The following is a 72,089-nucleotide window of genomic DNA, read 5'->3' on the forward strand; positions in this document are numbered from 1 at the left end:
TAAAGAGGCACAAAGATGGCCTGACCAAAATGCAGACTTTTCATGTTAGATGCAATTTGTGAAGCTGTATAAAATAAATCTGTTAACACAGGGTAGGAAAATAAAGTGATTAATTTGAGGGAGAGAAAATAAGGAAATTAGGGCAAGACAGCAATGGAGTTGTGAGAGGCAAGGCCCAGGAAAAAGCACTTGGCTAAGGGCAGCTGTGGGGACGTGGCTTTGCTGGCAGTGAGTAGATACGTGCCTGCCTCAGGACAGATTTAATGCTGAGAGAAAGCAGATGTGCAGTTTATCCTCATATCGTTTCTGCCTCTTGCAGATATTTCAACCACAGTTGAAGGTAGGTTGCTCTGTAGCAGGACTGGAAGTCTTGCTCTGCAAGCTCTCCTTCCCTGCTGTCACTGAATTTATGAGCACTAAAGGAAAATCCAGGCATTCATACCAGTCAGTACAGCCTGCTGTGCCTCAAAATGCACTTGAAGGTACCAGAGACAATGTTTAAAATGTGTCTGCTCTCAAGTACAAGGTGACATTTTAAAATGTTCACCACCCAGATGCCATTAGTCAATGGGCACTTAGGAAAAAAACCTAAATGCAATAATCTGTTTTCATTAAGAGTCCTTCTTACCCACTAGTTGCTTTATTCAACAATGAATTGACTCCAAGCCTTGCTCTCCAGAATGGGGGAACAGGTTTTTGATAGGCTATTATAGACTGAATGCCAGTGATGGAACTCCTTTCCACTTGGACATCTTTTATCAGAAGTAGGTGTAAGATTTGCTTAAAGCCTACAAACTGGTTTGGTCAGCAGGAAGTTGCATTTTTCCATGCAAGAGAAGGGTTGTTTTCAATTTGGAAGCCCTCTCTCAGTTGTGGGAGCTGCTCTAGCCGTCCCTGCAAGTAAGGGGAATGTGTGAACTATACCTCACTGCTCCTGTCCAGCACCAGCATCTCCAACTGTGCCCTGCCAGTACAGGTAGACACAGTCCTACAGGCTATCCTTTGCTTTCAATATCTGCCTTTTTATTTTAAGTTCAATCAGCAGAGTCCAGAGCAATAATCAGGCTCCAAGACCTCAGTGATGCACAGCAAGGGTCCAAACCTCGGAGAGACAGCATAAGGCTTGGTCCTCTGGCTGTTCAGCTGCACAATTTGCTTTCTAACCAGCTTCATGGTTTGGAGGAGCTGGAATGCTTTGGGAACATTCCAGGCTTCAAATACAGGCCACAGATATTTATTCAAGACAGAAGTAAAAGCCATTAGGATGAGTGATAAATTTAATTTGGTTTTGTAATCCCATTCATCTTTTCAGTTCACAATTTCCATTTATTACAATGGGATGTACGGATATACAGCACTAGAAATTCTGATTGAAAATGTGTTTGCTTTCTATACTTTCCCCAATATTTGGACAATTTTCCCCTCTTAGAGCTTCCACATTTTTTCCATTTTACTTATCCATTACTTAACGAAAGCTACGCTATTTCTGCATACACTCCATACTCTTTTTCAGTTAATTAATTTATCGGTTTTTACATGCCAGAATTCAAACAATGTGAAAATCTAGTTACTTCTGGGCTTTACTTAATACTTCATCTGCCCATCTGGAGTTCTTAACTCAACATGGAAAGATAAGGCTTCTGTTATGGCAAGCCTTCTTTCTCCCCTTGTACTTCTGGGGATCCCCAGCAGGCCTTTGAGTTGGTATTAGACAAACTACTTTGAGCAAACAATAGCTTCTTTATTTACATACTTTCATACTGTAATGCCTAATTAAAAGCAGGCTGTACTTTTTCTCCTCATTTAGTGCTGATCAGATCAGATAGCATGGAATAAATATTACCTCAAGCTCAGCAAGGTATGAGAGCCATCAGATATGGGTTTTGGTGGTTTTTTTATTTTTTGTTATTTTAATAGGCTTTCAGAAGTGCAACAAAAAAATCTATGAAGTGGGTATTTGGAACTGCTCAAGTTACACAAAGATGAAGTGGAGCATCCCAAGTATTCTTTGCCTGCAATGGGAAATGCAAAACCTGAGAAAACCACTCAGTTGAAAAAGCAGCCCCAAGGGAGCTGCCACACCGACCACCAGCATCCCCCCTGATGCTCTGCAGCTCTTCCCTCTGCACATCAGCAGTGCTCCACTCCTCTTTTCTTCAGCTGCAATGCCCACCTCTTCCTGGTACTAGCTTTCTAGAGAGTTTCTGGGTTATGTGGTCTGCCCAAAAAAAAAAAAAAAAAAAAAATTACAGAAGTGTCAGTCCAAAAATGACAAAGTAGTTATGAAATTTTCATGTACGCTCATTACCTAATAGAATGTTTTCCACTGTATTATTTACCTCTGCCTCATTAATTAATCACATAGAGTACAGTGTCCCCTAATACCTCAACTTCTGTCAGCTGGACCACTCTGGAGGTTCAAGTAGGTTCAACAGTTTTTTCTCTGGTATTGTAGGAGACATTGGGGTTTGGCTGAAATGTACTATTCAATTGACTTTAGGATCTTGGATCATTTAAATTATGAAGGAAGACTTTCTTCTTTTTCTTAGGAATATTTCATATTTTTCTGCTCCACTTCAATTAATGTTGCCACAAGGAAAAATCTCTCTGAAGCACTATTATTACCAAAATTTACCCTGAGCTGTAGTGAAAGCTGGAAAGCACTTGTAAATGGACATCATCAGGTTGAAAACAGTCTACACTTCTCCAAAACAATCTTTCTTCAGACAGTTAACTCTACTCATTGATTTAGAAATACTAAGAGCAAATTTTTTCCTACAGTATTTTGGCTTTTTTATTTGCAGTCCCAGCTGTGTCCTTCAGATTTGAGATAAGCAGATACAAAAAAAATAAACTTTGTTAAAAACAGAGCCAACTTGAGCAAACCTCCAAAAATACTGGATACTAAGTTTGGGGTAAACCCAAACACATTCTTTTTTGTCATCCAGTTCCATTATCTAACATTTGATTGGTGCATCAGAAGGAAATCACTATTTCAGCAAAGGTAACAGCAGCAAATAAGTTACTTTAAGGAAAAGCATTATCTGCTTTAACATTTCCATTGGTTTTGATTTGTTTGGGGTTGGGCTTTTTCCCATGCCTTGGATATGAATATTTTTAATTAGTTTCCTGAAAATGTGCAGTGTCTGCAAGTTTTCTGAATTGGCCATCTTCCCATCACGTGACTTACATCATGGAGTCTGTTTTCCACGGTTTTTTCTTCTTTCAAGTATTAAACATATAATAAATACAAAGTTAGAGAGCTTTATGATCTTTGCAGTGCCAGTGAGTTCTCATGTGATTAACCTGCCGAGTAGAGCATGAAATACTAAGAAACAAATGTTCCACAAGACAGGAACTGCACACAGTAAATGAAGCAAATCAAGGCTTAATGCTTTATATGAATGTTTGGTTCTGCCTTGTTTCCCTGAGGGCAAATGAATATTTTATTATTTTTGGTTGATATACTGAAACAGATAAATACACCAATGCTGATTACTGGTAACAGCTTATGGACAAAAATTAAGTAAACTACATATGTGGGAAAGAAAAAGGCATACAGTCCTGCTCTTCTTGAAGTCAACTACATGAGTTTCAAGCTTACTTGAAAAGCTGAGCCATTCTGTTTCATTTACATATTAAGTCCACCTCATTTAATGCAGTAAACTGGATCAGGAGAGGATTGAATTTCTAAGTAGCACTTATGTTCAGATCTGGCACAGTGCATCCAATAACTACTGGTACAAGCTACAGCTAAAGTCACTGTTATCTGTAAGAATTTTGCTTTGGAGGATAAGATCCACCTGGAAAAGGACCTTGAAGCATAAGAAAGTTTCTGACCAGCAGGAAAACATTCACCCAAACTTTGTGTAATACAAAGTCAGCCTCGTATTAAGTCAATTTGCAAACAAATCTGCTCTGTTTAGGGCAGGATAACAGTTTTGGGGAGCAGCCTCCTCCACAAAGCAAAAGAGATCCTGGAGAACATTTTTACTTCACATTAGACATCTTTCCTTTGGACAAAGATTCATGCCGATCCCCTGTGCTTGGCCAGTCATAATATTTTGTGTCATAATATTTCTGCAAACTTGCTTCAGTTTTACTTGCATTACTCTAAGCAAATGCATCAAGGAATGGCGGGTACACTGGAATTAATACATTTCTCTCTACATTAAATACCAATTGTCTAATCAATAAAAGTTATTAATTTTAGAAAGATCTCACTGCATCTTTTTCTGCTTTCTCTTTGCCAAAGTATTTGTTGTATTCAAAGTTCATGGAACCTCACAGTAAAATCTGGTTCTAACAAACATTTTTCTGTGAGACCTGTGAAAACTTCTTTACAGCCTTCAGCTGTCTCCCTCTTCTTTAAGCCTTTCATCATTACATGTGCTATAAAAAACAGATATTAAAGGGCTGGTTCTTACATGCCTCTGAAGAAAGATCTGAAATTCATGTAAGAGAATAATTGAAATAATATATTTTATATATATAATATGAAATGGAATAAAGGATATATCAGGAAAAATAATTTATTTTTTTGAAAACATCTGAATTTTATCAGGTAAAAATAATAAGCTTAACCTTGTTGATATTAAATTTTTTTCAGGAAGTTGCATGCATTTCAGAAATTCTATGTCTAAAAGCCCTGTCATTTTAAAGTTGTTTTGAAACTAAAGTAAACCTTGCTGCCTTAGAGGCAAGATCTTGCTAGCCCAGACACTGGAACTACCAAGAAAATCAGCCATGGGGATAATTTGAGATAGGAATTTTAAAAATTTAAATGTCTTTTGGAAAATTCCAGATGAAGTGGCACTCTGATGGGAAAAATGTTTCAAGTCTTATAAAGCAGATGTCAAATTTGACTGAAATCTTCTTCAGAGAAGATAGGTCAGAAGGACAAATGGAAACTGATTTTTTTTTTTTTTATTTTAAGCATGGAAGACACAGATTTGTGAATCTCTTCTAGGGGAACATGAAACAATTTCTGTTTTCCTGGGTAAGGTTTTCCCAGGCGCTGGAGGACCTTATAGAAAATTCATTTTTATTTTGTGTTTGAGACTCTAATTTCTTAAACATAGACATGTCTGAAAATCAGTAAGACTTGATCATACAGAAGTAAACAATAATTCTTTTTTTTCACAGATAGTAAATTATACAACAAAAATGTAAATTCTGTGGCAGGTCTTTTTATCAGAAATTAATTTACAATCTTCATTACATTTCTGCCCAAAAAAACCACTCACACACTATCACACACTCACACACTATCACTAAAGCTGTAAATATTCCATATTGTACAGATTTTTATTTTTTTTTTATGAAATGGGTAGCAAATTTCCAGTATCATGCATGACCTTCCCAAAAAAAAACCCCATGGTTCTGGTAAGAAAAAAAACCCATCCTTATTCATTGGTAGCTTTAGATTTTTTCTTTTATTTTTGACAAGTTACACCTGTTTGAAAGGTTGATCTCCCCAGCTCCCAAAGCATGTTGCTTTGCCTGTTGCTGAGCAAGACTATGTCTGTGACAGCTTTGGGCTCTGATGGGCACGAATTTAGAAAAGTGCCTAAAAATTCTTGGTAAGAAAACAACTGAGACAATAGAAAAACATACCCCTGTAAATTTCTCATATACCTTTGTCTCCTTTTGCATCCTTACATGCCCTGTTGTGATGCTACAGACTCCTGCTCACAAGGAGGTAACTGGACTTTCCCTAGGTTGATTTGCCACACAAAAAGTCCAACACAAGGCAAGGATTGTTCTTGGAGCTTTTGGAGCTCTCTGCCTGCTGTCATACATTAACCTGGTGCAATAAAAGATCTACTGAGCTGTACCCAGCAATGATTGGTTTCTAAATATTGATCTTTTGCACCAGGGCAACTCTTACCTTCTGCACAGCAAAGCAGCTGAGCAGATTGCCTTCTGCCAGTGATGTTTGCTTGAATTAACTATTTAACAGGAGGAAGAGTTGTGTCCTACTCATCACGGTGATGTGCATGGCAAGAGGCAGCTTCTCTGTACTGAAAGGTAAGCTGAAATGAACAACTCTCCCTTTCTGTCACCTTGCATGAACATCAAGGCCACGTTCCTGGTTCATAACCTTTTATCTCCTTGAAAATATTAAACATAACCACCCTCTGATAAGCAGTGATAGTGCATTTTGTAAAGGAGTTGTAAAACAGATAAGGCAGTTAAGAAACTTGACTTAAATTTTCCCCTCTGGCTCAAGGGAATTTCCTGATCCCTGCATATAAAATCGGTCTGTGGGGGAGAAAACAACAGTAACCAGCTGAAGGTGTGAGGGGTACTACAGCTCTTGAATAACTACAAACCATAAGAAGTAATGGAACCGGTGATAAGAAGTAACAGGAACCGGTGTTTTTATTTCAATGTTTTCTGACCCATCTAACAAATCAGTAGTGCTTCCTGTGTATTTATGGACCCTTTGGTGAGTGAAGGCATCTTATCTCTCCCTGATTGTGGCTATATTCAGTTATCTGCTTCCTATTGCATAAATCTCTGGTCTATTTGCTAGTCCTTTGTTACCAAAAGTTTTAAGCATAATTTAATTCTGATAACCCTCACATTAAATGGAGACCAGATTTAGTAGCAAAGTTCAAAGTAAAAATTGGTTGAATGATCACTGATGATATCTCTTCTATAACATTCACAAGGTCCTTGTGGTGGGAGGGGCATCACGTCCCAACATTTCACTTGTCTCTTAGAAATTACATTTTACCACAACATTTCCGATTTTAATGCCTGGTTTTGTAGCTGGAGCTCAGTGCTAACAGTCAGCCTGTCTTGGCTAGGTTTGCTTTACTATAATCAACTTAACTGATCATTTACTCAAATATGTTTCCCTTTTTTTTTTTTTTTTTAAAAATAAGGCAAATAAAATGTCTTGCTGTTTCACCAGGAAGCTGAAATCAAGTCAATGCTGTAATATTGTTCCAAAATGTCCTTAGTCTCAGATGACAGCCACTATCAGACTCAAGATATTACTAACTTAGGGATCTTAAGTAATAACTGCTCGAAGAATAAAATTGTTCCTGCTGTGAGATGCTAATGGATGAACTCTAAGCATGACCAGAGATGGGAGGGAAACATCTGGATTTTCCTTTGATGCCCTGGGATTCTTCATTTAGTTCTGTAAGTTCTTACAGAGCCAGGACTGGGACTTTGCTGCCTTTACTCACTGGCAGCACACGGAGCAGCGGCAGAGCAGCAGTCCTTGGTGACATTTGGGAGGCACGTGGCAGGGACGAGCACAACTGAGCCTGGCCAGGAGTGCCCAGGAGGGCTGCTGAGGCCAGTGGTTGAGGAAAGCTGGAGTTATTTAAGGTCAAGGCCAGAGGGGAGAAAGAACAGAGCAGGAGGAATCCTGTTTGCCACAGTGCCTTTCTATAGGGTTCTTTATTACCGTGTAGCATGCAACAGCGGGCACATGCTTGATAGTGGGAGGTAAACAGGAGTGGCCTCAGCACAGCATTTCAAGTTTTTAATTACAATGCCCTTCACTTTTTTTATCACGTGCTTCAGCCAGAGCCCAGCCTGTGAATGCTGGCTGAGCAGGCTTGTACATGTGCATGACCCTGCATACTGATAATTCACCAACTTCTTCAGCTCTTTCTCACGATCTTCCCACCAATGTGTCCTTACTTCTTGTGTGGCCACTGAGCTAAGACACAGCTTCAGCTACTGAGATATTTTCCCTCTCTTTTAAATAAGTTATGCAGGACAGTAAATAAAGGTAGAAGGTAACATTTTCATAAAATGCAGCAGTAGCTCCTCTGCTGTTTACAGCCCACACAATGCTTTACAAAATACCCAAGCTTTAAACAGGGGTATGTCCTGCTGTGGCCTTCCAGATTTGCCAAGATTTCCTGACCAGCCTGGTACCATTCTGTTCTTCCTGAAGGAAGGTCAGCAGTTTCTTTCATACACCATAACCATAAGCAAAACCTGAACAGGTGTGGCTCATATTAATAAGTTCTTCTGCAAAATTGAAATCTTGGCTTTAGCACGTCTGCTAACGCCACTGAAATTCTAGCTCCTCCTTTGTGGGCAAATGCCATTCCCAATTGAAAACTTGTATTTCTGAGCTCTAGCCCATACAGTTCTTCCTCTCAGAAGAAAATGAAGTTTTATTGGATTTTGGTTTTCATCTGCTGACTGATGTTTAGTACTATGTACATATCTGACTTTTCTGTCTGTAGAATTTGGGCATTTCACCCTTTCTTTGTATTCTTAGAGCACTTCTGTGGATCAGGAAAGGGGTATTTCATAAATATATAAATAATTTAAAACTTCAGTAAAACCTCTCCTTTTATTTTTACATAAATGGGAGAAAATTATCTGCCCAAGATAACACAAGTTAGAGGTTGAAGAGCTAGAAAAGAAAACAAATCACCACTTTCTGGACTATCTCATGTCTAAAAATTATTTTCTTAAATATTTAGAGCAAAGTTCTTATTGTTATAAACCCAGGGGAGTTATACTGTTACAGGAATAACAGATATCACACAAGGAAAGTTTTCTGTGGCTTTCCAATTTAATTCCCCATATTAGTACTCTTGAATCAAGGCTCAGTCAACCACTTCAATGTCTGATTTGCCTCTCCTGTGAACCTTCTGGCTTCATGGTGAAAGAACTCTAATTTAATTCAGGTTATGCACATAAAACAAGATGGTTGGTAATAACACTTCTTAATTTACATGTTCATGTATCCTCAATACACAAAGTTTAAAATACTATCTTAAGGAAATTACTTTGAACCTTTGTTATGCAATATTTTTAGGAAAGCTTTTGGGATGGGGCAATTTGAAGAGCATAAGAATAATCTTGCCACTTGGAGAATATTATTTTTTTCTTTAAATATTGCCTTTAGTAACTATAGAAAATTTTAATTTGCCCAAAAACTAATTTTAAATACATTTTGAAAATTTCCCTGAATTCTTGCACTTAGTGCAAGATATTCTTCCGACCAAAATCCATAGGAAGAGATTCCGTCTTCAAAAAGTGACAACCATCAAGAAATAAGCTGAACACTATTCAACATCATAGAAATATTGAGTTTTTCATGACAGCATCATTTTAGAAACACTTCATGGATTCTCACTCCTACAATTCACCTGTATGGAATTTTAAAGTTACATCATGCTTTATATTGTCCTTGTGATACTTAGAAGTAAAGCAAAGAAAAGCAAGATATACCACTCTCTCTGACTCTACTCAACAAGTAACACTTTCTTGGCAGTTACAGTGGAAATATCATGCTATATTGTTGTAGATAAATGTAATTATTTTATTTCTTGTATTAAATCTGCCTTAATGGGTAGGATGTCTTGACTGCATTAGTGCAGTCATTCAATGAGGATATGTTATTGAAGACAGCAAATTTTATCCAAAAACAGTAACATTTCTGGCTTATTATAAAAGAGGCCATCAAAGCAGGCAATTTAATGTAATTTTTTAACTGTGTATTTAGCTAATCTCTTTTCATGTCTATGATCATTCTCACAACAAGACACATGACTTTTTTTCATGTAAATGCTCATATCACTAAATGCAAGTCCATAATATTTACCAGCACCATAAGTCTCCTTCAATGTTGTTGGTTACTTTAAACTCACATTATTTTCAAAACACATATTGGCACATAAAATTAAAATCATCAGAAGGAAACCCCTATAAGCACAGCTTTTTACAATGGAAGGTTTAACTAAGTCAGATGTTATTTTTTTTCTGAAAGAGTGAGCCTTTTGTACTGAGTCTCAGACAGCAAGAGACACAGTTATCCTAAGCTCAACTTAATTTTTTGCTCTCCAAGTTAATGACAACTAAGACTACTGTGATTCCTCCAGAGTGACATTTCAAGGGGATGGTAGAGCAGACTGGATTAAGGGCTTGGTTTATTTGAACAAAAAAACATGCTTACTGAAAGTTTTGACCATCCTGAACCATCATCTTTCCAGGCTTTCCCTTGGGGAAAAATGTGTTAACACTTGCAAAAACACAGTGATCTTAATTTCTATTCTCCAAGGGACATGGTTCCCACCTTCAGACACGTCACGTCAGACATCTGCTTGTAGAGATGTCCTACTCCCGGAGCCACACTTGTGACCCACATCCAGCAGAGCAGCAATTTAAATGTTGTGGATCTCAGAGAATGCTGAGCTTCTGGTGGATAAGAGCTTCTTGCCCTCACTCTTGATTGTTTTTAGCACTTCAGTAATTTTTCGCTTTTTCTTGTTCCATGGTTGTACTTTTATGTGCTTTTGGTAAGAGAGGGATTATTCCCTGTTGGATTCTAGTTAATGCTGTGATAGGTTATTCTGGGGTCTTTGGCTGGAAAAGACACAATAATAGTTTTCTTGATTAAAAAAATACATAAATCTTTAAGATGTCAGCAGAAATAGCTGGGTTCTCAGCTTATTAATTTTTATCACGTGTATAGCTAGGGCAACATTGCAGAATGTTGTATTCCATGGCATTACAGTACAAATTCCTTGGAGGTGTAAAAGTGATGAACGTTCAGATTGTGTCTTCTTCTTGGTAACAGGATTGCATCCAATACAAACAGAAAAAAGAAAAAAAAAACAATGCTTTTACAGTGTTACTGGCTGAAAGTTCCTCCTGATTCCTCTCTTGGACATATGGTAAGAATTTACTTGCAATTCATTAAGAGCTTTTCTGAATGACTTTAAAAAGGGAGACACAGTGCATATTGACTTCAGGGATATTTGGTAGTGGCTACTGCTGGGATCTTCTAATTATTTCCATAAGTATCAGTTCATCAGAATAGTACGACTGGGTCATAGTGAATGACACAGATTGTTATAAGGAGGAACAAGAGGAAAAAGTCTTTTTTTTTTATCCCTAAATAAATTAAAGCAATACTTGAGTAGCAACCATATTAAAACTGAACTATGCTATTGCTAATTTGAAAAGGCTAACCATTTCATGAATCTTTGAGAGTTATTCAGGCACGTTCTTGTGCATACCTTGGATGCATCAAATTCTACTTTAAAGGAAATATCTTTCATCAGATCTTTTTGTCAGCCATGTTAATTTTGGTACAACCAGAAGCTCTTAAGAGTTCTTGTAGTCTGTTTAGAAAGTGGTACAACAGAAGGAAAGTTTAGTGAGATCCCAGGCATGACTGTGCAGTGATGCATACCAAAATGTGCACTTACATAACTAGTTTAATATTGCAAACACATTTAGAGCTAAAAGTTCAGCCCTGCATGAAAACAGTACAGGGTCCTGATCTAGAGTTTACATCACAACAGGAACCAGGATCTGTATCTCACTAGCTCCTTTAGTCACCTGAGGACTCCTCAATCCATGTAAAGGGCTTCCTTCACTCTTGGGAGTGTAAGTTGTTAAAGATTACACTGGACAAAACATACTCCTAAACCCTGTTCACCTGTCAGCTGAAAGACTGCCTCAGGAACTTGTGGGAAACAGATGTAGTTTTAGATCCCAGTTTGCAGAGTATGCAAATAACCAAGGTCAGTGAATACTGTCAATTCTCAAAATGGAAGGGAGAAAAAGTAGGAAAGGGAGATTGTAGTGATACCTGAGAGACTACCTACTCAAAAGGAAAGGAAATTTAGAAGATGACAGCATCATCCTTTTAAGCACCGGAGTTTGACTAAGGCGGCTTTGGGACACAGAGTTCTCACTCTGCCTCTCACCACAGTTATACCTACATCTACCTATACACAATATCTACCTATGCCACAGACAGGTGTGATACATTGTTCCTCCCCTCAGCCCTGTCTGTCTTGTTGCCTCTGAGAAGAAATCAGTGCCATCCTAGCCAGCATCAAAACTAGCAACCACACACTGCAGTCTGAAATGCAGGAACCATCAGCTGGCAGGAATCCTATTGCTTTTTTCTGAAATGCCAAAACATTTTTCCTCAGAAGAGAATGCAGCCAAGTATAAGTGAATGGTCTGTCATGGAAAAAACCTAACTACCCCAAGGCAAAACAATATTGTGACCACATAACGCAACTTTATGAGCAGAAAGTGTGACTACTCTCATCTGAGAGATTTATGCCAAATCTATAATTAGGGTAAACAACCAAACTAATTCTGATGATCAATTGTAATTTGCATGCAAGTAGTACAAGGCAGATGCCTTCAGAAATTTTCCCCATCTCCTGTGTTCTGTGACAATTTCTTATTACTTCTAGGATGCTTTTCCTATTCACATCCCCATGGACCATATATCTTGGAGGTGACTGAGATGTAGAACTAGGGGATAGCTGAGATTTTCAGCACCTGAGGCATGCCAAAAGAAATGGGAACTTTTAAACAAAGGAAAAATGTGGATGTGAAATGAGGGAAGTGGTGACACCAGCTGCACAGGCAAGTGCTGTGTCTCTCAGAAGAGGGGACAGCTAGGGTGCAGAGTTGGGTGGTGGAGCAGATAGGAAAAACCATGATTTAGGAAAAACAATGCTCCCAAACTTTAACCCAGCTCAATCTGGAGACAGGCACTCTCTCAGTCAGGACTTGCCCATATATGTTATTTAAATACGAAACCCACAGTTATTTGTCTTAAGAGTTATATTTTAGGAAGGGTTAAATGTTTAAAAATTCATTAAATGAATTTTAATTTATTAAATGCTCTTCACATTTTTGTGTTATGAACTGCTGATGATTTACTGTCACCTAACTTTTTGATGTGAGTTGGTATAGAGTGCTTGAATATGACCTTTCAGACCCAGAAAGGTTTCATTTCACACAGCTTTGTTCATCCTAGGGTTATAATCATGAAACACTATGAAATTGTACCGGTGAAAAAATTGTATCAGGAGTTATGTCTACACTGCTGAAAATATATCCTTTACCTGCAGAAGAGGTCCATGGACTTCATGGCTTTATCCATTTTGCTCAGAAATAGTCAGTCTGGAAGGCCACATTTCTATGGAATACCACTTAGCCTGAGCTTCCTTGGCATCTTGGGAGTGATGTTATATGGAATGAAAAAACACAGAAAAGCATTTTTGTTGGCCAACTCTAAGAATATACATTGCATTCTCTAGAATGTTATCATGTGTGTGCAGAAACGAAGCCACAAGGACAATGTTCCAGGATGGCAAAAGATGAAAAGAACAAAAAGTGTTCTATAGAAATAAGCTCTTGGGAGTAAACTCAGAAATAAATATTCACAAAACCAAACCCCACTTTTCATCTGAAAGTGAAATAACTGATGCACTCCAAAAAGACGACTGAAAATTTTTGATAATTTCAATGGGCCATTCCCAGGTTACAGACTGGGTTGTGAAGTCCCTGCCATTTGTCTGGTTTATCATCTTTCACCAGTGAGACCTTCACCAAAACTGTTGCCAGCTGTTCCATAGACCCAGTTTATTGCTAAACTCATGTCTTTAATCACAATACAAATTGTTTGTGATTAAACCACTTTCATTTTGTTTACCCTTTATTATGTTTAACAGCACCACAGAGAAAATGGAGCTGATGAAGATCTCAGAAGACAATTTCATCTTTTCCCAGCCTTCAAGGCAAAATAATCTATACCAAATTTTTTTTTCTCATAGACAAAATAGCTTTACTTAAATAGAAACACCAAAAATAAATAAATCAAAAGTCTAGACACCAAGAGTTTCATCAGTTATCTGGCCAGCGCATTTTGAAATTTTTTTCTTTCTTATTGTAATTCAGTAACACAGTAGATATGGAAGACACTGGATTATACTGGTTTTGCAATAGTCTTTCAGATTTTTCTAGAATTGATTGCATATTTTCCACTATACGAAACCCAGTTCCATCTGTCTTTCCTCAAGGGTCATATCTTTCATATGCCTTCAGTTTCACTTTCTTCCGTAATTCCTATCGCTCACATCTGTCGTGAAACAACCAAAATTAAACACAGAACTGCAGCTCAGGACTTGACAGTGCTACACAAAGAAAAGACTACTCCACATGTTTCACATGTGACTCTTCTGTGCTTTTGAGAATTTTGGTTTTTTTCATCCCAGTTTGACAGTCTTGGCTTCTATTCAGTTTTCCTTCCAGTACATCTCCCAGATGCTATTTTGTAGAAAAGCTTCCTGTAAAGTCCTTCCCAACTTCTGCTTATTGATAGATTATTCCTACACAAGAATATCATGCTTCTGCATGAAATGTTCTCTTATTTGTGTTTCAAGTTCATAACAAGTTTCTATTAATTTTTGTCCTTTTTGCACTTCGGCTGCCTTTCCATGAGTAACAATAATCCTATTGAGTAAAAAATAATCTTATATTCAAGCTTTCATTTATTCTGTTATTCCTTTCTTTTTCTCTTAATATGAACTACTATTCTCTAAATACTACTAGTACTAATGAACTACACCATCTCTGTTATGGAAATCTCCTTCCTTGATCTCATTCCATTTCTCAGGATGAAATGAAGAAATGCCCATCTCCAGTTACTTCTTTTAACTGTTGAAAGAAAATTCTGTTATCAGGACATTCCAAGAATTTAAGGGACATTTTTTATTTTTACCTCTCATCTCTGTTGCCCACTTAATACTCCTGAACTGGTAGCTCATTGTTCTGTCTTTCTCCTGATAGAGGATGGAAGGCCCTAGAATTAATTACCTGCTTACACAAGGCAGTTCCTCCTCCCTTTCCCTTTCTTTCCTCCCAGTCTTTCAGAAATACATGCATAACAACATCCAGCCCCCTCTACTATCTCTATAGATTTTTTCTGACCTAAGTCACCATTTCCATAATGTATGAAATCTTCTTGCACAGAGCATACAAAGTTTTCAGCAGAGTGACTGCCTTCTTTGCTCGATATGATCTTACTGCTTATCTCACTCTATTACTTAGAAGGAAAAAAATAATTTAAAAATCTCTATTTTATAAAAAGCAACGAATCACACTGGCTTTTCTTTTCAAGGCAAGAGGAATTATAGTAATCCTGCCAAATTCCTCACACTTATCACTGAAGTGTCACCTAAAACAGACCTAAAAACTTCACAGGTGAGATGCATTTCCTTGTTTTTATTCTTTGAGAGAATGTGTACTAGAGAACTTGCAAAACTATTTCAGCATTAATGAACTCTTACAAGTTGTTCTGTTTATAAACTGTTAAAAATAAATAGCTATCTTTGATGTTAATGTTTAGTTAAAAGAATCAGATGTGTTCCTTCTCCCCAGTTTCTGGGAAACCACAAATGATGGTTTTGCTTGGTTACAGTATTAGGACTTTTGGATAACATAGCTCAGTTTTTCTCAGAAAGTTCAAGTGTTGGGACATATTTCTTTATCTGATTTTTCATTCTTCCAACATTCACCTCTACCCAGACCGTCTCCTTTCACTGCATCAAATCTCCAACAGCTCTGCAGTTGCCAATGTGACAGCAGAATAACTGCAACATTGTTTCACTTTGGAGAATTACAGCATTTCACTGTCTGCTTCCTTTATTAAGCCGCTCCATTTATGCCCACCAAAATCCAGTCTCCTAATTCCAAGCAGTGTGCCATGACTACAGCTACTCCCTGTGATTACTAATAGTTTTACTGTTGAGCTTCAGTACAGTACAAATGCCACTGTACTGTTGTGGATATGTGGGAGGGGATTATAACTAATAGTCCCCAAACCCTACAATAACAATTTTCCATTTTTAGTCTGATTGCCAACAAATAAATGAGAAACCAGGACTTTCTTATCTTAAGGTGATTCTGACAAGTCCTCTCTGGCTGAATCTCAGGTCACATAAGCAAAAGTCACAAAGCAACAAAAACCAAAGTGCAACACAGTCTTTTATAGGTCCTGCCTGTGAGTTACAAGCCAGCATGAAATATGAAGGTGACCAGCTGTAATTAAGGCAGTGGGTCAAATATTAGCCCTAACTTTCCACATGTGGTTTCTGAATGCAGAGAGGCGTCTTGCTGGTGTTCTTCTGGTCTGTTGGAGAAACCACAAAGTGGTAAGGAGCTATAATACCTGCACAATACAGTACATCTTCTTTGTACTTGACTGTCACTTTGAGGAAATGTTTCAGTAAAGCTGGGTGTCACCTGGTTTTGCACACCATGCATTGCATTCTTTTCAGGGTTAATGGTTTTCTTGGGAAAACAAGTCTTCATTTGCAGCTTGTGTAACAGGGTGTTTCTGGTAGGGTGTTTGCTTGTTTTTAATAATGTGCTTATTGATAATAGTTTTTTTAAGCAGATACATTTTCTAGTCTGTTATGGCTTGTGTTAATTGATTATATTTAATTGTGTTTAATGTTGCTCTTCCTGTCAGTGACAATGTTTGGACAGATGAACCAAACACGTGGAGACATGGGTGTATATTGGCTATTTGGGACAGATTATTTTTCAGATGCATATATTACCTTCCAAAGATAGAAAATATTTTTGGATAAAGAAAGAATAGTATTTCTTCTCCAAATTGAATTATGATATTTTTATCATAGTATGTTCATCCCAAAATTACAAAGGCAAAATTGTAAACTACATTTTTTTGTGTTGCTCCTCTCCCTTCTATTGATGGGAGTCTTCTCTGTTTTACAGGTGTATTTTATTCCAGAATTTTTACTTCTGAAAAAATATCAGAATACACTGATTTATTTTTAACTTAAGCATAAAGTAGTTAGCTGTAACTAGACTACAAGCTCATGTTTCTTAGTAGGTTTGATGGGGAATATTTTTCCAGAAGACCATTTCTTTTTCCTTCTTTTTTAATTTTCTATTTAATCTCTTTTTGTTTAGCTTGGGTGGGTTTTTTGACCCTTTGAACATGCTCATTAACTTGCAGAGAGGATATAATCCCTTCCAAAGGAAGAAATGGGGAGAGGAGGGAGAGAGAAGGAAACAAATTCCTGCTCAACACCCTGTGATTCTTTTTTCTGCATGATCAGTTCTTTGCTCTTCTCCCACACCCTTTTTGGACCAACTTTTCTACGCAGGGGAACTCAGGCTCTTTCTTGCCAGGCCTGTGGAGTGCAGAGCAATGGATCTGAATTGTGATTGTAACAACTTTTTTGTTACTGTGCGTGAATAACTAATAATGAAGCTTTGAAAAGTGAGTGTCTGTGTTTTGGAGGTATTAAACACTCCCTAGCTGACTGTGATGCTGAGTACCATCTGTGAGTATTGCATAGCTCTGTAATAGAGTCCTAGCAACTTTTTTTTGGATTCATGCTACCTCCATTCATCTATTTTGCTATCTGTGTGCTCTCAATCCCACACCAGGAGTTTGCTTTCCAGGTGGGATGTCCCTCTGTCTAAAATTTTATATGCAAAGATAGTTTCTTCTGAAAATAGTTTATGACTGGTTTAAACAAAAACCTGAGATGTGGTAAGGAGATGCTCTCACTCTTGTTGAGATGAGTAAGAAGAAAACTTGTTACCTTTGGTGAAGGAAATACTCCATAAAATTGTGAAGCCTGAGGCTGGGACAGCGAAGTAATTTCACCTTGGTGTTTCTGTCTCTTCCAATAATCTGTAAATTCATATTCTTCATGGCAGCAGAAGCCAAAGGCCTTCTTAATTTTTTGAAGCAGAGAACAGATGTGTATGTGCATAATGCAGGCTTAACACTGAGCCATAGAATCACAGAACCATTCAGGTTTAAAAAGACCTAAAGACCTCTAAAATCATTGAGTCAGACTATTAACCCAGCAATGTCAAGTCCACCACTAAACCATGTTCCTAAGTGCCACAGCTGCACACATCTTAAATGCCTTCAGGGATGGTGACAAAACGTCTTCCCTGGGCAGCCTATTCCAATGCTTGACAACATTGGTGAAGATCTTTTTTCATAATATCCAAACTAAACCTCCTCTGGCACAACTGAAGGCCACTTCCTCATCCTGTCACTTGTTATTTGGGAAAAGAGGCAGATGCACATCTTGCCACAACCTCCTTTCAGGTAGTTGTAGAGAAAGACAAGGCTCCTCTTCACTTTCTTTTCTCCAGGCTAATATAAATTACATATATATACATACAAACAATAGAAAATATAAATAAGTAATATAAATCCTAGGTAATGCTAATGAGATAAGAAAGTACAGAAACAGTCATAGGTCTGACATGCAGGAGTTTGACTCTGCCTGAACACACAGGGTTCCAGTGGGCAGGAGACAATTACACCCAATAATGCATTTTCTTCTGAGGTTCTTTCAGAGCATCATGACCAATTAATGTAACACAAACATAATCTGAATACTGAGTGGGAGGTGGACAAGAGAAGCTTAAATTAGGCCTAGTCTTGAACTTGTTGCTTGAGAAAAATTTCAGCTGAGTAACTAGTTTAAATAGCTGGGAGTCTTCTCTGGGATACTGGCATTTGGTGCATGGAAGAACAACTAGGAGTTTATATATCATAAACCCCAGAGGCATGACTGAAAGCAAATTATATTGATTATAATATGTACCAGTGGGGCAGCTGAAGAACTGTTATTTTTTAAGCTTGTGCAGAAAACCTGATTTGTTTACCTGATTTCTTCGGAAGGGAGAAAAAAAAAGACATAAACAAAATAAACCACCACCCTTTCAACTAACCCAAACCAAGAAACAGTCTTATTTCTGAAAAACAACCAAAATTCCACACAAATTGTGGGGAAGAGGTGAGAACCAAATGAGCAAAACATGTTGCTTAGTTTCTCTAAAAACAATTTTGAATTTAGCTGGCTTCAGTTGTCATGTCATTTAGATGTGGAACAGAAAAGCCTTTATTTAATAACAATTCTTGGTTGAAATTCACCAGCATATCTTCAGTCTTATTTGAAATTCTCCAAGTGCAGTGATGCAATTTCCCAAACGTGACAGGACCTTGCAGATAACTTTCCCAAATCTGAATGTTTCCCTGGACAAGCAAATCTCCAAATACCCCTTCATCTCTGCTTAGCAGCTGAGTTTTCTAGATTTAAATTAATCTAGTTTTAGTAATGGTGAAACTCTGTGTCCAGTTCTGGGTTTCTCAGCATAAGAGAGACATGGAGCTCCTGGAGCAGGTCCAGTGTAAGGCTGTGAGGATGATGAGGGTGCTGAGGCACCTCACTTATGAGAAAAGGCTGAGGAAGGTGGTCCTGTCTAGCCTCAGAGGGATCTCATCGATGCCTGTGAGTATCTGGTGCCAAGAGGACAGAGTATCTCTTCTCAGCGATGCCAGGCAATAGGGTAAAGGACAACAATCAGAAACTAGAACATAGAAAGTTACACATGTGGAAGAACTTCTGCATTGTGCAGGTGACCAAGCACTCGAACAGGTTTCCCAGAGAGGCTGTGAAGTCCTCCTTTGCTGGGAATATTCAAAATCTATCTGTACCAATCAATCCTAAGATATGTGGTCTAGATGACTCCACTGGAGCAGGAAGGTTGGGCCAGATGACATCCAGTGATCCCCTTCTAAGATTAATGGTCCCTGTCACATATTCTGTGAGAGTCAGGACGGAAGCAGCGCTCTAGCAAGGGGCTGATGGGCTCTCCGTGCGCGCTTTGTAGGCTCGGACACGCTGGGGCGGCTTCTCAAAGGCGACAGAGGGCAGGAGCCGGCCGGCATCGCTCTGCAGGCCTCTTACCCTGGGCGGCTCTGCCCGGCTGCGGCACTGACCTTGATGTGCAAGGCGAGCCGAGCGCGGCCCTGCCCGGCCGCGGCGCGGACGCTCCCGGCAGCCGAGGCGAGGCGCGGCGCAGGGCGGGCGGGCGCTGCCGCCGCCGCCGCCGCCGCTATAAAGCCCGGGGCGGGCGCTGCGGACCCGCCCTGCCCGCGCCGTCGGGGCCGTGGCCGTCCACGCGTGCTGGAATCTGCGTGGGCTGTGGAGGTGAGCTGAAATAACGAGAGGGGGAAAGCGCAGCCAGAAGTCGAACAGGTGTTTGTTGGTGGTTTTTTTTCTTTTCGCTCTTTATCTGAGGTTGGTTAGGTATTTTCTTGTCAATGTTGTTTTAGGCTTCATCAGATTCACGTGCGGCTTTTTGCTAGGGATTTTGTTGTTGTTGTTGTTCTTTTTTGGGTTTTTTAACCAGTATATTTGATAGATCAAGAAAAGCCTCGGGAGAATAAGAACATCAGTTACTTACTGCCTCTAAATACATCCTAGTACCACATGGCATAACAAGTGCGTGTCTTATCGTTGTACTTGTGACCATGTTACGGCTGCTCGTTTAGGTCTAATCAAGCATAAGGTAACGGAGGAAATAATCTATTCTGCAATAGATTGTTTACAGTAACTTTTATATTAATAATTTCAGGATTTATCATAAAAGACTACTGAAACAGGCCACTGACCTAAGTCACCTAATACTGTGCACTGTTCTTAATATCTCATTAATAGTACTTATTTTTTAATTTTTCATGCTGTTACTTTTTTTTTTTTTAGTCTTTCTATTCAAGTAGAACAATGGTGAGACCAAAATGTGATGAATCATGGAAAAACCTGCATATGTGAAGTCTTTAAATATTTACTAAATCAAAGTGTTTTGTTGGGGGGGATTTATTGCAGGTTCTAATTAATGTGACTCTCATAAGCACACAACAAAAAGAACAATGAAGGACTATTCTGCAAATCCCACAGAACAGAGCCTCTCCGATCCTGGTAAGAAGGAACATCACACATGTGTTTGAAGAATATGTTCCACAGATTTGAACCTAAAGAATATTGTAAAGCTCTCCTGATTGCCACAGTGATTTTGTAGGCAATAACATGATGAGTTTCCTATGAATGAGTGAATTGAAGCCACACCTATAAAATATTTTTTGTATGAATCATTCCATCAAGTTCAACAAAACTGATTTGCATTTGTAAAACTCTTCAGGAGAGTCCTAGCCTGGGCATGACAATTCTCCTGAGGGAAGCTGGAAGAATGTTATTCTTTTCAAACGGTTATCTCAAACAGCCATTGTAGGCTAACTAACCTTAAAACAGTAGGTAAAAAAATTCTATTCATTGTGGGTCAGCAGCAAAAGTTAAGGTAAACATAAATTGGGAGTGGCTGGTATGGGGAGCACTTTGTCTCCTTTTGTTTTAGAGCTGGCTCCCCACTGTACTCATATGTTTATTTACATATTTTTTGTCTTATTTTATGAATTTAGAACTATAACCTTCCTGGGTAGGCTTGTGCTTTCATCTAACTTTCGGAAGCTCCCACCCAGTACAAAGGAAGTGGGACTTGTAACAACTACTGATATTGAATAGTGAAGATGGTTATTAGCATCAAGGGCATGATTCATTAGTTAACTGCCATCTATTCTGTGTTACCTACAGCAATTATAACCTTCACTATAAGCAATTCCACTCATTTTGTGAGGACTTCTCCTAATTTGCATTGAGTTGTGCAGGTAATTTGAAGGAAGAATTAACTTTCTTTTTCCTTTAGTCTTTGATAATCTTTCCATATAAATATATTGTAATTATAGAAATGAAGTAGTTTCCATCTCAGAAATGGACATGGAAGCTTTTTCTGGGAATAAAGATGAACTGAAGAGAAAGAGCCTGGCGAATTTTTCTTGAAACTTCCTCCCAAGAACATGAGAAAAACTAGTCTTTAAATGCAAAAGAATCAGCAGTGAAAGACACAAGAAGGTAGTGCGATAGATGGATTGTTATGCTAAAAAAGTCTTTTTATTTCACAGAATCTGGAAGCAAGGGATGTGATGATCCTTCTTTCCAGCATGAAGAACATGTAGAACAAATCGATCAGTTAAAGCCCAAGAAGGAAATGTAGGTATTTTTTAAACTTAAAGTTAACTGGGTGTATGGGGATGTCAGAGGGGCAGGGGAAGGAGGAGAAGAGCTTAACACAGGTTTGCTAAAAAAACCCCTCATCTTAATTAGTATTTGTACTCTACTCTAGGAAGGAAGACGAGAAGCCAGAGAAACGAATGGTTGGCATTCTTGAATTGGTTAGTGTCCTGTCTGATGGTCTGCTTTATACTTTCTTTTCTTCATTTGATATTATGAGTTTTTTATGAATGACAATTCGTAGGCAACCAAAAATTGGAGAAGAAACCTGAGGACTGCTGATTCTAGACCCGCTCTGAGAACCAGTGATAACGGATTTGTGGCAGTTTTCTATAGGACAGCTATTCCCAAACAAAAATAGCTCTTGCATGTGGACTTGATTACTCTGAAACAAATTTTATTCTTCTCTGGTTTATTCCATGTGTATTTACACTTTATGACATGCTTAGGGCAGTCAGGAATAAAATGCTCCGATTTCAGATTAACCATATCCTGGGATATCTATAGCGGTTTGAATTCACACCCTTCTTCAAACAAAAGAGCTTCAGGGGTAGACAAGTCTTAAGATACAATCTATCTCTGCTGAAATTTTTTTCTACTGGTAGGTATAAGCCAGGTGCTGGTCAATAACTCACTCTTGTTTACATAGTAGATGCATTATCTCAGTAAATATGTAACACAAAACACAATCTATTCTACAAAGGTCATCATCACTTGCAAGCATGTAGGTTTTTTCCCAGACTGAGAATCTGTGTCCTGCCAGTGTTCTCTTAGCAGCCTGGGTACTAATTTAAAGATTTGTTGCGCTACTGCAAAATCCTTATGTGCTGAGTTTGCCTTCAGTTGGAGTGCTGCTACTTAGAATATGTGAAGGGAGCATGTTCTGCAAGTCTGCTGTACTGTAGCAAATGCATGAACTGTCAGGTGTAATGTCACTTTTTTCTCTTTTTTTTTTTTTCTTCCTAATGCTTACATAGTTTCGCTATGCTGATGGGGTGGATGTCCTGTTGATGATAGTTGGTTTGGTTGCAGCGGCTGCAAATGGTACTGGAATGCCACTTATGATCATTATCTTTGGAGAGATGACAAACAGCTTTGTGCTAAGTGGCGTGCAATCCAATGGTAAAGAGTTTAAATTAAATTTCTCTACATACTGACTGTGCTTTGCTACTGAGGCTAAGATTCTTTTTTTTCCCCCCAGACCATGCACTGGTAGGTATCTAAGAAAGCATATTATGAGCAACACTCATCCTGCTTGAAATAGCCCAGTCATTTCAATCCATCTTTAATGACTAGACCAGGGCAAAACCAAAGCATTGGGTGTGCACTTTATGAATGTACTTTGACTTTGTTGAGATAGTAGGGAGTACAATCAAACTCAATTATCACTAATTGCTTAAAAATAAATGTGTATTTGCCAAATAATTTTGTATTTAAGTTTGTATTGCAAGACCCCCCCTGCAAAATACAAAACTTTCCCAAACTTGACGACCCCATATTGCCATGAATCAATTTCTCTATATAGCACTTCCACAAATATTCCTGCTTTTTATTTCCTCTTCACAGATACTTCAGTAAACAATTCCAACTCCCCATCACATCCAGGTGTGGATATAGAAGGAGAAATGACAAAGTAAGGGTCTGTAGTTAATCCTGTTAATAACGTTTTGGAGAGTTTTCTTTTACTGTGGTATCTGTTTGAGCAGAAGCCATTTTTGCCTTCCCAATAATGCATTACAAGCTTCAGAATTTACTTTGGTGTGATTAACGAAGACTAGTTGCTGCTCTGTGTATCTAACTTCTCTCATGAATTACAGTGGGATCACATGGGCTTTTGTTCCCTTATTCCAGGTTTGCTTACTACTACGTGGGAATTGGCTTTGCTGTGTTGATCTTGAGCATCATCCAAGTGTGGACATTTTTGGTTGCTGCTACGAGGCAAACCGCAAGGATCCGGCAGAAGTTCTTTTTTGCAGTGCTCCATCAGGAGATGGCTTGGTTTGATACTACCCAGATAGGAACACTGAACACCAGACTGACGGAGTGAGAGCTCTGTTTTGGTTGTTTGGTTTTTTTTTACACACCTACACACATCCCCAAGTATGGCACCTAAAAGAAAACTGACATTTATCTCAGCAGAATAGCTTATAGACAGTTAAAAAAAAACAAACAGAAAAAAAATCTACCAAACCTAAAGTGTGAAATATTACAGCTCAAAGTGAGAAATTCCTTATCCTTTTCAGCTTCATTTGTGCAGTTTGTGATATGTGCATTGGAAGGGGTTTTTTTCATGAAATGCCTGACACTGGCTTTCTGAAGTCCATGAAGTACTTGTTCAGCCACTGCTAAACAAACAGTTCTGCTGTCTCCACCTAGTTTATAAACACCAAAAACTGACACTTAATTGAATAGAAACAAGCCTGTACTTCAGTATCAGTACTTGTACAAATATGGCTTGTATCTCAGGCAGTAGTCTATCTAGGCAGTTAAAAGTCTTCAGAGTTGTTCCATAAACTTAAATAGATTTAGGGGTGAGGACTGTAATGCCCATGTGCTATGGGATTATATGTGGGAACACTATTTTTTTTTAATAATTTTTTTCTGGACTTTATAGTAGCTTTGGACACAGATTTGTCCTGAAAAGTGTATGAGAAGCTTAAATGAAACCACTCTCAACTCTTATATCTGTGTGTTCTGGGAAGAGAAAATAGGGAAGAAAATTTGTAATAAAAATTGAGGTTATTCCAAATAATGGTATGATAGAATGGAGTTAGCTCTTCATCTGAGTCAGTAGCCAAAATTACAAAATGCATCGGAGAGCTGAGCAGAAGAAATAATTTAGAGATGGTCAAGTTGGGTGAGGAGGCTGCTTGATTGTTTACTTATATTGCTCCATTTGGATGCCAGATGAGGAAACTAGGTCATTGGTGACCTAGTGACATGGCACAGAAACAGCAGAGAATGTTGAGAATACAGAAAATGAATCTTTAAAAACAGGAGCTTTCTGTTGTGTTTTGGCTACAAAAGAGCCTAATGGTACAGTTCAGTAGCTGTGGTTAGAAATTTTCTTTTGCCAGTTAGGAAATGGCAAAGCTCCTGACATGAGGCCACACAACAAGAAAAGGGGGAGGGAGTCAAAATGAGAGTCATTCTAAACTAACAAATCTTTTTTTATTATTGTTATTTAAAGTGACATCAACACCATCCGTGGAGGCATCGGAGACAAGATCAGTATATTTCTGCAGTTTTTTTCCACGTTTGTGTCAGGGCTTATTATAGGATTCATCTACGGGTGGAAGCTGACGCTGGTGGTTATGTCAGTCAGCCCTCTTCTTGCTGCATCAGCAGCAATTTGGTCAAGTGTAAGTGTGTGGGGTTTTTTAAACAAAGAAACCAGAAAAACCGTAACAATTCTTATGCACAGAAAAGGGGTAGAGAACGGGAGAAACCTATTGTGGTTTCTAAGTTGGGAGGTTGGCCCCACCCTTAATTTGATTTCTACTCCTCCTGCAGCCTTTCTCTTGGTTCCCAAGCACACTCTTGTAAGTTGTATTCCTTCTGTCTGCATATCCTGTCCTCATGCCATGTTTCATGAGGGTAATCTGTGTCAGAGCATCTTTCTGGCACAGCAATTTCCTCATGGCAAGCACTGGGGAAGGCCTCGCTTTTCCCTCCTAGCACAAATACCTTTCCATCTGCACATGCATGTGGCACATCTCTTGCAAATAATTTACCAGGTTTCATACTGTGTACAGAATAAACCTATATGACTTTGCAGATACGTACAGCTGCTGAAAACTGAAGTGATATAATTCAGTGTAATGGCTGGAGAGGTTTCCCTTTCAGATAGCAGAACTTTCCCCTTGTGCACTGTTTAGCCACATTAATGTGTATGGCTCATACTCCTGAGCGGCTATTTATATGATTTTATGGGCTTTTTCCTGCCTGAAGCATTACAAGTAAGCTAAGAAAAGGCATGTTAGAGGCTGTAATGTGATTTTCCTGCTTACTTCAATATCTGCTGGTGCTCTAGTGTCTGAACACCTCAGAAAGTCAGACCAGCTATGGCACTCGCTCCTTCACTCTTCCCAGTGTAGTTTGTAGGCTTGGGAGGAAAGAGGATCCGTCAGGAAGCTCACCTGATCTTTGTGTTGCCTTTGATTGTAATGAGGAGACAAAGATAAATTGAAATCTATTTGAGGGAAATTCAGGGTATGGGGAGGAGCTGACCCCCTTGTTGCTAAAATCTGATCTTGAGCACTTTGTGTGATTGTTATTCAGCAAGACAGTGTGAGTATTCCTTCAGTAGGCTGCAATAACAGCTGTTTTCCAACTTCTCAGCTCCTGGCATCCCTTACTGCTAAAGAGCTGTCTGCTTATGCCAAAGCAGGAGCTGTGGCAGAAGAAATTTTGACAGCAATCAGGACTGTTGTGGCTTTCAATGGACAGCAAAAGGCATTAGAGAAGTAAGTTTTTTAATTAATAATTATATTTAAAATATGGCAAGGACTTTTAGTTGTGGATTTGTTTTATGGGGATTTTTTTTTTGAGGGGCAGATATGCTCCTTAGTGTCATTTTGTCTTTCTATAAGTGGACAAATCAGCTGAAAACAAAGGTGTGCAAATAGACCTAGTCAGTGAAAACAGATTAATTGGTGCTGTCACTGCAGCACAGATCAAAATTTCTCCTTAGATTGAGAACTGGAGATTGAGAACTGGAGTTGAACTGAATGTGAAAGTGGTGAGAAGGTTACATTTACCCATGAATCAGATGCAGCAAAACATGCAATCAGTTGCTTATCTTCTAGAGCATTTGTGCTACTGCTGTGATCTTTGATTACTGAGCTTATTTTTAAACTATACTGGAAAACAGCCTTGGGTAAAAACACATTCCTGGCTTTTACAACGATTTGCAAACAACATGTGTAGTTGCCCAGTGTTAGCCCTAGTCATGCATATGAGGTGAAATGATTGTGGCTGTCCACGAACTTTTTGGCATGCATATCAAATAACTCAACAAGCATAAGCAATAAATTTTTTATACCAATACAAATTTACACAAATAAAAAATCACTGATTCCATGCAGTTGGGAAAGGCAAAGCAGATGACCTTATCCATATGACCCATGAAACTCTTCTATCTTTTTCAACTCATGTTTGCCTTTGTCTTGTGCAGAATTTTTAAGGTGGTGTCAACCCTAGTTTAGGATCCTACGGCCTGCTTCTGTATTTGCTTCCAGGGACTGAGCTCTGACTATCTTATAGCCCTGTCTTCTGCTTCCTGAAATTTGGTTTTAAGATGCAACAGTATTTGGACTGTTCCTGTTTGCACAGTAAAGGCAAAAAAAGCCCTATGATGACCCAGATAAGTTGCCCCCTGTCCTTCTCCCCATATTCTGCAATTACCTGTGTCTGAAAATTAAATTACAGGAACTGTCAATATTGATTCAAAATACTTTGTCTAAAGACAAAATAACTGATACCTGAGTCAAGTAAGTTTTTATGATTGACCAGACAGCTTCTTCTACAGTTCTACTTCCATTTAATCTAAAAACCCCAAACAAACATAGTGGCTCCCCTAGGAGCATCTTCTACTAGGGACAAACTCCTACCAGGGAGTGCATTTTTCAGATAGTGGATTGTGACTCCTGCACAGCTGTTGAATGCTGACCTCAGTGTTAGGAAAAGCATCCTTTCACTGCACAGTGCTTCCACTGATAGCAAAAGCTTACTCTTGCAAGAGATCTTCAGTCACCTTTAGTTTCTGGCAGTGGCATGGCTTTTCCTCAGTATTTGAGTGATCACCTGTATTTATCACACTACTTAAATGCAGTATCCATTTCCCTGGAAGACCTACGATGCTGCTGACTCAAACTTAGGCCTGGTTGTAAGAGCACAATCAAGTCAAAATATTTCAGTATCTTTGACTAACAAATACAGCACTAGTGGCATCTTAGAAATTTACATTTTACAAAATTAATGCAGTTTTGTTTTTAAAAGATTGCTTCCCAGCTGAATGAATTGCATGTCTTCTTATGATGGGGTTGTAGTTTATTGAGAATACATATTGGGAAAAGAGTGCAAGCTACTAATCATGTTGATTACAGGTAGAAAGTTACACTATTCCTAGGTTACAGTTTGCATAAAGAGCTTGAGTAAATGAAAGCTATTTGCTGAAAACTGTTGTTGAGTGGATGAATTTGAACCATCCTTCGTAAAAATAATTCTCTGGTTGAACATTTTAGTCTCTATACTGATCTTCTGTGTCCACTGGTTATATATGTTAATCAGTAAACTGACCTAAGGGAAAAATACTTGTCATCCTAAAATGGCCAGTAAGAGAACAACTTTGCATTTGGAGGGTGCATTTATCTCATTTATCTCCTTCCTTATTGCCTGGGGGTTTTGGAGCATATTTTTTTTTTTTCATTTTGCTTGTTGTAAATGTGGACGACTAACTTTTACCTTTGTGATAAAAAATGCCACTAAAACCTTTTCAAGGTTTCCTTTCAGGATTAATGGTAACAATGAGTTTAAGGGTGTCATTGTGTCTTCCATTGTGATAACAAAGTTGTGATGCTTAATTGTTTTCTGAATGTTTTTAATAACAGTATGCCAATTTTGTTGGCATATATCAGAGCAGATTTGTTCAAATTAATTACCTCCCTAATAGTCCTCTGTTTAAAAAAAAAAAAAAAAAAACAAAAAAAAAAAAACCCAAAAAAAAAAACCCCAAACAAACAAAAAACTTGTATTCTCTTTGAGATTTTTAATTGTTTTTCTTACATAAATCTTGTTAATTAAAGAAAGGGCACTGGGAAGTATTAACCAGAATAGCATGATGTACTTGTCAAATTAATGGTTTCCTTACTCACTTTCAGATATGATGCTAACTTAGAGATGGCTAAACGTGTTGGAATGAAAAAATCCATTACCACTAACACGTGTCTAGGTCTTTCACAATTTTTTATCTTTGGATCCTATGCCCTTGCATTTTGGTATGGGACCAAGCTCACTGCTGAGGATCCACATTATGACATCGGCCGTGTGTTAATTGTAAGTACAGCAATGCAGTTTTGAAAAATGTTCTCTATCTTCAGGGAAAGTTACATAAGTGGTGTCTCTGTTTTCTGCCACGTGCCTGCTAGATTAGCTGTTAGAGACTCACTTAGTATAAAACAACTGAATGGTATTCATCTTGCCTAGCTTTTAATAAAGCAAGTTTGATTGTCTTGGACTCTATTTGTAAGGTGGGATGAATAACATAGAGCTGGTGCTTAAGTCTTTCTAGTGCCCATGTAGGCACTGGTGGCACTGTGATCATTAATTACAACGCTCCTCTCCATCTCCCACAGGTGTTCTTCTCTGTGACTGTTGGAGCTTTCTCCCTGGGCCAGGCAGCTCCTAACCTGGAGAGTATGGCCAATGCACGTGGTGCTGCCTATGAAGTATATAAGATTATCAATAAGGTAAACATCTGACTATATGGAATAGAAGCCTTTCAAACAACTTAGCTTCCACTCCTTCTCCTTTTTATTTCTTTTTTCCCTTGAGAAATGTAACAAAAGCGCTCTAAAGCCCCAAATCATCAACTCTATAGATGTTTACTACAGAAACCTGTAATATTTTCATTGATTTAAAAAAACCAGCCTCTTTCTTACAGTGAAAGCTGGAAAATCTGATATGTGTGTCTGAGATATATGGTTGAGGTTTTTCTCTAATATTAGACTTTCAGCACCAGAGGCAAAGAAGTATGACACTATACTAATTTTTAAAATGCATGTATGCACAAATTCAGCTGAGACAGGGTTTATTGGGGAGGGGGAATTGGGATTAGTATCACTACTGAAAGTTATAACAATAATAATTTGTAATGCTGATGTTGCTATAAAAAAGGTTTTCCATATCATTATCTTGGTTTTGCTGTGCTATGCAGCAATTGCATATCTGTGTATATAAAATATTTTAAAGTAGGAATCAAAAGTTCATGGAGAAATGGCTACATCATTCTTTATGATGTGAGTGTAAAACCCTCCTATACAGATTACTGAGGCCCATGTTTTGGTTGCAAGAGAATGCAGTTAAGTTCTGCAATTATAGATTTATAGATTTTCTGCTATGGATTTTGTTGCTTTTGAAAATGCACTATATTTGTCAAGTAGAATTCACAGTTTGATGTTCCCCTGTATTCAGCATTCTGCAGGTAAAATGCAGCAGTTCTGCAATGATGTAAACCAGCATCTGAGAAAGTAAAGAAAATACACGTAGCAGAAATAACAGTTCCAAAAGTGAAATAACCACTGATTTATTTTACAAACCTCTTTCCAGAAACGGCTCATAGACAGCAGTTCTAAGGAAGGTTACAAGCCAGAAAAACTCGTAGGAGAAATTGAATTCAGAAACATCCATTTCAGTTACCCTTCCAGACCTGATGTTAAAGTAAGTGTTCTGTTTAGACTACTGAACTTATTCAACTTGTGTCCATGTTGTTTGTCTAATTTTGTTCTTGAATGTGAAATGTGTTCCTATTTTGGGTGATGGGACATAATTTCCCCCCCAATGATGCACAAAGACAAAGCTCTAGATCTGTGTATCTCATTCTCTTCTGAAGGACAAACCTAATATGTGTTGCTCCTAGTCTGAATTTCTATGAAAAAGAGTTTTGATAAATCAAAAAAGATTTTTCAAAATCTTTCATTAAGTCTTCCAGACTTGAAGTAGTTAAACCAGAAAATTACTTTTCTCCAGTTCCTTTGCTCTTTGGCGTTATGACATCCCATTTGAAAAATTATCAGAGATAGAGTTTCAATGCATTGATAGCGTATTTTTGTGAACATGTCATCCTAAATGTACATTTGGAAGTCAAACATTGTTTTGGGAATATGATAAAATTGCTGTTCAAGAAATTGTTGTGCCTGTTCTTTGCTAGTTCAGTTTCCATTAGTGACCTGTGTACTTCATGTCATGGTGATTACTTTTGTGGTGACACAGCTGGTTTGACCTCTCTGCCATATTTGTTTGCAATCTTTTAAACACCTTGATCAAGGTGAAAGGAAAAGGAATTTGCTGCTGTTGTTTCTTCCTTGGTGAAGAACAAGGTGGAAATAGAGATTTCAAATGCCAACAATTAAAAGCTTGACATGCTGATTTAGTGGTGAGCATGGGAATGTTTATACCTCTCTGGCTGTTTTTTCAGGTGGCTTTTCCCAACTCAGTCATCTGAGGTCTGTCCCATTGTGCATCAAATCTGTTTCCAGGACACTGGAATATCTGGTGGGCAGATTCAGAGCTGGGCTTTCTCCTTAACTGAATTTTGTACAATGCATCTTCTATGCCTATTGGCACGGAAATCTAAGGGGACAGAGCAGAGTCTTCAACCTTCTTCCTAAAAGTCCTATTCAGGCTGCTGAGCTATGCTGTGGGTCAGCACACCAAATGGGAGGGAAATAGGAAATCTTTCTCATCCTTCCCAAATCTGAGTCAGCAGCTCTTCCTACTAAGACCATCAGTGTTATTTAGTAGAGCCAAAGAAATCACCAAAGCTGTGCAGAATTTACCCACAATCTCACAAGCAGTTGATCTTCCCTGTCAAACCAAATCAAAGAGATCTAAGGAGTAAAGTTACTATTAGTTTAATCTTGGCAATACATTGCCTGATGAAAGAGATTTAGAACTAGCCTAGTGTGTGGTAGTGGTTATTTGCATCTGGAAATGTTGTGGTATCTAGAATGAAGTTCATTCTTGATAATGCAGGCACCAGGATATCAGCTTCCTGGGGATATAAAACTGGGGGGATGTAATACAGGGAGAGGAGAGGAATATTGCAGCTATTTTAATCTCTCATTGCAAAAACATGTGTAGGCAAACTTATAAATCAGCATGGTATAAACAAGAAAAGTTCCCATAGCAGCCAAATATTTTGGCAACTACACAGCATTACTTGTAATGACATGGACATTTTTTGAGGTAAAATGTTCTCTAAATGTGAAAATAGCAAAAATTATAACATTAACTGCAGCTACTCCCCAGGTTGCTGAGGATGTTAACAATAAGGAATGGGATTTATTAAGGGGTTCCCAGCAATTACTTCGTCAAAAATAGCCATTTCTATTTTAAAAATAGAAGAAAGCAGGCTTGGTTTTCAGTGATACCTTTTAGCACCTGAAAGTAATTTTCTGATTCATAATTATTATGCTCTGGAAAATGGAGGACAGCAGGATAATTTAAGACCCCAAGCCTGCTACCAGATTACACAAATTGGAGAAAATTAGCTATGAAGTTCAGAGTAGTGCAGCTGTGTCTATATTAGTTTGAGTGTGCTGGGGAATTTTCCCAGGCAATGGAATGCAATGGTCTATGCAAGGGAACTCTTAAAATGTTTCTTGGCATGAACTTGACCTGTTCCAGTTATCAATCTTCTCAAAAAATTCCCAGGCTTGTTTTGGTAACCAGAAGGATCTAGGGGCGATTCCCAAAAAGCAGGTTGCATGCAGCCATCCTGTTTCAAAGGCTAATACATTTCACAAGCATAGGTGACTTTTTCCTGTAAGTGCTCCAGGATATTCCCAGGTACAATTATTATATTGCCAGTAATAAAATACAGTTATACAATTATATTATTAATGTTGCCATACCTTCAAACTGGGGCCCTCACTGATAGCAACAGCAACACTTACCTTGACAGACTGTTCTCTAATCAAACTTGTTAAACTAAGACATATATATATATATTTTTAATTTATTCCCAGATACTGAAAGGTCTAAACTTGAAAGTTCAAACTGGGAAGACCATTGCTTTAGTTGGTGCCAGTGGCTGTGGAAAAAGCACTACTGTTCAGCTGCTGCAGAGATTCTATGATCCTGACCAAGGAGAAGTGAGTGTCCGCAAAAGAATTGTAAAAACTCAGAGCTATTAGGACATGCATGAGTTTCCCATATTGACTGAACCTTGTTTTCTATTTTGGCTGAATTTCACATTATATCTGTGTAGTTCATATTTCCACAATTTAAATTTCAAATTAACTATCTTCTTCTGTTGGCTTGATTTCATTATTCTGCTCATTCTTACAGTGCTACGTCACAAATAGCAAATGCCACAAGTCTTGGAGTAGAATTGCAAGTTCTGAATTTAAAATAATTATCAACTGCTCATTTTTAAAATTCCCTAAACATTTTTAGGCAAAGCATAATCCAACAGAGTCCTGCTGTATATTGAATGTAAGCTAAAACCTGGAGAGAGTTTTCCTATTTTAAATGGTTGATTTCTTGTCTTGTTTTTCACTATCTGCTAACCCACAGCAGAAGTTTCCATTGTTACACATTGTATGTGTTTTACCACTAAACATTAAATCTAGTGGGTAAATGGTAAATACTTCCCACATGAAATTTCCAAAGGAAAAAAAATTATATAAATGAAACAATGTGTTTCTAAGAAAATTTGCTTTTTATTCTTGATATTTGAAGGATGCTACTTAATAGTTGATACTGCTAGTTGAAAGTAGGTAAATATTTCAAATATGAAAAACTTGAACTATCAGTATATAAGGTATCAAGGCGGCTGTTTTCAACACAGTTCTTTCTTAAACTTAGTTTTCCTGTGGCTGTAGATTCCTGCCCCCATGCCTCATTTTGCTGTTTCAATGCCAATGTTCATAAGACCACACCTAGGTTAAAAATAACTTTCCCTTTCCTTTTAGTCAACTTGAACTCTCTTTGATCTGCTCTTAAGCACAGCCACTGAGATAATTGTGTAGCCTTAACTGTAAGGACATAAAACTGGCATAGGGGCACGAGAATCATGTAAAAATTGTGCAAGGAATTGTGTGTAAAATTCTTAAGCCAACACAGACACGATGGTTATTGGGAGATAACAAACGGGGGTGGGGGAAGCCCCTGATGTCTTCTCTGTTTATGCTGCTCATCATAATTTTCTGTCTTGTGCAATGAATGGAAAAACTGCAGTTGTAGCTTCTCCCCAACATAGCTCTCTATTAAAGAATTATTTTTTTTCTTGACCTTCTGGCTGATACTTCATTCAAGTAAGAGTAATTAATTGCTTTATTATGAACAGAGTGCATTTCCTTGACTTCTTTAACACGTTCTTTTCCTCTTAGATTACTTTAGATGGTCGGGATATTCGGACCCTTAATACAAAGTGGCTACGAGAGAATATTGGCATTGTGAGCCAAGAGCCTGTTTTGTTTGCAACCACAATAGCTGAGAACATTCGCTATGGCAGAGAAGACATTTCTGATGCTGAAATTGAGCAAGCAGCCAAGGAAGCCAATGCTTTTGACTTTATATCTAGACTGCCTGATGTAAGTTCATGAACTTACTTTGACTGTAAGAACGAAAGGTCCATTTAGGTTGGTGTCCTGTTTCTGAGAGGCAGAAGTTACATTGCAACTTCTCAAAATATACTTACTGCCTCCAGCAGCTTCCAGTTTAGAGAGTTTAACTAGATATTGTGCCTTTGGTTGCTCTCAAAGGACTTGTCCTGGAGTCTGGGAAAAAATGTTAATGCCTTAACTCAGGAGAAAGGAAGCTTCACAGCTGTATTGCCATCCCTACCCATCTCATGAGGCATAGAAGAGTTGGCTTCTGAAAAGAACGACGAAAAATCCAAAGCCCTTTGTCAGGAGCTGTCTGTACATTCACAAGAAATAGGGGGAGTGGGTGGAGGTAAATAAATATGCCCTGGAGTAAATAAATATGCCCTTTTAGCAGTTACAAAGCTCTTCCTCTGCCTGAGAGTCACAGCTTTAAGCCCTCTCTTAGTTAGGTGCCTTACTCCTTTCAGGATGGGGGTGAGAAGCAAGGTCAAGCATTCTAAACACATCCTCATAAATGGATACTATGCCCTTGTCTTTACTCCTGAAGTTAAATGTGGGAAAAGTGCCCGCCTGGGATTTGATTTCAAATCCTTTTACTACTTTAGAGAGCTTGGCCCCATCTCTCAAGCATGTGCCATTTCAAGCATGTCAATCTGGTCCAAGGTTCCCTCTTCTCAGGAAGAGTGATTTCTTTCATATTTACTCTTAAATAGCTATGTAATAAAAAACTACAGTGGACTTAGAGACTTGTGACTTTGCAGTAAGTGATATGGTCAGTAGGAACCAAACCATGGCCCCAGGGGGGAGTGTCTCAGATTCAAAGAAGGCACACTGTTGGTGTGTTCCTATAATTCCAACCCTTTTGGAAAGGTAAGCAATCCTCAGAAAATACAGAGATCCTTTTTACAGGTTTGCCTTGACAACCCCAGGGTTTGGAGCACTGAATGAGCAATAAAGATCTTTAAAGAACCATAAATTCAAAGTTAGGCAGGCACAACATGTGGTGGTAGGGGGGTTTGGCTAAGGGCCAGTTGGATGGACATCCTTCCATGCTTACTTTTGTTGCACTCAAGTCAGATGGAAGAAGCTACATCTTCTAGAAGATGAGTACTTAGGGTTGCACTGAGAAGTGAGGATTTGAGATGTCTCACAACTTCTGTTCTCTCCTTTATCAGAAATTTAACACCATGGTGGGTGAAAGAGGGGCTCAGCTGAGTGGAGGACAGAAGCAGCGAATAGCTATTGCCCGTGCCCTAGCAAGAAATCCCAAGATTCTTCTCCTGGATGAAGCTACGTCTGCATTAGATACTCAGAGTGAATCCATAGTGCAAGCAGCTCTTGATAAGGTAGGACTCACTGAAAATAGCAGCTGCCATGAAAAAGTGCAATGAGCACTTAAGAAAACTTAATGTACAATTTTCAGTGCAGGCTTCCATCAGAGTCAAGAACATTGGAAAACAGAATTTGAATGGATGCTCAATTTCAGTGTTTTAACAGGGAGTTTGAACCATCAAAAATTTATTTGAAAATCTGGTTTAATTTTTTAGGGGTTTTGGTTTTGCATTATTAATAATTATGAAGACACTTAATCATGTGTAACTGTAACTTAGGTCTCCTGCACTCCCTTTCTTAAACCATAATTGGTAGCATAAACATTGATAGCATCTTATCAAGGCAAAGTATGAGGATAGAATGGCCTTCTTCAGGTGGATTACTAGAAAAGTATATGCCATTGATATCCCTAGTATTTGTTCTTTATTGAATAGTTGCTTCATAATTTTAGACTCTTGAAATTTAGCCATTTTCATCCTTTTCCTGCTTTTAGCAGCACCACAGCTCTAGGCTGGGTGCAGCTGCAGAGCAGAATTTTCAGATCTTGTACCCATGTCTCTAATCAGCACACGATACCTTCCTCACAGCCCACCTTCATCAGAAGTTCCCATCAACATACAGTAGAACCCATAGTCTTTGATTGATAAAGAACTTTGTGGTTTGGCTGGAATGTTTTTTCTTTTGTATAATATTTATTTTAATGTATTTTTTAATGTAGTGAAAAATCCTGCCTTTCATTTCAGTAGCTATGCAAAGAGCTATGAATTAGCAGTATGGCTCAAGGGAATTACAGAATTTGTCATCTTCACTTGCTAGTCAGTTTAAATCTGAGGTAAAGTGCAACTCTTTGTTATAGTCATGTCATTCCACTGATATTAGTATTGAGGTAACATGTAGATGCAAAAATAATATTCATATAATCTTTCTTCTGTGTGTTTTTTTTTTTTTTTAAATTTTGTAATAAAATACTTAGCTTTTCCAGAAGCTTTTTGCTTCATTTAGTGCATTACAGAGGGAGGTCATTCAACTAAGTGGACTCTTTCTCATCCTTCTTTATGTTCTCAGAACACACCGAAATGTGCCCTGAATCATAACTTAGTCATGTTTTCACAGCATTTTGATGTCCATCAGTGTAGTCCCCTAATGAGATTTCCAAATTTCATTTCAACATCTCTGAGTGGAAAAAGTGGTGCTACTATTGTTCATTATTTTTACAGCTGAGTAGCAGGGATGCTAACCTCATGAACACTCGCTGTTTCAAGTCATTCATGTGCATCTCCTTGTAGCCAGCTGTTTTTAGATAACTTTGCACCCTGTAAAGCATTTTGCTAGTTCTGATCAAAGCTCCCAGCTGCAGTGGTGAAGGCTTTGTGCGTTAGGCCAGAGGCATAAAAATCACACTGTGGCAGACTGCTGGGAGTGACTTGCATCAAGTCCAAGAGAATGGCAGGTGTAGGGGGAAGAAATCAAATTTCCATGGAAGCAGTCCTCTACTGCAGATGGCCTCACCTTCTTAATGCCCCTGTTCCTGTGCCCATATGTTGTATGACTTTTGTAGCAAGAAACTTCCAGCAGGTTCCAGGTTCACAGAACATACTTGTTGCGTGAGGTTCCCTTGGATCTCTCCTCCTGCTAAGCTGCCATCTGCTCCAGGCATCAGGGAGGAGGGAAGCCAGCCGCTCCAGCAGCCACAGGGTGGCCTGTATTCATTTGCTGCACGAAGGCTGTGTGTGCCACTGGTTTGTGTGAGGGTGCTGGAGAGGGGTGGAACATGCAACCTGCTGACTGAGAATTCAGCAGCTCTTCCTGCCAAATCCCAGTAGGATTATTGTCAAATAAGTTCGTTTCAGAAGGGAGCGGCTCAAACCTATTTTTGATGCAAGTTTGCTCCTCTACGCTTTCCTACTAAGTCTTGTCAGAAATTATGCTGATGTTGTACTTCCAAAAATTTGCACGGACAGTATATAAAGAAAATATCTGCTCTTTATATATTTACTAGCCTCGCTTTGTTTTCAGAAAGACCTAACTATTGTGACGACATTTCCCCATCATGTTTACATGCACATGGAAACACTTTGTGAGCAACTTTAGCTCAAACAGTTCAAATATTATAAAAGTCAAATAATAAACAAACTTCAATTATGGTCTTTAATACTTGATATTGGTCTAAAAAATTAATGTGGCTTTCTCTACCTAAATTAGTCAAATGAAACTGTTCTTGGACTGCTAAACAAGGACACAAAGACAGGAAAAAATAACAATCTTTGTTTTTAAAAGAAAGAAAAGTACTTTTAAAGTTTTGATTTACTATATATTGCAGGTGACTAAAATAACTTTATTTCTGTGCTATTTTCTTACACATCTTAACTGTAACTGGGTTTTGTGTGTTTCTGTAAGGCTCGGGCTGGACGTACCACCATTGTGATTGCTCACAGACTGTCTACCATCAGGACTGCCGACACTATTGCTGGATTTGAGAAAGGTGTTGTGGTTGAACAAGGGACACACAGTGAACTGATGCTGCAGAAAGGAGTCTACTATTCCCTTGTAATGCAGCAGGTAAGGGCAAATTTGTTTGCTTTCTTTTTCCATTTCACAAAGTTGTGAAATGGTTGGTGGAGCTATTTTCTCTCTAGTTCCTGCATGTTATCCAGCTGGCAGCTGCTCACTTATTCTAGTCTGGGCACAGACACAGGCTTGGAATTCTTGGGGATTTTACCCATAAGCATTTCATATTTACACAATCCAATATGAAAAAACCATAAGTGAGTTTAAGGCACAGACAGCATCATTATGGCATAACCATAGAGGTGTTAGATTCCAGGTGGATTCCATAGATGGCTTTAAAGGAAAAGAGGGGGACAAAATCAAATAGTCTACTGCTCTGAAATTGCAGACTGAAATATATGTGGCCTATAGACAACTGCAGTTACACAATTGAAACAGCAGTGTTCAGGAGAAAAAAAAAGTCTTTCTTTCTAGTCAAAATGCCTTGTAAATGCATATCCTGAATTCTCACTAGGGTTGTACCAGTGATGTTCAAGATGATGGCACATCAGAAGATAGTGAAGGCACAGGATCTGAGGAATATGAGGAAAACATAAATCCTGTGGAAGAGCTGACTCTTCAAAATCATTTTGAAACCTCTGTGATATCAGGGAAAGGCAGCATACGAAGAAGATCCAGCCGATATAAGAGCAAGAGGAGTTCATCTAAAAATCCCTTTGGAAAAACGAAGAAACAAAAGGAGGTGGAGGTTGGTATTAGACTTTCAGTTTAGAATCTTAATTATAAGATGTAAGCATAAACAAAAAACCATGTAACTTGGAGTACTTTTAGATAGCTGTCTTTTACGCAACATTTACTCAGGTGCTATTGCAGTCAGTACTCACCAGACTGAGGACAATTTGTGTTAACAAAGATATTCATTTTAATGCTACTGAGTTAATGTGGAACTGGAAAAAAATTGCTATTGATTTGTCACATTGCTTTGTACAATTTAGGAGAATTATTTCAGTGGTACAGGTATTTTAATTCTATCTAATTGAAGATAGTTATGAGATTTCATTTGCAAGATTCTTCACTCCCTGGTACTTACTGTTGCAAATATTGCTGGATAATATAATCCCTGGAGTGTGCATACCCAAATTGGAGGCACTTGGGGGTATCATACTGCGCTTATGTCAAGCAAAAAAAAAAAACAGGAATCAAAACCCTGACACTTTGAAGAGCATTTCCATTAAAAGAGCCGTTACCCTTTCTGGTTTAGCATATGCTTCAGTTTGGCAGGGCTTATACACATAAAACAACTTGCTTGAAGTATGTCATACATCAATAAAAGACACGTAGGAAATTTGGGGTTAAGAAAAATCATTTTGTTTCATCAAAGTTAAATAAAACTTGCACATAGTATCAAAAAGAGCAGATTTCTAGTGCATTCTGGAACAGACGTGAGATGAGCAGCTCAAAAGAAAATTGATTTTGTTTTCTATTTTGTAGTATTTTTTTCATGAAATATATTGGAAGAGTGGTTTGGTATATTAAAGTTGCTTGAGTTTTTTTTTTTTTTTTTTAGTTTTTGGGGTTTTTTGCCTGGTTTCAAGCCCTTTGAGGTGAAGAACTAAAATATAAATTCCAGAGTAAAACCATTAATTCTTCTAAGTCTGTGGAAGTTAGGATCTCATCTGTAATAAATATTTTAAATAATTATTAAATCTTTAGTATGATTTTATCTGTAGATTTTCCTCCTCTCTAAAATACATCTTCAAGCTAATTAATATTTTGAATAGCAAGAACTAGCTGTACCCATTCCCATTATCATACAAAATGTCATGTAACTTCAAAATATACTTTTTAGCTGTATATTAATACTGCTTAAGGCCTTAGAGGGAGTAGTGGGTGTTCATGCTCAAGAATACAATATTCATCACATTCAGAAAAAAATGAAGTCGAACATCCAGCAATTGTAATTATTTCAGAAAAAATCAGCCCACTTTTATAGTTGAGACTTAGCCACCCTCATTCAGCATCTAAAACACAGGATGAAATAACCAGGAAGCAAGAGAAACTTGTTTATGATCCTGACTAATATTTTGCCTCATTTCTGATTGCTTTCATTGTTTACTTTTCCAGAAATGTCCCTTTGGAGGTATAGGCACTTAAATAAAGTGGTAGAGCAAGACAGAACATTTTTTGTTCCTTGAAAGCACAAACAGGCTAACTGACTCTAACATATGCCTCATTCCTGGCTTTGGTAATGATTCATTGGATATAGTTTGCCAAAGAGAAAAATGACCTCTCTACCCAATTGTTCTATTGCCAGCCCACTGGCATTTAGTTGAACTGGAGGGGTCTCTTCTGTCCTCTGAACTGTGAGACGTTCAGTTCTTTATAACGATTGAAATGTTTGTTGCCATTCATGGTGTCCAGTCCTATCTGACTTTCAGTGAACTGTCCTGGCCCTTCTCTCCTCATGACTTAGCCTTTTGTTAAGTTTTTTGCCTACAAATTTTTACAGTGCAGATGATATTCTAGGACATGAAACAGGAAAACAGCAAATCTCCAGCATGTTTGCTTGATCTGAGTGCACAGACAGGGCTTTCAGCATTTTACCAAGACAATTCATTGCTCAAGGCCTAATGAACACCCACTGTCTGGAGAATTTTGTTCTGCAACTTTTCAAGGAAAACTGACAACTTTTTTGTGTAGGAAGAAAATCTCCCTGCTGTGCCTTACTTAAAAATCCTGGCTCTGAACAAACCTGAGTGGTTCTATGTACTGCTGGGAGTGATTGCTGCTGCTGTCATAGGTGCAGTCCATCCTGCATTTGCTGTTATATTTGGAAAAATTATTGGGGTAAGTTTTTCGATTGTGGTTTTTTTGGGTTTTTTTTAATTTTTGGTTGGGGGGGTTCTTTTTTGTTTTATTAGTGGGTTTTGTTTCTTTAGGGATATTTTGAGGGATGGTTTTTGGGTTTTTGTTTTGTTTGGGTGGGGGGTTTTTCTTGCAACTGGAAGCTGCAGTCTTGAGCTTTCTTCAAGCTCAACCACTCATTTCTTTCTGTGTAAGTCTCTGAGTGGGATTAACTCGTATAAATACATCCACTGAAAAATGTTGAAGGGACTCTCTAGAAGCAGAGGATGGTGGAACTACATTTGACTAGTGGAGGAAAGGAGGAACATCGATGGATCTGGGAGAACAAATTAGCGCGACATAGGTTTAAATGGAAAGTTGGACTATCTGCTGGGTCCTCAACAGAAAGTTGACTGCAGACTGATTTTAGCACCCAGGATACTTGCTAAAAGAAATTAAAGTAGACAGACAAGCTTCTTGAGGTGAAGGCTGGCTTATGTAATGGATGATTCTCTATGATATTCTCACTCATTTTTGTGGGTTTTTTCTTTTCATAGGCTTTTCAAGAAACAGATCCAGAAAAAAGGAGTAAAAACACTGTGTTGCTTTCTTTAATATTTCTTGTACTTGGAGTGATTATCTTAGCAGCATACATTATCCAAGTAAGTGTCACTACACTGAAATCTTAAAAGTTCTGACCTCTCCAGCAGGCTGCAGGTATAACTCGTATCAACACAATCTGAGACGTAAAAGACCAATCAGAGCTTACAAAAATATGCACAAGTGCCAGGGTCTTCCTGAGATACATAGGTTTAATGTTTACCTAAAGAGATAGGTCTATATTTGCTCTTGGTTTAAATAATCCACTGAAGGAAATGTTAATTCAACCTGATTGAAATCAAAGTTGAGGGTCTGGCCTAAAAAGTCAGTCAGTACTGATATTTCTTACTGACTAGTCTATAGGGTCTTACCAAAGTAAGTATAAAGCAGACTCACTCTTTCCATTGCAGACAGTGTTTTTCATAAAAATCCATTGGTATGACTGCTGTGAGTGAATGTTTCTGGTCACAGTCAAGGTAGGGAAGCCAATCACTAGACAGGTTGATTTATCTTGTAGTGCTGCTGTCTGTGTGTGTAAGATTGACCAGAAAAGTTCAATCTCCCTTTGTTTGGGTGGTTGTGATACAAGTATGTAATATATAGATGCCTTCTTTGCTATGTTGCTTCCTTTCTGTGAGAAAATCAAGTTTCAGGTTCAGGAATGTGAATGATGCTTTTCCCAGGACATATATATTCACAGGGGCTTGTAGGTGTGATGGCTTTTGTTGAGCTTCTTGGTGTGATTGCTTTTGTTGTGCAGATTTATAAACAGAGTTACAGCATCAGATGAGAAAATGTGACTGGTTTTCCTCCCCCAGGGTTTCATGTTTGGGAAGTCTGGAGAAACCCTAACAATGAGACTGCGCTCCTTGTCCTTCAGAGCATTACTTCAGCAGGTATGAATTAGGCAGTTAGGATATCGAGAGAGAAATGGGTGTGAACTAGAACCTGTGTGTTCACAGAAACATCTGAAAGGGACCAGAAGACAGTAAATTGGTGACTGGAGGAAAAAAGAAAGGAACCATTGCCTTTGCAAATAAAAAAGCTTCCTTTCTTTTCTGTATGTACAAATCCTTCTGGGTCCCTTCTGACTCGGGATATTCCATGATTCTGTAGCTGATGGGATAGGTAGTTTGTAAGAGAATAGTTAGCCTCTTCAGGACCATGGAATGTCTAAATAAATGGGGGCTATAATAAAAGTTTCTAAATAGGCATGTTCAGGAGAACATCACAGCTAAGAACACTTTGGTTATGAACAATTAGATGTCCACAAAAGAATAATATTTTTTAAGCTTTTTGTTTACTTGGAAATGTTGACTACACAGAGAGAATACACAGTTAGATATCCTGTTTTGTACTTTCATGTCATTTTTTGGAACAAAAATCAGTATCTTTTCTTGCAGGAGATTGGATGGTATGATGACCAGAAAAATGCTGTTGGTGTTCTGCTAACTCGTCTTGCTACAGATGCTTCCCAAGTTAAAGGCGTATGTTGATTCTTTTATGTGTATTTTTCAAATAACTTTTTCCTTACAAATATTAATTGCAATAGGCAAGGAACTCCAATATTATTTCAGAAAACAAAGTAGGAAATCTACCCCACAGACTGGTAGATGCCTTTATATAGCATGCTACAGACACATTGGAAATGGTTTCTCAGCTGATAATTTACAACTATCAAAATTCTAGCAGTTCTTCATATACCTTTCATGTACCTCCGTGCAAGTCTTTAAGCTAAATATATAATAACTGTAGACCATTTCACCATGGAAAGTGAAATCTGCATGCATGTTTGGACCACAGTCACTGAACCCTAGGTTTTTACACCATGTTAGGGGTCACCTGAGTGCTACAAAGAGGTTGCGTTTGCAGAGGATACAAACCCTTACTCACCTCAGTGAAGAGAATTCTTCTTCCCATTGCCACAAAATGTGCTTCACAAACAGTAAGAAATAGAACAGCACAATTAAAAAGCGCCATGGAGGGCAATGGCCAAGGAAGGGAACTACTCAAGAAACTGGTATAAGAGAGGTGGCCACTGGACACTGGTGAGAAAATATGGCAAATTCTGTGCAGTTCCCTCAGCTTCTCACCTCATTTGCAGAACTTGACAATCTGCCAAACATTTCTGTTTCTTTCTGTCTCTTTGTGGGGAAAAACAAATCACCGCAGGACTTGTGGGGAATGGTTTACTAGTGTATTTTTTCCCCTTCATATTTGTACATCACTAATCCTTTAATTACTACATTTTTTTAGTCTCCATAGGTTTTTGTTTCTCTCCAGCCCTCCTTCATTGCAGGCTTGCAGGGATGAAATAGCCTTTGACAAAATTTAGTCATCTTCATCTTTAAAGTTTTTTTGCCTCATTGGCAATGAAGTCTATCACCCTGTCAGGGCAGTAAAAAGGAGGGGTGCACACAGTTCCCTTACTACGAAAAACAGCAAAGGCATTAATGGATTTCCAGAGCTGTTGTGATGTCTAGAGTATCAGACATCCGTAAGTCAGTACCATGCCTCATGCTGCACTGGAAGTTTCCAAATCCATCTTTATGTGCAATCCCTAGAACATATGGCAACAATTCACCTTGGCATTGGTTTAAGTGTTAATATTTTAAATTTATTGAACAAGAAAAATCTTTTCAGGGCAGGGAAAAATTTGGCAAAAGAAAGAAAAATATTTGCTTCCCACCCAAGAGTTCTTGTTTTTACCATCACGCCAAGGTCTGGAAGATGAACTATTTCCACAGAACTCTTTGCAGAAGTTCTTTCTGCAGATTAGAGCCCACCCAAATGCTGCATGCTAATCAACTCTCATTTTAAAAAGTTTTTGGTGAAAAGGTTATACAGGCTGGGAGGAGGTGAAAATTCTTCAGTCAGAGTTAGTCTTTCCTACTCATTATCCCACTGAGATAAAACATTTCTGGAGAGTGGCCAAAGTCAGGGTTCTTTTCTCTAAGAACACAACCTCAAGTGCAGCAATGTAAGAAGCTGAGGAATAATATTTTTCACCACTGTGGAGGGTCTCAGTGGTTGGCTGCTGTTAGAACCAACCCACTCTTGCCTATTGCTGGACATCAAACTGCCAGCTTGCCCTGCTGTCACAGTGGTCACAGTTTTCTCTGCCTTGGGTACAGTGTGAAGTCCCAGATACATTTCATTAAACAACTGTCATGTCCAGCCCTCTAGACTACATTAAAACCTCTTGAAGGCCTGAATGCTGGCAGGTGTGAGGAATCTCTAGGAATGGTTACAGAAGTCAATGCATAATGCCCACACGTGTGATCGCACATGGTTTCATTTTCCAGCCAAACCTTTGGCCTTTGTTAAAGCAATTTGAAGTTGTAATTCAAGGAACAAAAATTAAAAATCTAATTACATATATTTGGGGGGTTTCTGGGGTTTTCTTAGGCAACTGGAAGCCGACTTGCACTGATGACTATGACTGTCTTTACCCTTGTGACTGCCATCATTATTGCATTTGTATATGGCTGGCAGTTAACTTTGCTTATCCTGGCCTGCATTCCTTTTATTGTTGGTGCAAATGCTGTGAGTGCCAGCTCTATGTCTGGTCATGCTGCAGAAGATCAAAAAGCTTTGGAAGAGGCTGGAAGAGTAAGTTCTTCACTTTTAACTACAGAGTTCTGTATTGTAGTTATATTATAGCTGACTCAATTGTCCAAGATAAATGAAGGGTTTTGAGAGGAATATTTATATATCTTCAAGTAAAGCAAAACACTGATAACACAAACCATCTGCAAATTAGAATATAAAAATGCATTTGAAAGCCTCCATAGTGGATTTCTGGACAGTGGCAGCTGCAGCAGAAGCAGCCCCAGCATTGGTGCCTAGGGTGAGCAAGGGTGCCTAGGGTGGCTCTGCACTGCTCTTTTGCAGCCAGAAATGTTGCAATATTGGTAACTTTCTATTCTGTAATGAAGGCAAGCCATTAATGTGCTCAAGATTTCAGGGTACTGCCTTCACTTACCTGATAGTGCTCTTCCAGGAGACAGAAGTAGCCCATACAAAAGGGCAAGCTGTGTCCAGATTACTCGTGCTTGTCCCCATTTTATTAAATTTGGTCTCATTCATGAGGGCCCACAACCCTTGAGTTAGGGAAGACTGCTGATGAATAATTTCATTGCTTAGGACTTTTCTTCACCTTCATCCCCACTCTTAAATAAGCACATTCTGATATACAATAATAAATGCTAGAGAAGAAATCAAGTATTTAGAAGATATCTTGCAGATTGCAGTTGTAAGAGATTACCTCTTACTTGTTTCATCTCTTTGTTTAGATTTCAACAGAATCCGTTGAAAACATAAGAACTGTAGCTTCACTGACCAAGGAAGAAGCATTTTATGAAAGATACGTTTCTTGTTTGAATGATACATATAGGTGGGTTTTTTTTTTTCTTCACAGTGCACTTTAGTCTTTTAGATTTACTGTAAATACATTTCTTGGAACCTAGCCAATACCCAAAAGACCAGGAAGAATATCAATAACTGTTCATATAGCTTTGGAATTTGTATAGTCTCTATATTTTAATATACATTATTAAGTGTAGAGTGAAAAAAAACATATGCAGGATTTGTCTTTTATTATGCAAAGGCTTTAGAAACTGCATTCTCAGTATATGTGTTACAGAATATTGTGTTTGCCTACAATATAGGATATATGTTCACTCCATGCCAGTGTATTGCACTGGTGCTACTTAACTTAGGAACTGACAGTTCCACCACATCCTTTATAACATAAACCAGTTTTATTCCCCTCATATGACTTTGAAACCTTGAAAAGAACTTCATACATTTCCCTTGTTTGATCCACTACATCCTACTGGCTTTTCTCTGCTGAAATGCATTTGAATCACTACGGTTGCCAGATGTTTCTAGCTCCATTTTATTTAAATAAAATAGCCCAAATTCTAAATTACTTCTAATGTAAAAGAAGGAATTGAAAATGATGTATTGCACAATCTGTCCTCAGCCAAATAGCGTTAAAATTCAATGTCTGGTGAACTGCTAAGAGTCCAGATTTGGGCAGGATGCTTGCTTGGACTGTCACAGGTCTGATTTACAGCTCAAACCAGAAAGGAGATTTCCTCTTCCTCAGAGAGCATCCTAAACAATGAGGACAGAGAGTTCACCAGATTCTTATTTGGTGTGTGTTCAATTGGCTACACAAAATGAAACCCTTCCAGAGGGATAGATTGAGAAATAGAGGCATAGTCTGAATTCTAGTGGGGATACCCAGCAATGTGTCCATGCTCTGCTCAAATAGGATGAGCTGGTGCAAGCCTGCAGGCAGCTCTCAGGCCAGGCTGAAGCCTGTTTGTTTTCTTAATAAAATGGGTCATATAGGGTAGTTATTAACTTATTTCATTTTAACTAACTGCTCTGGTGACCTGTTCTGCTATATAAAAGCAAAGGAAGGGGATTAAATTTAACATAACTGAGGATCAAGGTTTTCATTGCTTTCTGTCCTAAGGGTGGTTCTATGTCCTGAAGCCAGGGGCTCCTAGGGTCTGGCAGGGATTGTTTGTGAGTGTGTGTTGTGGGATGATTTGTTGTGGTTTTGGGGGTGACCTGAATTGCTTGAAAATTTTATTCTGAAGTCTGGCTATCCCCCAGCCAGTATCTGTTGTTTCTCTTTTACAAGTAATTTATGGAAAGTCTCTTATTTTGTCAGAAAATCTATGAGAAAAGCCCCTTTCTATGGATTTACCTATGGAATAGCTCAATGTTCAGAGTACTTTATTAATGCAGCAGTCTTCAGATTTGGAGCATGGCTCATTGCTAATGATCTGAGCAACTTTGAAAATGTATTTATGTGAGTATACTTTATAAAACATAAAAAATATCAAAATTAGTACACAGTGTAGTGATTTCAATGCATGCAAATTATTTTACCAAATTACAGAGGTAATGGGGCATGGGAATCTAGGAATTCAGTCTGGTTGGTAGTTTTCTTCGGGCTTAAGGGCTGTTTTGAGGAAGGGTGCACCTTTGGGCAGTGAAACAGCAAAAGTGAGCAGCAAGCTCAGCACATCTACTCTGGAGAAGCCTTTGCCCTCTGACATCCCTTCCAAGCAGAGGATATTAAAAAGAAAAGCAATACGATACTGCTGTCCAGCTATAAAGTAGCTGTGGGAGCAAGCTGAACTTCCTAATACTGGATGACATCTTGGAGTGTGAGGAGTTTCAGAAATATCGTAACCTAAAGATACTAAAAAACTTTATGCTGAAGATGTGTTTTACGCAGTAGGAAAAGAATGCATTGTTCTACCTGGAATGAATCATACTTTGTCCTTTGCTTTTTAGAGTCTTCTCTTCTGTCATATTTGCAGCTATGAATGTTGGTCAGTCTTCTTCCATGGCACCAGACTATGGCAAAGCTCGAATGTCAGCTCAAAGAATCTTTCAGCTTTTGGACAGAAAACCTCTAATTGACAGTTACAGTGAACAAGGTGAAAAATTGGTAAGGGTTGATGTAATTTTGCATGGAGCTTGGTGGGATATTGGAGATCTGTTTCTTTGGGGATTTGGGTGGTTTTTTTTGGAAGAAGTGCTCTTTTTTTCCACTGGAAAAATGTTGTAACAAACTAAATTAGTAATTGTCAGCAATTGTATTCAGAGGTGCCTATTTCTTAGGGTGTCACAAAAGGATGCTGAATTAGGATGACCTAATTGTGACCTGTAGGGAGCCTACAGGAAAGATGGAGAGGGACTTGTTACAAGAGCATGTAGTGATGGACAAGGAGGAATGGCTTAAAACTGAGAGTAGACTCATATGAGATAGTAGAAAAAAATTCTTTCTGCGAAGATGGAATGAATTGCCCAGAGAAGCTGTGGATATCCCATCTCTGGAAGTTTTCAAGGCCAGGCTGGGTGGATCTCTGAGCAATTTGGTCCAGTGAAAGGTGTCCTTGCCTATGGCAGAGGGGTTGAAACTAGATGTTCTTTAAGGCCATATCCAATTCAAACCATTCTATGGTTCTGTCAAAAGACAGACACTATATAAATAGTGGTACTGACTTATTTAGGGACCATATTATTTCTGGGTTTCAGACAGTAGTGTATGGCCTTTAAGGTAGTTTTTCTCTAAATTATTAAAAAAAATACTTTTCATTCTACTGACTCACAGTGTAAATGGCTTCAGGAAAACACTGATAATGTCACTTCCAATAAAAGTTTTGTTGTCTTTGTTTATAGGAGATATAAAATACTAATGCATTTTTCTAATTATTATGTGAATAAGAGAGATTAGTTCATTTACAGACAGGAACTTTGCCAAAAGCAATCCTATTCCATCTGTGGCAACTTTTACAATTAAAAATGTGCTCTTGTGAAGGCAAAACAAGCTTAATGAATAATTTAGTTTGCTCTAAATTTGCGGTAGGAAAGACAACAAGCAAAAAACAATAAAAAGTAAAAATCAGAAAACACTCAAAAATTCCCCAATGAGCCTGGCTTCTAAACCAAAATTGTCATAAAGGAGCCTGACCTCAACACTTGTCAAATTTCTGCATGTACTGCTTTCAATGTACATGTTCTGGAAAGAATTACAGTGGCAGATCCAGATTCATCTAAATTTAAAATTAACTTCCCATGTAGGTTTAGATGGTAGCTCCTACTCAGGAAGCCATAATCCAGTTTTCTATAACTTCAAGCTTATATAGAGGATTTTCAGCCTTTAAAGTTCTGACCATGCTTGCATATTTTCTTGAACCAGGGTTCTCTGACACAGACATTGCAAGTCTTGGCAGAAGGTCTCCAGTAAAACAAAACTTAAGTGAAAATATTTTTAGTGTAGACTGGCCTTAACTGCCAGTGATGCCTGTGACTTAGCAAAGCAAATGTTTGAGTCCATCAAATTAGGCTATTACCTGCTGTGAGAGCATCATATTAGTGGTGCTTCTGGCATGTACTGGGGTCTGGCTCATACCCCAAAGAACAGGACAGCCTTGGCACGTTGCTCCTTTCTTCCACTTGTGCTTAAATATCAACTTGCCTAGGATGTCTAATTAACAAACACTGCTTTTTTAAACACAGCTTGTCCTTTGTGCTCATGAATAACGTACTGAAGGACTTAGCTCTGCTATCTTAATCTCTGATTTTGACCTTGTGTTACATTTGTTCAAATTGTGCTACCTGCAGGGTAAGATCGGGAAAGCAAATGATACCATTTATATCCCAAATAGAAATATCTCAGTTAAATGTATTAGAAATGAAAAATCTGGATATTTTCTACTTTTCTTATGAGGGTGGTTGGGCACTGGAACAGGCTCCCCAGGGAAGCTGTCACAGCATCAACCTGACAGAGTTCAAGAAGTGTTTGGATGGACAGTGCTCTCAGGCACATGGTATGATTCTTGGGAATGATACTGTGCAGGAGTGGGACTTTGATCCTGGAGAGTCCCTTACACCTCAGCTTATTCTGTGCTTCTGTGATACTTTTTTCAAAGATGAAGTGAAAAATAGACACAAGAGATGCAGAAAACTTCTCAGAAGGATGTAGTGACTTACAGATCATCCTATAACTAGTGATGCTATGCTCAGTCCAATATGTCATTTAAAAGAATTTCAAAAGCACTTTCAAAAACACCTTCCCAAACTTTTTTGGATCTCTCACTTTAATAACCAAGTATTCACAAGTGTTGTCATAGTTAAGGCTACTAAATGTTAATATGAGCATGTGAACTCTCTGCTGCTTTTCAGAGCCATTTTGAAGGTAACATTGAATTCAGAAACGTCCATTTTGTATATCCAACAAGGCCAGAAGTTCAGGTTCTGCAAGGACTCAATGTGAAAGTTAAAAAAGGACAGACTCTGGCATTAGTAGGAAGCAGCGGCTGTGGCAAAAGCACATCCATTCAGCTCTTGGAGAGATTTTATGACCCTGTGGAAGGACAAGTGGTAAGAATAGACTTCTGTGGCTATTAATAGTAATTTGATCTACAGAACTCTTTATCTTCCAAGGTTTCAGAGGCTTTTGACAAGCCTGGCAGTCCCTCTGTTGAGATGCCTTTTTTTAGAGGTGTGAGTTAGAGGCTGTGCCTCCAGTGGATCTGTATACAATCCCCCATACCCCTGTCACTGCCTGCCCTGTGCATTTGCCCGCGTGTACCAGCTGTGGCATCCATGCTGGCACAGTGTGCATCCTCAGATCACAGATCTCACCTGGGAAAGGAATGATCAGGTCTGACTGCATTTCCTCCCCAAGGCTCCTCACCCTGGTCAGACTGGGGCATAACACTAATGTGTCTTGCTTGTCAGTGTGCAGATGTTCTTGCTGATGTGAACTAACACATTAGGGACACAGATACATGCTTCAGATAACTCAAATGTAATCTCATATAGATCTTACTGTATCACCATCAGGTGGTCCCAATGGGCTTTTTGATGCAACCCTTGTTAATGGGTATAAAAAGTGGAAAGAAACCTCCTTTGGAGGTTGTAAGATTGAAAGGCCTGTGGCTGAGAATATTTATTGTTGTGTTCAGCTTCTTAAGGGGCAGGCTTTCCCATGAGCTTCCTGATGCTTCCTGTGGTCAGTAGGGCTGGAAGGACCTTAAGAACCTGTTACCTGCATGTTGTTTCTGCTTGCTAGCAAATGGAAACAAAACTACACAAAATTAAAAACCAATGCAGGAAAATATTTTGTATATTCTGCTGGTTCTTTTTCCATTTAGCATGCAAAAAAATCTACTTGATTGCATCTGGTAAAATAACACATAAAGGGCTTCTCTTAGAATTCACGTTTCCTGTTTACAGCAGATATGTGTGGATGAGATCAGCAGCCAGCTTGGCATCATGTTTCTGTTGCTTTTTCTAGCTAGCAGATGGATTTGATACCAAATCTCTGCATTTACAATGGCTGAGGTCCAGGTTGGGCCTGGTGTCACAGGAGCCCGTTTTGTTTGACTGCAGCATTGCTGAAAATATCCAATATGGAGACAACAGTAGGGTGGTTAGTCAGGAGGAAATTGAAGAAGCCGCTAAAGCAGCAAATATTCATGCCTTCATTGAAAAACTGCCAGAGGTAAGAGACAGTGATGTTCTCTTCACAGTGAGCTCATATTTTTGGAATGATATAGAGATATCAAGGTGGTGCTCACTTTTGTTTCCCCTAATATAGTAGTCTTTGTGTTTTAAATTGCGAGTGTGTTTCAAGCTTAAAATCCTTTTTAGTTTGTTCAAAAAAAAAAAGCCAATGTTTTCATTATTACAATGGTAGACAACCCAGAATATTTTGGGGATGAAGGGGAGGTGGGGAGAGGGAAATGAGAGGATGGTGTATGTATAAGCACTCATAATAGTTTTTTTATATATTTTTCCTTTGACAGTAGAAACTCTTCAAGTTACTCTGATAAATACATTTTTCTAAAAAAAAATAGTAAAAGAAAGCAGTCTATTTCTAATTGAATGGATATGCACAGGGAGTGTTTCTTAATACACAAAGGGGCAGTAAATCAAAAGTGACTGGCATGGCATTTGACCTTCATGCCTGACAAGAATTTGGTTCTAACAAGAAAAAATGCTTTGATAACTTGTTTTCACTGTAGTTCTGGGTACCTAAAACTCACGCAATAATGCTGAGAAATATTTTGTTTTCATTACTACTAATAATGTTTGAGATTCTTAATTCACAAGCAATGTAACTTCAAATTCTTTGTGTATATATCAGTAAGAATTAAATTCTTAGTTAATCTTATGGTCATACACTCTTTGGATACCTCACTGCTGGTACCATTCAAGATCTATTCCAGCCTTTGAGGGAGTAAATTTTCAGACTGGGTATGAATATGTGTGGCTGTATATATAACTGCTTGTTAGAGATGGATACATAACTCTCTTGTTAGAGATGTTTATAAAGCCTTAGCTTTCTTAAAACCACTTGCACTATTCTTTCTTTCGAGATTAAATTTACAGCCAAATTTTACTTTTCCAACCTTCCTTCTCTAATAGTATTCACTGGTGATCTTCTTTATTTTTTAACATCCAGAAATATAATACACGGGTGGGTGAGAAAGGGACACAACTTTCTGGAGGTCAAAAACAAAGAATAGCAATTGCCCGTGCTCTGGTTCGTAATCCTGCTGTTCTGCTTCTGGATGAAGCTACCTCTGCTCTTGACACGGAAAGTGAAAAGGTGAAAAATGATTATGATGTGAAATACTTATGCCTATGTACATGGCTAGTTGCTTTCTGCAGAATAAATTAAAGCAAACATGCTACAAATTCTCAATTGTGAAACAAGTTAGGTGTATGATAATAGCTTTTCCACCTGAAAAGTTTGAATTGAACTATACTAGAAAGATGTTTCTATTTACTGAATAAAAAGTAGAAAAACCTGAAACTTTAAGTATAAAACTCCACATTAATCTGATACTCCTTAATTGTCTTCCTATCAAATGTATTTGATGGTAAATACTGAATTTGTGTTCTGACCCAAGCTGGAAGCCCAAGAACCCACTTCTCCATGTCTCACATTTGTTTGATCAGGCTCACTGACGTCAGTGGGAAATCCTGTTGAGTAAAGGTGTCCTGTGTACACTGACGTGTATATCTGTGGGGCATGTATTCAGGTGATGAGTGAGAAATCAAAGGTAGTTCCTAGGACAAGGGAAGACTTTTCAGGTGCTAACAGTGTTGTCGTGTTCTCTGTGGACAGATTGTCCAGAAAGCTCTGGATAACGCCCGGCAAGGTCGGACCTGCATCGTCATCGCTCATCGCCTGTCCACCGTGCAGACAGCCGACATCATCGTGGTGATCCAGAACGGCAGGGTGGTCGAGCAGGGCACCCACAGCCAGCTGCTGGCCAAGGAAGGACACTACTATGCCCTTGTAAATGCACAAGTCTCTAATTAGCACTACTTGCTCAGTTGTTGGGGTTTTTTTATTTTGTTTTGGTTTTTTTATGGGAAGACATTAAAATCTCTGCAGGGGATTACTGTGGCTGTGTTTGTGCTGACCGAGCAGGAGCTGTGTTGCAGCCTGGCTGCTGTATCCAGTGTAGCCCTTGGCCCACACGTCCGTGGGGATGAGCAGTGCATGCCCAGTGCTGGGTCACAGAAGGTGCACAGAGGAGTCCTAGAGACTGAATGTTGAGCAGTTTGGTGTGTCACATGCTCTGGAGGGTGTCAGACCCACAGCTCAGGTGGGTACCCTGCTCTCCCTGTCCCCCCAAACTCTGGCCCACAGCAGCTGCCACACCAAGGCGGTAACAGAGCATGACAGCAGTTAAGCATCATGGACAAACAACAAGCTTGTGATTGCTGTTCGGGTTTCTTCACCAGCCAGATGAAGTCATAAAGTCTTCTTTTGTTAAAGATGATTATCAATTCTTACTGAAAACTGAGATTCCAAAAAAAAAAAAAAAAGAGAAGGATGTTGATGTATGGGTTTGGTTGTTTTCCCTACTTTATGCCACATTTCTCATATTACTGTGCTTCACACATTTCTTGGATATTCAATACTCTAATTCAGACAGTAATTATAATAGTTACAACCTCTCCATATCAAAATAAACTGCATAAAAGATATCATTGTTTTGTTTAGTATTTTTTCAAATGCTGACCTAACATAGTTTAGTCATTCTTTGTATCCATCCAGATAATTTCAAAGGTTTTGTAGGGAGCTATTGGAGTGGATTCCTGTCAGCCATGTAAACAGATTTTCTTTAAAATAAAAAAAGGGAAATTGTTTTCAGTGTAAGTTTCTTTCTTTTTAATAGGCATAGTACTTAGGGTGATGGTTTAGTAGTGGACCTGATAGTGTTAAATTAACATTTGGACTTGATAATTTAAAAGGTCTTTGCCATTCTAAATGAGTTTATTATTCTATGAATAATTTCAAAGATTTTTTTTTGAGCGCTGGCAAAACTTGTTTATACATGTGCTTTAATAATTTTTTATTCCTCTGATGTATTCCTCAGGGTGTTGCAATACATCCTTTAACTGTTGAAGAATATGTACTGTGTAGTCAGAGTGACTCAGCAGCTGGGGTTTTTTGGCTAAACCCAATTGCAGCATTTCAATTTTCCAAGGCTTTGCACGTGGCTTTGGGTTAGGATTTATAGCCTGGAGCAACCTGCAATACTTTATAATTTCCAGATTGTAGCAGACAAATTTACAGTAATTACCATCTCCTTTGCTCATTTCAATTATTTTCCGGTATCAGGATCTGCAAGGGGAATAAAACACACAAAACAAAATCTGATCTCAGATTTGCCAAAATAAATACAGTTGCTCTCTCTCACAGTTTTTCTCAGATACTGTTTCAAGAGGAATTTTTGCTCATTCAGGCGTCCCTCTTGTGTGATCTCTTAATTTTCTTGTGTTAGGCACATACTGTGGAACTGCTGCCCTTATTACATTCCCAATTATCTAATGTGGGCTTCAATTAATTCCCTTTTCCTTGTTTTGTTTCTGCACTGGAGTTAAAAACAAGCACTAGATTTTGATTCTCAGTTTTGAAAATAAAAAAGGGAAGTTACCACTACTTTTTTTAGCAGTAGGTAATTTTTTGCCCAATTCCCTTTCCCATTACAAGCCTCCATTTTTTGAAGCTTTCCAGTAATGGAGGTTGGAAACAGCTCCACATTCTGAGGATCTTACCAGGCCTCAGCCTCTGTACAGCCAGCCTGATCCTCAGGGATCTGAGGATGCTGCATCCATGGCCCAGGGGCCGAGGAGGTGTAGACTGCAGACACCCAGGCCCTCGACACTGCTGTGCCTGCCCTCTAGCACACAGATTGAGCTGGGTGACTTCACTGACTCCATAAGATATAAAGAGATAAATATGTTCAGCTTGTAGGCACTAATAGTAAACTCTATGCTCTGATAGTTGATTTCAGACCATCCAAGTCACCTTCCTGGCTGAGTGTGCCCACAGAGCTTGCAAACTGGCTATGCTCTGATTAAAAGCAGACCTAAAGTAAGAGAGAAACGTATGTCAAAAGCAGTTATTTCAGCACCAAGCCCTGTATGATATAGAGGTCAAAAGAATCGACCCTGACAGAGGATTTGTTGGCTTCACTAAAGTAAACACTCAATTTTTCCTTCTGAATGCCTTTTCTGAAGTCTTCACTCCCTTTTCTGGGAAGTCATATCTTAATAAGTCCATAGAAGACACAGATCAGTGCTGGTGTTAAGCAAGTTTCTGAGCTAAGTGCTTCTCTTCTAGTCATGAATGAGGCCTTTGGTGTTCGTTAACAAGCACAGGCCAATATGTTCCCTTCACCCCTGTCCTTGTGGCAGTCATTTTAGGGGTGAAGTCCCCAGTGACACCAGCAGTGACTCACCATAGTATGAGCACGTTTGGAGAGCACCAGCACTTGTGCAAGGTTAGGGGAGACTTTGACACCTGGAATATAAAGCAGCACAGAACAAACATTTCAGAAAAAAAAAAAAGTCATTATGAACATGTCCTGGTTCTGGCCAGGATAGGGTTATTTTTTGCAGTAGCAAGGAGGGGATGTGGCCAGGACCTAATGGTTATTCTATATCGCCTCAGCATCATTGCTGGACGTGGGGCAAACAGAGTTTCTTCTGGGAAGAAGGGGTCGTGTGATTTTGTTATAGCAATGCTCCAGCTCAGCCCATCTGCTTTAGGGCTCATCTGCTGCCTGCAACCATGGGCACTCTGCCCAGGGAGAAACATCTTACCTAAGGGAGACCAACAAGAAAGCTGGAGAGGGATTTTATACTAGGACATGCAGTGGTAGGCCAAGGGGTGATGGATTTAAACTGAGAGAGTAGATTAAGAGCAGATATTAGGAAGTAATTCTTTACTATGGGGGTGGTAAAGCACTGGCATGGGCTGCCCAGAGGAGAGTGGGTGCCCCAACCCCTGGAAGTGTTCAAGACCAAGGTGGATGGGGCTGGGAACAAAGTGGTCTGTGGAAGGTGTTCCTGCCCATGGTGGGGAGGCTGGGACTGGATGATCTTCCATGTCCCTTCCAATCCAAACCAACCTGTGATTCCATGGAGAGCAGAAAAATTCACACAGTTTGTCTGGAGATGTGGTTGTGTCTTGCTGAAGCATGAAATACAGTGACAGCTTTTCCAAGGTATTTCCAAACTCTTCTGTTTCTTAATAGATTTGGGTAATATTAGAGGAATGTGATCTGGCAATCACTAGAACTATATCCAAACTGCGAATAAACTGGACAAAACAATGGATAAAAGCCTGTACTTTAGCTCTTTCCGTGTGTCCCTGCTGCTGCATGTAGACAAACCAGACTTCTGTAAAACACATCTTATCCATGTCTGAGACATTAAAATGTTTCTAAGATCATCAACATAGTAAAGAAGAGAAACAGCTGGGCAACAAGGTCACAAACAGCATCTGTGTAGTTTTTTCTTACAAAATGCACTTCAATGGCTTATTTTGTTTGGTCCTGATCCTTGGGTACTTGTAAATGACTGGTAGTTTTAGATGCAAAGGTAGAATAATCCAGTTGTCTTGTTATCACCTTCCAGCTGCCATATATGTAAGCTTCACCACACACTTCCCCTCACCCTGATATTTTCCAGGGTTATGGCTCTCCCTAACTGTTCTCTTCCAGTTGCCTGGACTGCTTTTCCTCCTCAAGTACCTTGCCTGGCACACACAATAGATGCTGCACCATGTGAACTGGTGCAAAACACAGACAGAGATGAGAGGGGAAGTGACAAAAACAATAGCAAAGCTAAAGGATGACTTTCTAAAATTAACAAAAATTTCTCAGCAGAAAACTGGTCACTGCCTTCAGTAAATTAACCACTTACACTGGATTGCTTTTATCTGCCTCTGTTCTGTGCTTTGTTATCCAGAGTGCAGGCATCTCCTATCTACCTGAAACCCTAGCAATTAGCTCATTTTAGCATTTTACTGCCTACCTGGTTCATCAGCAGTTGAGTTCAGAAACTATTCTCTGAAGCACATCTTTCCATTTGGAAATAATATTTTTTTTTTTGCCCTTAGGGAAGTTCACACATCTGCTGGAGTTATCCCCAGTCTGCTCAGTGACATCAGCATCGCAAGCTCCAAAGCAAACTTGCTGAGCCTTCCTGTAATTCTCCTGAAGATGCCAGTCTTTACTGAATGTTTTCACAGAAAGATGTTTTAAAGTCATGTTTGCTCAGCAAATAGATTTTGTGGACTTGTTTAAATTGACCAATATACTTTTCATTGCACTGTTCCTTCCATAGGAGTAACATTCTCATTTCTTTGTAATCCTTATGAACAGAATGTGTTTTTACTGCCCTCTCTCTCCTGTGTTATCCAAAGCAAAAACACCTTGCAGTCAATCATCACTGGGATAGTCCCTTTTGTTATGGTCCTTGAAGTCTGAAAGAATGACCATATGAATATGGCTATATTTGTGGAAATAATTGTTCAAGTTCACCCCAAGGAAAAAAGGATATCCTCAGTATTTGATCCACTGTGAGCAGCATTCATGGAGAATGCACATGTTATTCTACCAAGAGGGTAGCAAGGGGGAAGAGACACTGCTGTGGGGCACTTACCACTTAACTGCAGATGTTTGGGTCAATGCAGATGTTTAATCAATCAGATTGCCTTTAAAGTCCTCTAGGACATGACTCTTGTGTTTCCAAATGTCTGCCTGAATAGGTGGTGAACTACACCAGGGAAGTGCCTATTCTTACCATAAATTGAAAAGAAGAGTATCAGTTTTTAGTCAGAGTACGCATTTACATTTCCATCAGGTGGAGAGAGTTCAATTCCAAATGTTTTATCTTTCTTAAAGAGATCGCTAGGTTAGTTTAGCCGTCCTGCAAATAATCCTTGAAGATCCTTACCTGGGATCCAGATAGGCACTAGGGAGCCCAGTCTTACAGCCAAGTGCTGCAAGCAAGAGTGCAGTAAACAAAGCCAAGTTTTCTTCATCTAGATATTAGCTGTGCAAGAAGCTCTGGACTGAAGGAAGAGCATTCAGGAACCAGGAAATATTTATCCAGAATGTGCAAAAATGGAAAGGAAACATAGAGGTTGCAGAAGAACCCAAACCAGCTTTTAACCATGACTGGATTAGGAGAAGCTGCATTTTTTTCACTCTTGGAAAATTGGCAAGTGGAAAATTTTAAACAAGGAGTTAACATTTTCAGGAATCAAAATAGTTGATGTCTCCAACGTCTACATATAATGCCTTTTATGAAATCACACTAAAAATGATAAGTAGAGTTCCCATTTTCACATCTGTTACTCATATCCCTGACAGTGCAGTGTGTGTGTTTCTTCAAACTCAACCAAAAAACTATCACTTTATACAGCTCTACTAGGTTTGGTTATAAATCCACTATATGTGTTTACTACAAATGAAGTGTATGCCAGCAATAGTGAATATGGAAACAAAATTATAATGGGTGACCTTTATTATTCTAGAGCAATATGAAAAGATATCTGTAATTTGGTTTACTTTTCAGTATTCAGTAATGTAGTTTTAGTTAGAATAAATAGGATTCCCAACACAAACTTACACTATTTTCTTCTATTTCCTATATCACACATACTTTGAGATGTGGGACAACTTTTTCCATGAATTGATGCCAATTATTTTGGGACTCTTTCAGTGTCATGTAAACATTTTAATAAAAAACATTTTAATGTTTTTTCTCTTTTTCTCTCTCTCCATCTATCTATCTTTCTTTCTTTCTTTTCTTTTTTTTTTTTTAAGGGTATATCTTAGGGCCTCACTGCAATTATTTACACTCACAAATTTAGATGCACACAAAGATAGTGTATTTTGATTTTGACATATTTGTCTGCATCCACCACCATCATTTAATCTTTGGATCTGTCACTTCATAATAGTTTTTAACAAATAAACAGTTATGAATATGCTTTTTCTAACAGAAAAATGTCTAATCTGGCCCATTTATAGAAAAGAGGAAAGATAAAGTTTTTCAAATATATATGACAGCATACTTAAATGGTTATATAGTTCTATATATATAAAATATATATTACTCTATAGTTATATACATTGTAGATTGATTTATGATAAGAAGTTTGAAAGTAATCCAAGAAAAAACTCAAATTAATCATGGGAAAATTCCATTTGCTGTCAGCATTTTAGTTCAATTTTGCAGAGTCAAAACTATCTTTTTCTCCTGCAAATCTCTCTCATCAAGCTTTGATGATGCAATTTCTCTTTTCAGCTTAGTCAGACTCTTAAGCTCTCCCTTGACTCACTTGACTCACTTGCCCGCATGATGCCAGTGACTCACATGTATTTATTCAATTTTTCAGTAGATGAACCATTGTTAGTTTTATGTCTAGGCCTTTTAGCTGTGCCTCCTGAGAAAGCAATTAAACTCCTTGCGCTTGAAAAGCCCAGACAGCTCAGGCTATGAAAGCAGCAGAGGGTCTGTCCAGCTGCCCCCGGCTTTCATGAGAGACAATATTATGAAAAATCTACACAACTCAAAACAGCTTGTCTGAAAATATTTACAGCAAAATTAAACCTTTCCCCATCTCTCTGCTTTGCCAGAGGCTTCCTTTCTTCCAGAAAGCATAGTTTTCCTGTGAAGGCTTCATATTTTATTCTTCCCCCATCCATCCTACAGTTGTGCATCATTCTTGAACAACTGGGGAACAGAAATGCCCTGCTGCTCTTCAGGACCCCACTCAATGTTAGAAAATGCTCAGCACAGAAGGAGCATAGAAGTGCCACCATGGACAGCCCCCTCACACTGAGTGTCCTTAAAAACTATGTCAAGCCAATGGCAGCATAGCTTATCCCACCCTAGTCATCATTACACAGCGCTGCCAAGCACCAGTGAAGAAATGTGTTGTGTAGTGACATTGTAAATGCATTTAATTGAAGTTCAGCTTTTGCTGTGACTTCTTTTGCTTGATTTCATCTTTATGGGGAGCACAGTTCACATAAAACCACACTTTATCCTCTTTCATGTTAAGTACACTCAATCATAATGCCATTAGGAGTGGCATATTTGCATAAACATCCACAGGTGTTTATAATAGACTTGTGCTAATACTAGCCATATTTTGTCTGAATCTCAGGTTTTTAATAAAAAACACAAAAGTACAAGAAGAGACATTGATTTTTTTTTAATGTTGCATATAAAATATTGTGGTTTTTGATTACAAGTGATTTGCAAATAGCAGAACATTGCTAAAAATTACCTACTGCATTACATACATAGGCATTTTGGGTTTTTTAATACCAGTAGCTCTATTTGTTTTCCCCAAGATCTGATGGAATTTCCTTCATCTCCATTATTTCTTCTCAGATTGTCCCAGGTTTTAGTCAATGCTTCAGTAGCAAAAGCTGCCACACAGAAAGTAACTAAGGTATCCTGGTAGCTCCATCCTTCACTAAGACTAGCATGGCCCCATTTAGTGAGACATTACTTGAAATAATATTTCTCTGGAAACAGAGGCACACAAAAAGTGACTTGCTGTGTTTTATCTACTGTGCAGGGAGATAAAGATGTCCTGATCAAGTGTTGGAACTGGAAATGTCTGGGAACTTCCAGTACTGAGATGCAGTTACTGCATGTAAACCTAGTCTGATGGCAAGTCAGAGTCAGATGGGACTTTACTATAATTGTTAGCATATTTATTATTTGGACAATTGCCTCTAAAATGTACCAGCCTTATGAGGTAAGGAAAATCCTCTCCCAAATGAGGTCAATCTAACAAAAAATAAAACAGGAAAAAACCCTAAACCTTAAATACTTGAAGTACGTGGATAGGTAAATACACACAAACAGAAGTGTCTTCAAATCTTTCTCAGGACTCTGCACTATTTTAACCTTTCAAAAATCTTGGCAGCCATTCAAGGTTGAATTGAGTGATAGTCAGATGTGGGTGTTTTCTGGAAATATTTTGTGTGGTTTGAGGCATAAATTATGTTCTACAAGGACATTACCCATCCATCTTCCCCATGGCCTTCCTTCTTTCAGCTCATCATATTCTCTTGTCCTATCCTGCTTCAGAATAAATGGCAAGCATGTCAAGAGAGGGGGAGGAATTTCCCCAAGTTGTTTGTGAAATGACTGGCACCATCCAGCTTCAGTCCTGTGGGAGTACTTTCAAACACAAGAAAGCATGATAATAACCCTCAGTGTGCCTCTTCTGGTGCTCGCCACACAAAAACTGCTTTTGTCATGATGAGGGTCTCTGTGCCACTCTGAGCCTGCCCTGCACATCCACCACCTGCACTGTCCCAGGGAAGCCTTGCATTCCTGCTCCTTCCCCACCCTTCTGGCAGTGCCCTCTGTGGCCCTTCTGAGCAAGCCTTGCCCCCTGGGTCTGGAGGAGGAAAGCTGTCATCTATGTTTTCATCCTGATTTCATTTGATTTTCTGATTTTAACACTTTTATTATTAAAAAACCAACACCCAATTTCTTCTTATTGAAGAAGTGCCACCTTTTCTCCTTCCTTAACACAGGTCCAAGAACTCTCAGGGCATTTTAATGCTTCAGCAGATAGTCAAATATTTTTAACTTGTCATAACTCAATTGTTTTAGCCAAAATAGGTCTTGAGCTACATTTTCATGAGAAATTCTCTAGATCCTCAATGCAGGATATATCTGAGATTCCCGAAGAAGAGCAGCATTAACAGAGCAAAGTGTTGATACTCAGTCTGCATGTCCAGCTTTTGTTATTGGGATGAGAAAATTTTCAAGGCAGCTTAAGCTTAAGGAATTCTGGCTTCTGACGTAAGTTTAGTAGCTCACATGTTCCAAGAATTAAATTCCAATAGTTTACCAGAAAGATTTTTTTTTAACTTGGACAGAGAAAAGGTGAATTGGATAAAATAGCCCTGACTTAAACTCTCATCTGTTTTTTTTCCTTTTTTATTTTTAAGTATATATCTTGTGAGTTGCATGACATACAATATGATTGGGGGAGGAAAGAAAAAGAAAACAAAAAAATTCAGGAGAACAAAACCTCTCACCCATTGGGCATTTTTGTGTAATTTACAAGGCAATTTCCTCAGGTCAGAGTCTCATCTTTGGGGATTTTCAACTTCCCCACTCTCGAGGAGAGCAGGGGCTATTGCACATGAGCACACACTGACCTCCCACAGAGAAGTGAACTGTCAGATAAGAGATTGCTTTCCTTTCCTCCAAGCTCCCAGGAAGGTATGCAGTGCACAGAGCAGTGTTTGTGTTACTGCTGAAGGGAAGGATTTCAGCCAAAAGAAATTGCCAGCCCGGGCTTTTTAATGAACCATGTGCTGACAGGCCTGGTTGTGAACTGTTACAGATGTGCACTGGACAGTCTAATGAGACACAGGAAATTCAGGAGGCCAAAAAATCTCTCAATTTTCTGCTGTGGTGGTAGTATCAAAACTGCCTGTTCTACCTGGCATTGCCAAGCAAGGGGTGCGCCAGCTGTCCTTAATCAAAACATTTCCATTTGGGGTAAAGGCACTGATGTGTGTTGATTGCCATAAGGGGGAATAAAATAAAGGCTGAGTCACTAGTCAAGAATGAGAGCACAGGAGAACAGGATCCTGCAGTGGCACATTAATTATAGTAACATTTTCTGTGATTCCCCTGCTACGTAACCACAGATGCAGGAGCATGAGTGGCTGCTGAAGTGGAAAAGGAATTGGCCAGGATGAATGATGTGGCAAGTAAGGGAAAACAAACCCCTGGTGAGAGAACAAAAACCCCTGAAAAATTCTCCTTCCTGCATAGTGGAGTCTCCCGCTGATGTGTCCAGTGTGGAAGAGGCACCTTTTCCCAGTGCTTTAGCAGAGTGCTCTGGTATTTCTCTTAGAGCATGAGTCACACCCAGGGGTTGCCAAAAATACATGCCAAGTCCTGCTCTCGGTTACGTGTGCCCACAACAGCTCAGCACATGAGCAGATAGTATCAGCATCAACTGAGCCATCAGAGCAGCTGTGGGCTGCCCTGTGCAGCTCTGCAGCTCCTCCATTTCACCTCTGTTCTCGCTCTGAAGTCTGATTAGCAACAGGATTGCAGATGGTATTGCTAATTGTCTGGCCTGCAAATTTAATCAGATCAGTGAAAGAAGTCTGCTTTTACTGTTATTTGACAGATAAAACTTATTTATAGCTATCTAACTGATGAAGAACTAGCCAGCAGATGCCCCAGCTCTTTGTCATATGGACAGGCTTAGATGCAAAAAAAAAAAAAAAGCATAGACAAGAGCCCATGAAACAAAACAGGACACATACACAGATCTTTCCCAGCAGAGCTAGCATTTGCCAAAACTGTAAAGCTACATAAGATATGTAACACTGACATCTGTTGGCACACAAACTGTGTACTGATCTCTGCTTGTTTATTCTGCGGCAATATTTTTAGCTGCATTAACAGTGCCGTAAGTGCCACCCTGTTGCAGTAGCATGCTGCCACTCCAGGGCACAGCCCCACAAACTGGCAGAGCTGCCCTGTAAAGAGCCTGTGGGATAACTTGCTAGTAGGACACTGAAAAATTCAGTCTAGACTGTGAATGGCCTATTCCCCTCGCACAATATGAACTGCAGAGTCCATGTTTCTGCAATCCCCACTCACAGTGGGCCCCCTCTTTTTAGCATTTTTTTAAAGACATTTCCACTTGTGTAAACATTCATTTGTAGCAGCAACATGGTCTTGTAACATGCTGTATTCTAGGGAAAGACTTCAAGAACCTCTTCTTTCTTGGAAACCCAGTGCTTCTCCAAGGGCCAGGAAGTTAGAAACAAGACTGCTAGTAAAACTATTTCCTCTAGATGTAAAATCCTTAAGGCTGTGTGCAAGTCCAGCCACAGGGTACTGCAGTGTTTTCCAACTTTCTGATTTTCCACCCCAAGAGGCAATTGTTAGCTTGTGAATTTTGAAAGTCCTGGGTTGGGGTGTTTAGATCACTTGACCTGCCATGCTCATATGTTCAAAAAACAATTTTTTTTTAAAAGCAATGCAGTAGTAACTTGCCTGAAGAAGAGTCCCAGGGAATTTTGCAGTCAGATCCTGTGCTACATCTGTTTTTCAATAGCCTGTTCACTGAGAGGACAAGTGAGATTTAGTCAAGGTAATAATAATAATTAGCACATGGGCAGTAGAGAATTTATCTGCTGCTCCTTGCCTGGCTGTGGACAATAGGCAGGTGGTTTTGTTTCTTGCTTATCATTGTAGCTGCAACTTTTCTCATTTAGGGTGGCATGCTTTGAGTGTTTAGAGGTTTGCTTCTGACTGAAGCTGCCTGATTACTGAGATGCCAAAATAATGGTTTTAGCTGAGTATGTGGTTTAACAGATATTAACTCCTGGTTATAGTTCCACTTTTTTCCCATAATTATGTCTCAACTGTGTAGTTCAATGCAAGAACATGAACTGAGTTCCTGGAATAAAGTGTGCTTTAGTATTTCAGGAGTATTAGGTCGGTTTAAATCTCCTATTCTGCTAGGTTTTTTTGGGTTTTTTAAGACATCTTTCAATGGCATTATTTTCTGATTACCTCATTCACAAGGAATTTACCTACTACCATGTGGGTCTAAAAAGATGCTGGGAAAACTTAAAGGATTATATACTTTAACCAAGAAACATTGGTTTGCTTTCCTTCTGTCAGCAGAGAAACCTGTGAAAAAAGAAGAGATCCTATAAAGCTGATTTAGAATTTTATGTGTTTCTGGTAATAAAGTGTTGTCAAGTTTTATTGTATGAATGAGTTTTAGGTTTCTCACCTCCAAGCCAGCTGTCTGTAAAGAAACCTAAGCTGAGTAAGTTGCACATCATGAACTCCATGAAATCTTCTGTATCAAAAGCAGAGAAGTCAAGCACAGTGAGGAGCCTGGATTTCTATTGCTGTTTTCTCAGGAGAAGCAATAACTGATGCATTTACTGCTAATGACTAATAAAACGGAGCACAAGCAGAGACAAATGCTGCCTTTAGAAGAATAGAGTAGTTTTCCTACATAGCAATGCAAAAAAACCCTCACTGAGCAGTCAGGGCTGTCATGGCATCAGAGCTGTCCTGAGTGAAAAGTTTCATGCATGCAGGACATCATAATACCCCCTGGGTGACAAGTTTTTTCCTCTTTCCATGAGTAATCATCCTGCTAGGTGACAACTCACTAAGGAGTCCCTGGAGCCAGAGCCAAAGAAAGGCAAGGGAGAGCAAATTCAGTTTTTCACAAAACTTCATTCACTTCTTTTTTTCCTTATTAACATTTAAATATTGCTTTTTATCTGTGTGCTTTCTACAAATCTCATAACTGGTAATATTTGTGAATCCAGAAATGTGACTGTTGATCCTGACTGTAAACTGAGTCAGTGTTTTAGGAGCTACAATGGCACACACAGATTAGATGATCCACCATTACAAAGCAAAGGGAAGAAGCCAGAGTCAGCAGGGTATCTTGTTAATGACCGATATTTCTTTATAAAATGTTCATTAAATTGCAATACTTTCTTCATCAATTATGCAGATAAGCTTGGCTTTTAAAAATTTCTACAGCAAAACCAGCAAAATCTGGAAGTAAAGGCAATTTGCTGGAGTTCAGAGAAACCCTTCTTGTTTACTCCTTGGCTTCTTTCTTACACACGTCTTTCCTTGATAAAGCTTTCTAGCACAGCATTTCCTGGGGAGCCATCAACCAAAGCATTCATTATCGACATGAGCATTAGGGGGACAAGCCAGTGAAATGAATATTAAAGAAATCTTTACATGGAGACAAGTGTGAGGAGAAAAAACCCACAGAATTAAAGGGTAGTCCAACAATTTCTCTACTTTGCTCCAAATTTAACTTGGTGGCTTTTTCTGGGGTGTCAAAACTACTATTCACAGAATCGCAGAATTTTCTGAGTTGGAAGGGACCCACAAGGACCATTGAATTTTAAGTGCATGGCTCATACAGGATCAAACCCATGACCTCACCATTACTAGTCAGAGCCTGGGTATGGATGTTGCGGTGCGTTTTGAGGTGGGGGCACCCCGGGGATGTCCCCGGAGGGCCCCTAGGCTGAGGGCTGGCTGGCAGCAGCAGGCAGGCAAGGAGACTCCACACGGCTTCTGAGGGTGCTGATGAGATGAAGGTTTATTTGGGATCCCAACCCCGGGAACCGCATGGTTACTGAGGGAAAAGGGGGGAAGGGTAAGGAGGGGGAGCCGAGGGGAGGGAAGGGGCAAGAGGAGGGGAAGAGGCTGAGCGAGAGGAAGGGCTAAGAGAGCGACTGATCTCCTAGCACAGCTTAAGAGGGGAATTGAAGTGGGCGCGGAATCACATTGGGCCAATGGGATTACAGGTACAGGATAGTTCAGGGCAGGACCACAGGCTTAGAATATACCATACATTTTGGAGGGGGAGACAGAGCATACCATTTAAATAAAATGGAATACAACATATGGAAAGAAGTCCTAATCTTTAGTTTTGTCCCTAAAATGAAATCCTGACAGGTATTGATATGTGTGATGAATTTGGAGAGCTGGAAGGGACTCTGAGTGCTTGAAGATGAACATTGGTGCAAGGAGAGATGGACATGCAACTTTTCACATTTTTTTAATTCCTTTGTTTTTTCCAATATGTTCTGCAAAGAATGTTGTTTTGTAGGATTGAAATACAGGGTCCCTCGCTAGCCATGCTTACCCATGTGTCCTGCTGAGATGAAGGAAAATTGTAGAAGAAATGTCTTAAATAACAGATCTTCTCCAAAATGTATCATATCTATCCTTTGTCCAAGTACAGCAACTTTCCCAATTCTGGAAAAAAAGGGCTTTTCATTTAAAAATAATTGTATTGTTTCAGAAAACATCTTCCTGCTCCAGGCTCCAAGCTGTCTTCAGGCGTGTTCCTTCCATCGTTTCAAATTAAATATGTTAAAATATGAAGCTTATTTTTTTGATGTACGGTCATGACCTTTTTATTCATTTTTGTCAGCATGGGAATGTTTATTTCCATCAGAATTTTCTTGTAAATTCACTAACCCAGAAAAAAAAAAAAAAGGGGGGGGAGGGGGGAGAAAAAAAAAGTTTTAATCCAGAAAAGTTTCTGCATAAAATTGAGAAGACATCCCTCCGAACTTACATTTTACCCAACTATTGATTATACGCCTAATAGGTTCAAATGCCTCACCAAGGAACACAGATGAGATACTAAAAAGAAAACCCTTTGAATGCATCAATTGGAGAGTCAGCAGAATTGCTCTAAGGGTCAAGAGTATTCATCTTGGGTAAGGGACAGGAAAGATCTGCGTGGAATCTGTTCAGAAAAGAAATATAATATTCTGGTATTTCAAAGGAAAAGTGCAAACAGACAACAATGCTCATTAGGCAAATGCAAGCCTGTAAGCACAGAATGAAAAAATAGATCACAGCTCTTATTTCAAGTTATACGCTAACGTCAAGGACTTAATTAATTCATGAAGAAAACACCATATACTGACCCAAATCTCTGTGTTCTTTCTGGAGAAACAAGTGTATATATATCTTCAGACAGAAGAAAATATTAAATTTGTAGCACATAAATGGTGTACAAATATATATCATATGCAATGATGCATTTAGTTCATTTAATATATTATTAAAAGTACCTAATAAATATGTTGGAGTGTTTATTTAATTGCAAATACATAAAAGTGTGTAAGTAGGTTCATCATTTCAAATACAAAAAAAAAATTAAAGTAATTCACAGAATTTTTATAGAATCATTAATGTTGGAAAAGACTTTTAAGATCATCAGGTCTAACTGTCAATCTAGTGCCACTGCCATGTTCACCATTAAACTATGTCCTCAAGTGCCATATCCATGCATTTTTTGAACACTTTAGGATGGTGACTCCACCACTTCAAATGGAAGCATTTTTCAGAAAAGTGTATTAATAACCATAGCTCTTTGTAAATCAGATTGTGTTCTCTACACCTCATGTGAATTGCATCATTTATGATGTTATATTTATATATGTGTATTCATGAATTAGCAGTCCTAGAAGTGCTCTAATACCAGATAAAAACACCAGTGAAATAATAATTTCTGGTCTGAGCGTTTGTTTTGTATCCAAGAGTAGTGGTATGAATCACTAGCCTTAAACAGGAACTTCATAGGCTATAATATAATGAATTTAATGGAGTTACAGATTTCATTTTGTCATGTCTTATGAATGCTGGTGGCAGTGGCCAGCTTTATTCTACATCAGTAAAAAGGGTTTTTTTCTGGATTTACAGGTCATACTCATCATTGGCCTAACACAGAAAATTTGCACAACAAATCCTTCTACATATTGGAAGATTCTCTTTATTTAACCTGGTGGTTTAAAACTCATTTTTTGTGTATGTGGGAAGGTTTGATTAAATTAAATTACTGGTCCAATTTGAATACAAATTGCACTTTCCTTTATTTGTCTTACACATTTTTTCAGTAAAATAAATTTAGGATTGCCTAAACTATTCACATAAGCCTAGAATATGACTCAGTCATTTTAAATCAGTTTCTTCACATCCAAAAAAAAGTTGTGATGTCTGCTTTCTGCCAAGTAAAGCATGCGATGTACCTCTGCTGTACTCAGAATGTCCCAAACTGGCTGCCTCTGGGCAGAATCACAGATGTCATTTCCTTTCCGGAACAGAGATTATCCAAGCTGAGCCCACGAGCTCCCTGACAGTGGTCATTTCCATTTTCATGCTGTCTGATTCCTTTGTGATTCTGCTTTTCCCACATACATGACATCATCAGCTTCCTGGGAAGCTGAGACAAGGTAATAACTTTGTAGTTACCTAATGCCTACATTATGCAGTCGTGGTGGAGGCAATTATACACAGTGGCCTTGCTGCTTCTTTCATTTTCTCTCTCTGTGTCTTGAGAACTACTTGATATTTGGTTTAATTTTTTGCAGCATCCCCATCTGCTTGATTTGACATTATTCTAGCTTCATTTTTATGATCCTGACATCCAAAATACCCTTACATTTGGTGATAAATATAGTTTTCCTTTTCCCCAAGTTCTTTGTTCACTCGTAGTCTTTTTTAGAGATGACTATTTGGCCTAAGGCAGATTAATTCTTGTTAGGTTTTCCTTCTTCTGAACAGAACGACCTTTCAAAGTTAGTCCCTGAGCTCTGTAGCCCAATTGACTTCACTGGATATTCAATTCACCTGAATACAAATTCACAATAAACTTTCTCAGTTTGCATATTTATGATCCTGATAACAGGTGAACTAAATGGAGGAATGGTATAGGATGTTTGGAAAATGAATCCATCTTTCAGTTTTAAAAACTTATGCCATCTATTGCTAACTTTGTGCTGCCAATCATCCCAAAATTAATTCAAGAAAACTTTTTCAAGACTACAGTCTTTTCTGTCTTGGTATGGATCTGCAATACTTCAGTGGTGAAATTCATGGATTAGGTATCATCATATATTTTTTAAAGAATCTTCAACTGCTTTTTAAACTCTGTCTTGCAGATTCCATCCCATGCTCATTTCCAGTAGAATTGGAAGCAAAGGTATGTACCAGTTTTTATTACTCTGCAGTGCTTGTCATTTTTTATACTGATATGCCAGTTCTTCACCCTTACACCTCTGACAGTTCTTTTTGGCTCACAGGTTTATCAGCTGGTGACAACACCCAGCCTCCTAGCACATCTAGCATAAACACACTCCATGAAACAATGCTGTAGAGTGGTGTTGTGGCTTTATTTGCTTCTAGAGGTAAAACACAGAGGTAAAGAAAATGCAGATCTGGAGGTGAAAAGGTCTCAAGAGATTGATTGCAATGGATACTTCAGCCCCCAAATTTAAATTGTCACAGGACAGCCTCAGGAGTTCATAGAGACCCTTAGCTACTGTCAGCAGCAAAGGTTCAGGGTGCCAAAAAAGCAATCTTTGTGAGTGGCCCCTTGTCCACCACATGCAAAGCCAGCAGCTTGGCTGGAGGACTTTGATTTAAATTGGGTTTTCTTGGCATAGATGGCACAACAGGCTGTATCTGCCAGAGAAGCTGGTCTTTCTCTATGTTTTTCTTATCAGTGCCTAAGACTTCCATAATATTTTGCATTACCTCTTTCAACATGTCTTTTGCTATGATTTTTTGCTTGTAAAATAAAAGGCAACAGTATTATTTCTCCCTTTATATACAGTCTGAATAAGTCCATTTTTCCAAGTTAATGTTTGCTTTGATATACTGAAGGCAGTGTGCCTGCAGCTACCACAACACAGTAAAGAAATAACCCAAGTTTAAAATAGACTAATGCAAAATAGTGTCCCAAGGCAAAGGGCAGGAAATTAGTTGCAGTTGAACTAATATTTCTCTTGAAATGATCTGTAGCTGCTATTTGCTACACAGCTTCTGCTCATCCCTGGGCAATTCCGGATGCCTTTGGAAAACCCTCTCAAACTTCATGCTGTGCTGCCTATATATGGTGTGATTCCTCATGTTTGCAGCCCTCTGGTACAGAAAAAATGTGTGTCTTTATATACAAGGGGTGTAGAAAGTGTCTATTGTATGAGATGAGTCATTCATAGTATTTCCCCTTTGAGTGAAGAATAAAGGAAGTGCATGACAAAACTGGGAACTTCCATTCAGGCTTGTAAACTCTTCTCTCCTGGATGTTTTAAATAGATAAACTGAGGGAAAATTACACAAAAAGACATGGATGGTCCAGTACAATGTAGGCTACTTTACAAGCTTGAAACAATTTTTGGAAATAGATATCATGTTCACATACATAAGTGAAGCTTGATTTGCTAGTTGATGCAAGATTATAGATGAAATAGTGATGTTTACAATGTAGCCAATGTAAAACTTGCTGTAATAAATACTATTTTTTGCTGTAATAGTAACTACTTTTTTAAGCTGATAAATATCTAAGAATTACCTTCTTGTTGTCTTTTTGTGATAATCACTTTTTCTCCACAGGAGATGAGTAATTCTTAAAGTAATCTATTTGCAGTCTCTAATGTTTCAGCCTATAAAGCATTTTTAGTTTAAACTGAATCATTTTTACAATTCATGTGGGCATTATTTTACCTAGCTTTAGCCATCCATCCAGAATTTTGTTGTCTAACTATATGCAGGCATATTTGAGCACCCACCTAAAGGAGACATTACTTAATGACTTGTTATTCTGATATCAGATTTCTCTATCATAAATATCAGTCTGATCGAGAGGTGAAAGGTCATAAAATAGAATCTCTTATTTTGATAGAGCAGGGAGTTTTCTGTAGATCATCCTGGAGGAACATAACCTAAAAATCATTTTGTATTAGCGGTTTCTGAGAACTCATAGGCATGGTCAGACAGGCAGCCATCGTTTTTGGACGACTAATAAAACGGGTGTAAGACATGGCAGAAAAAACACAGTGTATGAACCAGCTGTAACCAGAACAACAGGAGAACACGTTTATGTCAACCTAATGCATCTTCTGTTATGGCATGCAAATCTATTTCTTCCTTGGAAATACATTGAAACAAAGTTCAGTACTGAATAGGAGCTGGGGGTTTTGTCATGTGTGTAGTGGATTTTTTTGTGCTTGTCTATAAATCAGTTTATCTCTAATTTTTCTCTAAACTGAATGAAATTAAAATGGAGGGGTTTACATGAACACTGGGAATAGAGAAATTAAGATCAGCCAGGTAATAAGAACAAAGTCCAAGCTACAGAGTGGCTGAGTGAATGTAAATGCAGTAGAAGTGTTGGAGGGGAAAAGAGAGCTACCCCCCTGCAAATCCGGTAAAACACAGGAGGGTAGGGGATGTTTGTATTAATTTAAACCACAAACTGATTTTCTGCAGCCACCTTGTGTCGAAAATGGAAAATGCAGCTCTCAAA

The 72,089-nt window shown here is 38.7% G+C and overlaps 1 protein-coding gene across 1 annotated transcript; it reads left to right on the forward strand.

Moving 5' to 3' along the window:
• Positions 1-19,748: 19,748 nt before the first annotated feature.
• Positions 19,749-54,042, forward strand: ABCB5 (ATP binding cassette subfamily B member 5). Its single transcript, XM_041466539.1, has 29 exons — positions 19,749-19,802; positions 20,481-20,573; positions 21,611-21,698; positions 21,832-21,880; positions 22,697-22,841; positions 23,286-23,352; positions 23,571-23,762; positions 24,910-25,081; positions 26,061-26,185; positions 28,601-28,775; positions 29,075-29,188; positions 30,048-30,158; positions 32,468-32,593; positions 33,833-34,036; positions 35,227-35,397; positions 37,781-37,942; positions 38,406-38,639; positions 40,592-40,738; positions 41,293-41,397; positions 42,154-42,231; positions 42,739-42,822; positions 44,744-44,947; positions 45,631-45,731; positions 47,025-47,165; positions 47,657-47,813; positions 50,054-50,251; positions 51,171-51,377; positions 52,341-52,487; positions 53,010-54,042. The coding sequence occupies exons 2-29, from the start codon at positions 20,525-20,527 to the stop codon at positions 53,205-53,207; spliced, it is 3,951 nt and encodes a 1,316-aa protein (XP_041322473.1). The 5' UTR covers positions 19,749-19,802; positions 20,481-20,524; the 3' UTR covers positions 53,208-54,042.
• Positions 54,043-72,089: the final 18,047 nt, after the last annotated feature.

Source organism: Pyrgilauda ruficollis, unplaced genomic scaffold (assembly GCF_017590135.1).
Source record: "Pyrgilauda ruficollis isolate IOZ18807 unplaced genomic scaffold, ASM1759013v1 scaffold2, whole genome shotgun sequence".
Taxonomy (NCBI): Eukaryota; Metazoa; Chordata; class Aves; order Passeriformes; family Passeridae; genus Pyrgilauda; species Pyrgilauda ruficollis.

What these genes read in the sequence shown, in the direction of transcription:
- ABCB5 (XM_041466539.1), top strand. Translation starts at nt 20,525, where the DNA reads ATGAAGGACTATTCTGCAAATCCCACAGAACAGAGCCTCTCCGATCCT. An exon ending in TAGCAGCATACATTATCCAA is followed by an intron (nt 41,398 to 42,153) that starts GTAAGTGTCACT and finishes TTCCTCCCCCAG; the next exon opens with GGTTTCATGTTTGGGAAGTC. An exon ending in TCATTGAAAAACTGCCAGAG is followed by an intron (nt 51,378 to 52,340) that starts GTAAGAGACAGT and finishes TTTAACATCCAG; the next exon opens with AAATATAATACACGGGTGGG.